General features: G+C 44.3%; 3 protein-coding genes and 2 pseudogenes across 3 annotated transcripts; 2 read left to right on the plus strand and 3 right to left on the minus strand.

Annotated features, from left to right (window-relative positions):
• The first annotated feature begins 1,292 nt into the window (after window positions 1-1,292).
• LOC147987356 (ethylene-responsive transcription factor 5-like) lies at window positions 1,293-1,877 on the plus strand (annotated as a pseudogene).
• Window positions 1,878-4,416: 2,539 nt separating this feature from the next.
• Window positions 4,417-6,421, minus strand: LOC147987357 (cytochrome P450 81Q32-like). Its single transcript, XM_087545244.1, has 2 exons — window positions 5,438-6,421; window positions 4,417-5,342 (listed from the first exon to the last, which is right to left on the minus strand). Exons 1-2 carry the CDS (start codon window positions 6,380-6,382, stop codon window positions 4,719-4,721), a joined length of 1,569 nt encoding a protein of 522 aa, XP_087401370.1. The 5' UTR covers window positions 6,383-6,421; the 3' UTR covers window positions 4,417-4,718.
• A 6,212-nt stretch (window positions 6,422-12,633) lies between these two features.
• On the minus strand, window positions 12,634-28,810 carry LOC125531786 (phytyl ester synthase 1, chloroplastic-like). Its single transcript, XM_087542355.1, has 12 exons — window positions 28,468-28,810; window positions 28,222-28,273; window positions 20,338-20,393; window positions 18,799-18,957; window positions 18,614-18,718; window positions 14,556-14,586; window positions 14,357-14,462; window positions 14,061-14,191; window positions 13,604-13,973; window positions 13,384-13,497; window positions 13,062-13,147; window positions 12,634-12,934 (listed from the first exon to the last, which is right to left on the minus strand). Exons 1-12 carry the CDS (start codon window positions 28,808-28,810, stop codon window positions 12,634-12,636), a joined length of 1,854 nt encoding a protein of 617 aa, XP_087398481.1.
• A 4,386-nt stretch (window positions 28,811-33,196) lies between these two features.
• Window positions 33,197-35,172, plus strand: LOC147987358 (uncharacterized; annotated as a pseudogene).
• Window positions 35,173-52,771: 17,599 nt separating this feature from the next.
• LOC147987359 (uncharacterized) lies at window positions 52,772-53,366 on the minus strand. Its single transcript, XM_087540318.1, has 2 exons — window positions 53,187-53,366; window positions 52,772-53,068 (listed from the first exon to the last, which is right to left on the minus strand). The coding sequence occupies exons 1-2, from the start codon at window positions 53,364-53,366 to the stop codon at window positions 52,772-52,774; spliced, it is 477 nt and encodes a 158-aa protein (XP_087396444.1).
• Window positions 53,367-72,089: the final 18,723 nt, after the last annotated feature.

Raw genomic sequence — 72,089 nt, forward strand, 5'->3', positions numbered from 1 at the left:
AGGTAGACTTTCAAACCTTCACAGACTTTGTTCACCGGCGATCCACAATGACTCTTGGATGCTCAGAACGCGATGCCTAACCAGCTGGAGGATTCACAGTCCTCAAGTGTAACAAGTCTTCAGATCACACAGACAGAAAGACTTCAGTGATGCCTAACACTCTCTGGCTCTGGGTGTTTAGGGCTTTGTCCTCGCAAGGATTTCTCTCTCAAAGGCTTCGAGGTGGGTTGCTCTCAAACGACAAAAGCCGTGCACTAACTCTAAGGAGCCACCAATTTATGGTGTAGGGGTGGGCTATTTATAGACACTAGGCAACCCGACCTGATTTGTCCGAAATGACCCTGGGTCACTAAGGAACTGACACGTGTTCCAACGGTCAGATTTTAAACACACGCGGCAGCTTGACTTGGGCTACAAGTAAAGCAGACTTATCCAGCTCTCGATAAGATTTTCTCTCATTGTCTTCGTTCGAAGACTTAGGATTTGGTTGAGCATCACTTTAGTCACTCTAACTTTGTTCACTTGGACCCCACTTAACAGTACGGTGGTTCCTATGACTCAACAAAGAAGAAAATGAAACTACGCAACAACTATGTCTTCACGCTCCAAAGACTTCATGCGATGTCTTCTCATGTCATAGTATTCAATGTGAATATCTTCACATACCATCATTATCTTCAATGGCTTCACACATTTTTAGGGGTCATCTCCGGTAGGTAAACCGGATCAATGAGGGACTACTACATGTGCTATCCTGCAATTCTCACAAACACATTAGTCCCTCAAACAGGTTTGTCATCAATACTCTAAAACCAACTAGGGGTGACACTAGATGCACTTACAATCACGAGATGCATCTGGTCCAAAACCAGCCGCCGCCCGCGAACGCCCAACCGCCACTTCATTTTCGTTCCCGCCCGCCCATGACCTCCCGCCCGTCCGCGGCCGCCTCCACACCCCGCCGTTACCCTGCCGCACGCCGCCCCGCCCCCCGCCGTTGTTTCCACGCCGCCCCGTCGCCCGCCCGCCGCGGATCCGGCCTCGCCGCCCGCCGCTGTTTCCACGCCGCCCCGCCGCCCGTCCGCCGCGGATCCGGCCTCGCCGCCCGCCGCTGTTTCCACGCCGCGTCGCCGCCCGCCCGCCCGCCCCGCAGCCCGTCGACCGCCGCTCCGCAGCTCCGCCACCACCCCGCCCACCACCGCCGCCCTGCAGCTCCACCCCGCACGCCGCCGCCCCGCAGATCCGCCCCGCCCGGCTCCGTCCGCCACCGCCCCGGCCGCACGCCGCTCCCGATGGCGCCGAAGAAGACGCCGAAGGGAAAGTCGGGCTTCTTCGGCGTGAGGCAGAAGCACTCTGGCAGCTGGGGTGTGGAGTTCTCCGACGCCGGAAGGCATTGGTGGATCGGCACGTACCCCTCCGCCCACGAGGCCGCGCGTGCCTACGACGTGGCGGTGTGGCGTGCCGAGAGGCCTCGGTCGCACCTCAACTTTCTAGAGATCAAGAGTCGGGCGGAAGTGGAGATGTTTGTGCCGCAGGGCATCAACATGAAGGAGATCACGACGAAGAAGAAGAAGACAAAGAAGCCGTCGGTTGTCGTCAGTGCTGGCGAGACCGATGAGGAGGCAATGGCGAGGTTTGCTCGGGAGCATCCGGAGTACGTCCAGGCCGAGATGGAGTACTACTGGAAGGGTGAGGCGGAGCAGAAGAATAAGGGGCCGAAGAAGGAGGATGAGGCCGGTCCCTCGACGGTGATCCCCATCGAGTGCTCTTCCGAGGAGGACTGGGCAGACTTCTCGGAGGAGGAGGAGGAGGAGGGGTGCGACGACCCGACGAAGGAGGAGTTCTGGGAGTAGTTCCGTAGCTCCGATGAGGAGTAGTTTATCTAGTAGTTTGAATAAGTAGTAGTTGAAGTTGATGTATGAAACTATGTTCAATTTGATGTTTGAACTATATTGAATGGACTAGTAGTATGTCGTTTTACATCTTTATTTTGGATCATCTATTGGATTTGCTCTTTTGGACCATCAATTTTGACCATCTGTTGGAGTTGAGCTTTTTTCGGAGCTCCAAACTTTTTGACGGCCCAAATTTTACATCTTCGATTTTGGACCGCCAAATTTTGAACCATATGCTCTAAAATGTACCGAGTCAACTGCTTTCAATATACACAAATGTATATTTAATAAACAGTTGACTCTACTACTTCCTCCGTCACAGTTTAGAAGGCACAGTTAAATTTGCGTGCGTTTCCACAATAGACAAGGTTTAGGGCGCATTGTATTTATGTCTAGTAGCTAATTAATACTCCTATATACTATTTCTATATGCATGCATAGTGTGAATGCTATTTTCTAACCCATCTCACAACCAATAGATAACCACCTAGGTCACAGAGAATTTCCAAGCGCGCCTTCTAAACCGTGACGGAGGGAGTACATTTTACTTATAGGGAAAGGTGTGATGACACCCGGGAGTCCCGGCACCCTCCTATCTCGGCCATCCAGTGGCAATAACATTCGTGCCAGCGTCTGTCCAGTTGCAGACGTTTTGCAGCAGCAGCAGCAGCGTAATCAAGGAGACAAAACCGCGACGAGACGAGGAGCATGCAAAACTAGGTTTGGCAGGAGGAAGTCTATTGGGCCCTGACCCATGCAGTGGTCCCATGTCTTTTCTTTTTGACATTGCAGTGGTCACATGTCGCTGTTCAATATACGTATATTGTTTGACAGGACGTTTCTCAGCCATAGTGACAGGATGCTCTCTCTCTCCGTTGTTTCATATGCATGCAGAATCTCTCTCTCCTCTCACGCTTTCTCTCTCACAGGCTTAGCTCTCTCCTGACAAAATGAACAACAAAAAAGCTCTCTCTCCTGACACGCTCTCCTTCTCTCACCTGCATGCACACTTGCAGGTTCTCTCTCACTTCATCATTAGAAAAAAAGCGTTTTCTCTCTCACACTTCGCTGGATTCTATCTTCAATTTAAAATTGCTAAAGTTGCTTTCAATGCAGGTGGAGGGGGTGGGATTGGGGAAATGTGTTCGACGGCCGAGTGGTTTGCAGACGACACGTCTTGTCACTTGTTTGAAACACTGTCCGACACAGCCGGCCGAAATGTCATGCAGAACAGGGCTAGAGTAGGCACAGGTTGGTTTGATTCTTGTCGATTCTCGCGCGCTTAATGAACCACTGGACCTGTTAATTGACACCGTTGCTACAGTGTGTGACACAAATCTCGGGGCGTCCTACTCTGTACGGACGGCAGAGATAAGGGGGTTCCTAGGCAGGGACGGAGCTCCCGTACAAGCACTGGTGTCAACTGACACCAGTGCAGTTCAACGTTACTTCTAACACGCTTAACAAGTTTTACATTTGACCCCAGCCAGAAAAATCGATTGACCCCAGCCCAGATGCTAAAAAGCAGCACAGGCCCAAAGTGTCAGCCTGATTTACAGTCGTGCAAACAAAAAGGTAATAAGTAGCCAACACAAAGCCCACAAAACATTGATCTGATCGCTGCTTGGCCTCCGATATACGTGGCCGTACGTGCAGGTCGCACGTCCCATGTGCCTATTCGTCTCTTCGCCGCCTCGGTCCTGAATTCTCGCACCCCAAAAAAAAACCGTAGAAATCTCCAATCTCTCTCTCACCTCTCAGTGGAACAACACAAGTGCGAATCAACAACAGTTTGTTTTGATGGCGGGCGGGCGGCCGCAGCGGCAACGACACAATTTTAATCCAATATAGTCGCTGACGGAAGTCCCCTAGTCCTTGTTTCCTCCAAGGTACACCATGATCGTACGTAGATACGCAAAATTTGGTGCATCTACTTCTAAATTTGGTGCTAATTTTGTTGATTGTCGATGATTTAAAAAAAATATATTGGCAACCATATTTTGCATAACAAAATGGGTGAGCAGATTATGAGTGATTGACTAATTTGCTACTCCGTATGTGGGGAAAAATATATTTTCTTCCATTACAAATGATGGCATGACTGATCTCTTTAAGAAGGTGAAAGTTCATGTTCTCGTAAAAGAAAGAGGTGAAAGGGCGTGAAGGGAAATGTGAGTCTGGAGTCACTTTATATTTTCGCTTGACGATATTCATTTTTGGTAGCCTGATATGTTTTGTTTGTTCATCTATTTCTCGAAATTACAAATCTAACTCCAAAGTAGCCATTTTTTTCTTAGATTTTTTTCTTCTTAATTTGTATGTAAGTGATTTCTTGAGTTTACTGGGTATGGCAAGCTTTTCTCATATATTGTTTGCTGATTGCATATTTTCATTCTTCGTATTATCTTCGGATTTGTATGTTTTATTTATATCTCCCTGCTGTAGTTTAGTACGTAGTGGGTACTGGCTGACACCAGTGCTGATTTTTTCTAGCTTCGTCCCTGTTCCTAGGCACCCGGAATCTGAAAAACCAGTCTCTTTACTTATATTAATTAAGTCGGGTCACATGCACGGCACATACTTAGTTGATAATCCAGAACGATTTTTTGAAACCGGTCGAACACCGGCTTTCCCGCTAGCCTCCGAGAAAAACCGCTACCGGAAGATTTTTATTTTTCAAAATTTGAATTTGAATTGCAAAATGCTACCGGCCATGACTATATGTATTCCTGAAAGGCACAGCTATGCAATGCGTAGTAAACACCCACATTTATATCGTTGTGCCGATTATATCTTCTAGTACAGTACCATTTTTTAAGTTTATTACAGCTTCTGAAGAAGAGTATCCATGCCGGCTCGCAGTGTGCAGAGAGCTTCCAGAGGGACGGCCTTGAACATGACGGTCCCGGAACTCGCGGCCATGTCGACCTCTTCATCCCCGACCCTTGTCCAGTCGAAGCACTGGATCAGCGTGCCAAGAACCAAGCCCATGGTCCTCATGGCGAGGCTCTCCCCGGGGCACTTGCGCCTTCCCATCCCGAACGGCATCATGAACTTCCCATCGGCGCTGCCATGCTCGAACCTCTCCGGCCTGAACTCCTCCGGCGCCGGTCCCCACGCCGCCGGGTCGCGGTGGATGGCGTACGCGTTGACGAGCACGATCGTGCCCGCGGCGACGTCGTACCCGTGGAGCCGGCAGTCGGCGGCGGCCTCGTGCGGCAGCAGCAGCGGCGCGGCGGGGCACAGCCGCAGCGTCTCGCTGATGATGCAGTGGAGGTAAGGAAGGTGGGGCAGGTCCTTCTTGTCGAGGAGGCGGCCCGGCTCGCCGCTGAGGTGCGTGTCGATCTCTTCGTGTGCCTTCTTCAGCACCGCCGGGTGGTTCAGCAAGAGCGCCATCGCCCATTCCGTCGTCGTCGACGTCGTCTCTGTCCCGGCGCCAAGAAGATTCTTTCATCCAATTCCAAACACGAAAAAATTAGTGTCAAATAATCAAGAAGAGAGCTTGAATGGAAGCATATATGGATGCTGCGAGAGAGACTCACGGCGACGAGGGCGGCGATGAAAGTGTCCGTGTACACGTCGGGCTCTGACTTCTGCAGCGAGAGCATGACGCCGATCATGCTCTGCTCCTCCTCCTGCTTGTCGGCGGCATCCGCAGCAGCGTTCAACCGCTTCTGCCTCTCGGCATCGATCAGCTTGCAGATGAAGGCGTTCCTCCGGCTCGTTGCGTCGGCCAGCCGCCTTCTGACGCCTCGCCAGTCGAGCCAGCGCAACACCGGAAGGTAGTCCCACAGGTTGGCGACACCGACGAGCGGCACGATGGCGTCCACGATGTCCTTCATCTCCCGCGCCTCCCGGGACATGTCCGCTCCGTCGTCGGAGTAGGTGTTCCTGCTCCGCGCGATGGCCTCCATGAGCACGCTGTGGGAGAGATCGAACAGCCGCCGCTTCAGCTCCACCCTCGCCGCGCCACCGGCGGCGACGCGCGCGAGGCGGCGCACCAGGGCGCGCAGCTCCCGGGCGACGACCGCGTCGGACATGAGGTCGACGCGGCGCGCGGAGAGGAGGTGCACGACGGCGACGCGGCGCGCGGCGCGCCAGTGAGCGCCGTAGCTGGCGACGGTGAGCGCCCTGTAGTCGAAGGAGACCTCCTTCAAGGACGGGAAGCGAGGCCGGTTGGCGAGCGTGGCGTCGAGCTCGGAGGAGAAGCACTCCCTGGCGACCTCCGCCGAGGCGACGACGACGGCGGGGCGCGAGCCGAGGCGGAGGGAGAAGACCGGGCCATAGCGCGCGGCGAGGTGCGTGAGAGTGGCGTGCAGCGGCTGCTTGAGGAAGGGAAGGTGGCCAAGGAACGGTAGCGCCAGCGCCGGGCCAGGCGGCAGCCGTCGCCGCGGTCGCTTTTTGGTGACGAGGAAGGAGTGGAGCAAAAAGACGGTGAGAAAGGTGATGGCGGCGACGTAGAAGAACTGGAAGCTACCCAACTCCATTGTTGTTTCTTCTTCGGCTAAGCTGATCAGGACTGGTGAGGTGTTTGCGACTTTAAAGCGGTGCATGGCGAAACTGACGCGCGCGGTGATGTCATGGCTCAGCTGCGTGTGAGGAACGGTGTTATTTTGAAATTTTTTGCAGAGTACCTAAAAAAATTGTTTTCTTAACATGAGTACACACGCAAGCGCTTATACATACATGTATACACTCACTCCTATAAACGCACACACGCACACTCTATCCTTATGAGCATCTAGCCGGCATGTCATCTTGAAATTTAAGAAGTCATCATAGGCGCCTTGTCATTGACGGAAACGTATCCTCCCACTGAAAACGCATCGCCGGAAAAGCTAAAATAAATCTAGAAATAATGTGAGCATCAGGACTTGAATCCTAATGGGCTGGGATACCACCGTCTCTCTAACAATCCAATTAGATTGGTTTGCATCCTAAAAACATTGTGCAGAGTGAGAAGAGTGAAGATTAGATCCATCGGCACCGTCAGTTAAGATATGCAAGAAAATCTCAATTGTTCAACATAGATGAATTCTTTCTGGAAATCCAAATATGTTACGAAAGTATGTTCCGTGTGTATCAAGAAATCACAGACAAAAGTTTGTAGACGACAAAACAAGTAATTGCGTTAGATTCTGGTGGCTTCTAGCTAATCTGACTGGTCTCTGTCACGGTTCACGAACAACCTAGAAATACGATTGATTTTGGCTACATTGTGGGCCCCAACGTCAAGAGATTCAAGTCAAAACGTCTAATCATTCGGAAAAATCTCCCTTCCTCCTTTTCTGATTAAAGCTCCCTTCCTCTTGCGGTTGTGGATTTATGAACAAAAGATTTAGTGAAAGAATAATGTAAAACACATGATACTCCCAAGTTTTAGTAGGACTAGCGGACCCGTTGCATTTACGGCGTAAAGACGTTACGGCGTGTTTGATTCGTGACATTCTTGCTGTCTCTCCAATACACCGGCTCACGATTACGTTGCCGGCGTTTGTTTCGGCTATGCCGGTTTCAGTTTCTGTGTAATCGCAAACCGTCTTTCACAAAACTAAAAACACCCGATACAGTCTGGTATCTAATAACACTGCTCGATCGTGCGAACCAATCTGTGGTTGAGATGGTTAGGTGAACAGTGGTATCCTCAACCCACTAGGTTTCAAATCCTGGTGCTTGCATTATTCTTGGATTTATTTCAGTATTTCCGACGATGCGCTTTCAGTGGGAGGAGACGTTCCCGTCGACGACGAGACGCCTACCGGCTCGGTCTCTCGAAGGTGCTCATAAGGATAGGCTGTGCGTGTGTGCGTTCATAAGGATAAGTGTATGCGCGTGTATATGAGCGCTTGTGTCTGCACTGATGCTAAAAAAAACACTGCTCGATCGTTTTCTTCACCACAAGGACCAAGCAGCAGCGACAATGATCTCCCTCGCCATGAGGAGTACCATCGCCATCTCTCCATTCGCCTCCGCCGCCGATCTCCATTCGCCAGGGCTTTCTACTCCCTTCCGTGAACCAAACACACCTCGTATTCAATTACCACTAATCTGATATAGTGTATTCTTATTACAATAGTGAATACATTTTTTTTTTGCGGGGAACGACAGTGAATACATTACCTGAGCTCCAACCAAACGCGTCATAAATGCAGCCTAGAAAGTAAGGTGAACTACATGAAACCGTAACTAATATGTTTTTTTTTTGTCTGGGTAACTTGGCCAAGAGGACTTTCTGGCTAGCTGGCCGAGTCCCAGCCTTTCACGGTGGAGTTAGTCCAATTCTACAGTTAGCCTAGAAATGTAAGTGAATTTAAAGATATTTATGTATTTCGAATAATGTTAGCAAATTTTAAAAAATAACATATTAATAAATTCACACTTTAAAAATGCTAGTGAACTTTAAATATATTGATGAATTTGGAAAAAATCATGGACTTTGCAAAATGTCCATAGTTTCAAGGTTGTCAGAATCGCGATTCTGTTGTACGATTCTACGACTTTACAATCCAAACTAACCCCTCGGATTCTACGATTTTGGTTCATAGAATCTACGCTTTTACGATCCTGATAGTGATGATTCTACGATTTGCGATCCTGCCATCGGAGCTTCGATCTGATTCAGAATCACGATTCTGACAACCTTGCATAGTTTTCTAGATATTCATGAGTTTAAACAAATATTTGTTAATTAAATGTGAAAAAATAATTAGACAAAATAAACATGAAAGGAAAGAGGAAACAAAGACGGAAAAAAACCAAAAATAATATTAACACCCGTAGAGACATAGAAAATGAATAAAAGCAAAAAAACAGGCAATAATTATTTCAAACCGAAAAAATAGACCGACACATTACGGCTAGGTGTGGCGTTACTCTCAACCAATAACACACTCTCTTATAGGTGGGCCCCATTGTACCCAAGGATCCCGATGCACCAGGAAGAGCTCTGCCAACAACACACACTCTTACACGTGGGGCTCATTGTACCCCACTGACCCCAATGCACCAGAAAGCTTCAAACTTGGGGAGCTGGTATCTTTGATGATTTGCCATAGAAGTTTCCGAGATACACACGTTATTGAAACCGATCGCTTTTCGGCTGGACCTTACGCCTTGTGCGACACACTCCGATTTAGGGTGAGAGCACAGGGGCCTTTTACGGCGGCGGATTCAGATGGTGGTCCGGTCCATGTTCGTCCAAGAGTGGATGTGAATACGATTCAATCACGGCGGACCATTCCTTGCTAGTCCCTAGTTTGTTCTGTTGGTGTAGGTTGACCATAGGGCGATGGCTGTAGCATGGCGATGTTTCTCATCACCTATGCTGCTGCCTTCGAGTTGTTTCTTCTGTGCTCCTTGTATTAGCCGTGTGAGTTTTCTTATTTTTGTTTTGTTTTTACGTTTGTGTAAGTTGGTGCAGTTGTAATACTGGTGGCTTGATAGCTTCGTTAATTCAAAGTCGGACTCAACTTAAACCTTCATTTAAAAAAAGAGAAATCAGCGGAAAAATGGGCCAGCCCAACTACCGTCACCAAACTCACGCGTTAGCACACTTTCGAGCGCGTAGGGCGGGAATAGGAAGGAGAGAATTCCTTATTTAACATTGTCTTAAAATTTGTTGCCTTATTTGACATTGAGAAAAATTGTCTTCCTTATTTAACACAGAGTTTAAATTTTATGCCCTTTATGACACTATCATCCATTTTAAGCCTTAATAGTGTTAAAAGACACATGAAAAGACCTATTTACTCTTCATGTGATATGTGATCAAAATTTTACGTGTATGTGTGTATCCGTCTGACTCGTTTTGAGCCTTGGTCCCAACCTTGATGGCATTGTAGCCAAGTGGTTTCCGTCGTACACACGTACGAGGCTAGCTCAGAGTATTTTCCAAGCTATACGTACTAGACGAAGCTAGCTAAGCAGCCGATCTCCCGCTGGCTGGCTGATGGCCACAACACGAACACACGTGGCGGGTGATGGGCACATGATCTTGTCGGTCCTGTTTATTTTCTTTCGTTCAATCTCAACTCTATTAACTTACTGACTTGTTGTATACTACTATCGATCGTGTACAGGAACTGGTTTTTTCACATAAAAAAGTACAAGCACTGACTACAATATTAATCGTACTGACTTGTGTATACTATCGATCGAGTATGTACTGTACCATGTACTAGTATTGATGTACACCGGCCACCCTGCTAACCCGTGCGCCCTCCCGTTGCCAAACGCGCTGCCCTCAGCCGCCGTATGCCTCCGCACAGCTGAACCACGCACCTTGCCTGCTACAATTTTGCTGGCCCCATGCCGCTCGCTGCGCGCCACGCCGCGAGCTGCATGAGATCTGTGCCCTCTAACATGTCCGCATCATGTCCTCGCGTGCAATTTATTATGCGCCGCCGACATCATTATATGGAATTACTGAAGCTAAACTACATCCAGACAGAGTCGTATAATGAAGCTAAACTACCACATAACAATTTTAATCACATATCACATAAAGGGTAAATAGGTCTTTTCAGGTGTCATTTAACATCGTTAAGGCTCCAAATGAATAAAAGTGTCGTAAAAGGCATAAATTTTAGACACGGTGTCGGATAAGGAAGAAAAAGTTTTTCGGTGTCAAATAAGGAAACAACATTTAAAACAGTGTCATTTAAGGAATTTTCTCAATAGGAAGCACCGACGACGCTCCAGGAAAGTTTTTCCCAAATCCACGATACGTCTGGTCGAGCAATCCCAATCGACTGTGGTGTCCACGCCCGGCACCGAGAGGAAGGCGATGGCGTCTTCCGCTACACCGGTGGTCGCTGCTGTGGTTCCAACGTGAAAACTCCCTGTTGGAGACTTTAAATCTGAGCACGTAGCAGCAAATTTTCGTTCTGCTAGCCCATCGATCATGCTTCTTCAAAGGCTGTCATCAAGAAAAACACAGATACTTCCAACAACGAGCGTATCCTTATCAGATACCGTATCAGATACTGATTCTTTCCTGACAAGTCCCCGATACCTCTCGGGCTCTTAGGCTCTACTACCTCCGTCCGGGTTTACAGGTCCGATCAACCGAAACTCAGGTACCAAGGCGGAAACTAAGTGGCGATTTAACTGCCCGTAATTATTGCATGCAATGCTTTGGAACTCGGCTGGCAACGCGTGCATGCAGCGGTACTCTCGCGAGACTAGTATTCTCTCTCTCCCGTGGATAACTTGACCCAATGTGCGAGCTCCCTTTCGCATGCATTGGCCCACATCTCTTAAAGGAAACACGGGAATTAATGGAGGAATTAATTGTACGCTGGAGACGTAGCGATGCGGGGGGCGATCGAGGCATTCCTTGAGAATGCTTTTTCACTTTTCACGGTCCTATCGAGGCAGCGGCCTTGTAAACGCGTATGCACCTAAGCTGTCCATGAGACCTATAATCCCGGACGGAGGTAGTAGTAGTGACAGTAGGGGGCGCCTTTCCCCGGTGCTCCCGCTCCCCTTCCCCTCACTATCATGTAGAAATAAAATTATATCTAATGGAAGGCTGCTGATTTCCTCTTCCTCCTCCCTCTCTCTAACTGTACTTTTTATGCTTGGTGAACCCGTTGGCTTTTGGTTCTTACTTTTGTTGGAAATCATGGATAAGATAGGAGATAATGGACTGCATTGACGGACGTGGAGTTTCTACACCTAGGAGCAAATGCTCCTGTTGTGAACAATAACATAAAAAAACAATTTAAAAAATTCTGAATTTTTTTTGTGGCCTATTTTCACAAATGATTGTTGTGCATGCAAAATTTCATCGCAAAATCACATTGGTAGAAGGCGCGGTAATAAAAACAAAATTGATGCTCTGAAAATGTTACTTACAAAAGCATTTTGGAGTTCTAATTTTGTTTTTTTGGCACGACTTCCACCAATGTGATTTCGTGATGAAATTTTGTATGCACAACAAACATTTGCGGAAGTATGTAAAAAAATCAGAATTTTTTGATTTTTTTTCTAGTTTTTTAATTTTACTGTTGAAAGGTACTTTCGTGCATTGACTAAATATATGTGGAATGGCTTCATGCTTATTGATATCAAATTTTTTATATTGTTTTCAAAAATAGTCGAACGTATCCCCATATTGGCACTTTTCAGAAATAACGTATTTACATGTGTGTATCACCCGGATATACTGGTACGCGTATCCGTATCCGTGCAATCTAGGCTGTCATTAATTGAAGAGACTAATCGAGAATGTTCTGCTTCAGACTATTCTTGCTCTGTATGTTATCTTCAGTTGCTCAAATGCCGAAAGAAGGAGGATATTATGTTGCTTTAGAATGTTCTCAGATTAATCTGGGTCAGACTTCACTACATTTAAGGCTCGTAGATCTGCGTACCATGGCAGCAACGGCAGTATACCTGTATCTGTTTTTAGTTGATTATACGGCTCCCCGCATTGTGATCTGCTCAATCCCTCATTTCATCCTTTGCATCCCCAGCACCCACCTTACACTGCTTGTGTTCTCTTCATCAACCCAACACAAGAAGCAAATGGTGTTATACACTATGTTCTTCCGATCCTAATTATATTTTGATTTGAAGTACAGAGCAATGTTGGACTTTCTTTAGTTCATTCTGAATATTGCATCCTTGTTAGTCCGTGAAATTTATCTCAAGACTAACTCTGTAAACTAAAGATGTATGGAGATTTTCCAAGCAGCAATACCACCATATGGAAAGGTGCATCGATGCCCGATTTTCACAGCTCAAAAGTAGGCACTTGAGCGGAAGCACCCCTAGCGGCCTGGTACAACATGCGCCGCGTTATACTCCGGTAGGGATCTTCTTCTCTCTTCCTCTTAAGATAAGACATTAAGTTCTCCACTTCCGATTTTGTGTGTAGATACAAATCGCTTGCTTGTTTCTTGTCCATCAGCAGATTGTTCAGACCTTTCATCTTGATTGGCTTGCCGAACAGGAAGTATAAGCGACCTGGTACCTTAGGGAGAACAACTGGGAGATGCAAGGCCTGATTCCCATCCTCTCCAATGACCGTATCTCTGAAATAAAAGTGTTCCTACTACAGCTGAGCATGGCTAGTGTTGAGCAAATAATTTAGCAATAGAAAATATTTGATTATTAACTCCCCTTTTCAAAGGAAACGAGTCAGGACGATAGATATCTGACCTTAGAGTTGGAAGATCTTCATTGAATGATTTTATCCAGTCTTTGAGATAAGGGATGTTCTTTTGATCGTTGTAATCCAGGACTATCTGCAGAAGGAAAGGAACAAAGAATTAGCAGAATAGGTTCTCTCTTGTTTTGGAAGGAGATATACGTGCAATGTGTACTTGCCCTAGAAAAAACCTGAATGTATGATAGTGATCACTAATTAAGGTGTCTGATATTACTCTGTTACAATAAATATAAAAAGATCATGAAAAATAATTTAAAAGTAGCAAACTGTGTCCTTGAGTTAATTCAATATACAAAGGCACGAAAAGAATACCTCTAAAATTTCATCTTCTCCGACACAGCCAAATGGTATGATAGTAACTCCAAAACGGGCTACCATTCTTACAAATTCTGGTTTATCTGGCCAAAAGCACTGGTAGCCTTCACCCTGTCCAGTTCAACTTAATTAGTAAATCTAGGGGACAGCTCCTATGCACGGTGGGAGCAAACATGAAATTCATTTGTACAAATGCAAAAAAAAATATTTAGTTCACCTTCCGGTGTAGAACTTCCCGAGCACCGCCTGGATAGAGGAGAACAAATTCATTTCTCTCGAATAACTTATACATATTGATCGGACTGACTGAAACTCCCCCGTACATAGATACTACATCGAATAGGGATAACTCCTGTCGCAAAGCCCAATTATGTCCAACAAAAAATAGTGGGTTGGACAATATTCGGATAGTTTCTTTCTTCTCTTTCAAGAACTCTTGAACAAGTGAAGGCATCTCTATCCCTAAGAGTTGGTGACGACCCACAAACAAGACAGGACCTTTGTTAGGAACACCACCGAGTCCACGTACAATTTTTCCAGTCTCCAGAGTAGACAACAAGACTGGGCTCATTGATTGATTGAGCAATCTGAAGAAGAGTTCAGCTAATCAGTCCGCTATCCTGGACAAATACCATGTGATGGTAGAGTGGATCTTTCCTAAATTGAATACATACCTGAAATCTTGGGTTGATTTCTTGAACTCTGTAAATGTAGGTGGAAGGAAATCGGTCACGGCATCCCATTTTCTTCCACGGCGGTACATGTTGACCCCTTTTATGACAGTTAGCAGGTTGAAGTCACGCTCCTGTGTAAGGACACTAAACTGTGAAGATTATTGTAAAGGTCATACTGAAAGGTAAAGTAGTTCTTCTTGTTTGGCTGGAGAGTTAAGAATTAGCAACAACAGATCAAGTGAAAACGAAGAAGCCATTATCAAGCATTTATCATGAGTACGATATATAGTGCATACCATGAGTAGTGTATGACCCCGGTTCCTAAAGTATCTAACTTTGCAGTTTTTCAGCATCTTAAATAGTCGATCAGCTTCTCCACATGGCGGCAGATTCTGGTTGCCACTGAATCCAAATATATTAGTGTGAGAGCCCTATTTTTTTTATGCCCTAATAGGAATCAATTGAATGTGCAATGCCCTAATATAGAAAAGGAACCTTGCAAGAAGTAAAACTTCTGCTTTTAGTCATGAGACTAAAACGTATCCAAGCATGGATGAGACTAGCAAGTTTTAGTCCCACTACTTTTAGTCATGAGACTAAAACGTATCCAAGCACCCTCTTAGATCTTCAAACGTGCAATAATGTGTGGGAGATTTTGAGAAAGAATAATGTGGGAGTTGGAAGAAAGAAGGGAGGGAGAGAGGCTTACATGTGTAAATTGATTTTACCTCATTTATTCATCGTACCTATTAGTGGCGCCTGTAGCAAACAACACACCACTAATTAGCCAATTACTAGTGACGAGGAATCATGTGGGCACACCACTATTCAGTGGGTCCTAGAAACTCACCTAGCAACGGTTATTAATGGCGCTCAGAGAAACAGCACACGCCGCTATAGAGCTAAGCACTAGCGACGTCCATAAATAAAGTCAAACTACTAGTGAGTGGTGCCTACATGCGAGCCAGGCAGAAATTATTAGTGGTGTGTGTCCTAATTTGCACGCTGCTACTAATTTTTGTCGGGCCAGCTTTTGGGTGGAACTTACTGGTGGCGTGCACTACGGCCGACAGACCATTGATGAGTGATTATTAGTGTCATTCATCTTTCACCTGCACACCATTAATATTTTGTTCACTTACCAATGGGATGCTGCTTTAGTGGCGCACCACTAATATGGTAATTCTATAAGGGGTTCCTCCACCGGCGTGGCATTGACTATAGTAGATGTGTTTGGTTCCTTGAAGTGGGGTGTGTGAATTATAGTAGGCGACAATGTTAGTCTTCTTCGAAGTCATCGGATGAAGTTGACAATGCTAGAATCTAGTTGACATGGGGAAGAACCCCTACCGAAGTGCGAGTAAGCCTTGGTTTGGTCACTTGTGCCGATCCAGTCCGTCGCCCCTATATGCATCCCTATGTGCAAAGGTTCTCTCTCACATATTGGTATTCTCATGATTCCCCACTTTCTCTTGCACTTCCTTGTTAGCGGTAGAGCCGATTTTGGATGACTCCTAGACGGGGCATATGATACTCTATGGGTGAAATTGTATTTACTTTACACAGGGTCATTTGTGCATCCCACGAGAACTAGGTTTGTCTTGTGTAGTAACCATTTGTATGCTTTGTGTAATCAATTTGATCAATGGAATATTTTTGTTTACAAATTTAAAATTTGATATAATAACGTTCAATTATTTTCTACTTTTTTATCGGCAGGGTATTTGAGGTGGGCTGCTTACACATACCAATAAACGATCGTACACCATTTGGAGGTACAGATAGATTGGCTATGTTTCAGAGAATAAAATGTTTGTTAGCATTCCAAGTCACCAGAGATGTACTACATAGTTTTAACCAAATAAATATAGAGAGATCCATAAATTATAAACTTGAACTCCTCCACCTCCTTATTCTTGATGATCTAGTAGAACGTCAGACTTTTTATTCTAGAATCAAAGATACCTCATATTTATCTTGCATTAAATCCTAAGAAAGTTAATTAATATCAGAGAACATGTTTTGTATCCATATTTATACCCCCCCCCCCCCCATTTCAAAATAATTCCCGGGTTAGGTTCGCCTCAAGTCAAACTTTGTGATGTTTGACCAAGTTTATAGAAAAAATATCAACATTCACAATTCCAACTGGATATTATTAGATCCACCAAGGAATATGTTTGCATATTTTTATTTATTTGGTATTGTATATGTTGATATTTTTAATATAAATGTGGCCAAAACTTACAAAGTTTGACTTAAAACAAAACTAATATGGGAAGTATTTCGAAATGGGGGGAGTATAAACATATGATTTCTTAGAAGTCAAAACCTCCAAACCATTCATACACCCCTCAAATTATAAACATGCCCATTTTTTGTTCTAGAAGTGTTCATACACATTGCCTCATATTTATTTGCATTAACTTCTAAGGAAATTGTGCTCAGAGTACATCTATTGTATCCATTATCTTATAAAGCATATTATTTGCCAATCTAACTAATTAATTTAATTACACATGGTCAAATTAATCTAGACCCTTGCTAATTTACATTGGATAATACAATGATTCTCATAATAGATCCTCTAAAATCTTGCTATTAACTCACCAATTGTGACTTACTTAGGCTACTCGACAATATATTTTTCATTGTAGCTTTTTCTGTGCACACGGAGAATACATTGATTTGGTTGGATTTTCTTCATATATATTTATGAGATTAGATATTCCATGTTTACCTGTGAGTTTTATGAAGACCTAAATATTAGATATTTCAAACCATGAGTGGAGTCGCATGTTTTCCATTTCCAAAATTCTGATGAATTTATTTGAATGATGGCAGTAAGCTTGTAGTGTTTTCTATGACTTCATAGTACATAATTAACTGTTTTGTTGGAGCTAGAAAATTCGGTGCCGGGAAAATAGTATATTTTCTATTAAAGAGGATAACCCTGGGTCTCGGCATCGATTAATGCACATAAGCATGGAAAATAGTCTATTGAATAAATATGTGGTGTACAATGTGCAAATATTTGCTTGTGCGTGGGTCCTAGTGTAATCAAACATTGTTACTTCTATATTATGGCCTTTGAACACTAGTAACAGGAACCACCTTCATAGGATTCAGTGATTCCTACTAAATTTAAATGCATACAGGGCTAATACAAATAGTGGAAGAATATATCAAATATGAGCATGCTTTGTCACCTAGGTGGCTGATTCCTAGATGCACCCACGGTTCAAAAGGAGGAATCATACAGATACTAAACTTAGAGAAGTCCGCAGCATGCAGCACAAGAAGGTCGAGATGGAGGAACGGAGGAAACTGACCTACACCCTTATATAAAAGTATCTGGCACTAAGACTAAGGTCGAACATCCAAGATCTTCCAAGGCCTAGACTACCTAAAGATAGATCCAGTCTAGGCATGTCATCTTGGTCGTTCACCAGAGAACTCACCGAGTTCACATACAACTTGAGGAGCACGCCATTGTGTTGCTCCATTGTAATATCATCTAATATATATAATCACATGTAAGCATGAGTAGAGCTGCTATTCACATCACAGCGGCCGGAACCTGGGTAAAATTTTGTCATGTGTCCGTCTGGTGACTTGAGATTATGTCACATTACCAAACAAATCTACGACTATCATACTTTTGGTAGGTACTTTGCAAAATACACTCGACATACACGAAGTAATGTTATCTTCAAAATAGTTCATTTTATATGAAATTTATGGTAAATTCCAAAGTTTTAAATAGCGCGCTAAGCCTCTTAGCAGCGGACCTCTTCTAAATGCTATAGCATGCTATAGCGAGCTATTTAAAATGTTTGTTCAAGTGTTTGAACAAAAGACTCTTAGTGCGGGACCTTTTCTAAACGCTATAGCGTGCTATAGCGGAGCTATAGCGGGCTATTTAAAACCATGGTAAATTCATTATATTTTACAGCTAGTTGTGATCTTGTGATAGCTTTTATCCCATTTAAATATGTTTGCGACATTTTACCCCTTAGTTATGGCACACTGACAACTTTTACCCTATTTTATTATATTTCTGGATTGAAATGCTGGCCCTGTCATTTAGGACAAGGATGTAGTTGACGTGATAGATAAGCCAGACAAGTATTACTTTATTGATGGGAATACAGAATTATAAAAAATTCTCCCAGAGTTCATCAAATTATATTGACTTACGGAAATTCCATCAAACAGGTTCGACCGCACCACACTGCCCTTGTGCCATATCAAATATCCCTAACGAAAACATGCATGGGTTTTCTAAGCAGTCAATGATCACGATATCTCTGACACATGTGTTTGGCCTATCATTGGGTATGTCTTATAATCTTTTATATTAAGGGGGTAGTTACCAGGCATCAACTATGAGGTAAAAATTGTCACAAGTTTGCAATAGGTTGCAAAAGTGCAAGTTACTCTAAATTAATATCTAATCATATACAATTATAAAAGATGAAAATATTTACTCCATACTAACAAGTATGAGTCTACGTACATAAAATGGCATAACAAAAAGTCGGGAAATTTACCAATCAAATATCTTAGAAGGTGTGGATGTATAACTGAAAGGTTGCTTGACATCAGTTCCAAAAGAGGCAAGTTGGCTTGTGCAGTAGTTTTGGCAAATGACGTTGCTGAAATAACATATTGAATTATTATTTTGCAATTTGCAAGTACCCAATCAAATTAAAGCCAAGATAAAATATTCACCTACCTGGATTTATTAGCACTAGAACCAAATCCTTGTTTGGATTGCGAGCTGCCACTGATATTGCCAAGCATCCACCAAGTGAATTTCCAATAAAAAATATTGGTCTGTTTGGTGACAAAGCATGCTCATATTTGATATATTCTTCCACTATTTGTATTAGCCCTGTATGCATTTAAATTTAGTAGGAATCACTGAATCCTATGAAGGTGGTTCCTGTTACTAGTGTTCAAAGGCCATAATATAGAAGTAACAATGTTTGATTACACTAGGACCCACGCACAAGCAAATATTTGCACATTGTACACCACATATTTATTCAATAGACTATTTTCCATGCTTATGTGCATTAATCGATGCCGAGACCCGGGGTTATCCTCTTTAATAGAAAATATACTATTTTCCCGGCACCGAATTTTCTAGCTCCAACAAAACAGTTAATTATGTACTATGAAGTCATAGAAAACACTACAAGCTTACTGCCATCATTCAAATAAATTCATCAGAATTTTGGAAATGGAAAACATGCGACTCCACTCATGGTTTGAAATATCTAATATTTAGGTCTTCATAAAACTCACAGGTAAACATGGAATATCTAATCTCATAAATATATACGAAGAAAATCCAACCAAATCAATGTATTCTCCGTGTGCACAGAAAAAGCTACAATGAAAAATATATTGTCGAGTAGCCTAAGTAAGTCACAATTAGTGAGGTAATAGCAAGATTTTAGAGGATCTATTATGGGAATCATTGTATTATCCAATGTAAATTAGCAAGGGTCTAGATTAATTTGACCATGTGTAATTAAATTAATTAGTTAGATTGGCAAATAATATGCTTTATAAGATAATGGATACAATAGATGTACTCTGAGCACAATTTCCTTAGAAGTTAATGCAAATAAATATGAGGCAATGTGTATGAACACTTCTAGAACAAAAAATGGGCATGTTTATAATTTGAGGGGTGTATGAATGGTTTAGAGGTTTTGACTTCTAAGAAATCATATGTTTATACTCCCCCCATTTCGAAATACTTCCCATATTAGTTTTGTTTTAAGTCAAACTTTGTAAGTTTTGGCCACATTTATATTAAAAATATCAACATATACAATACCAAATAAATAAAAATATGCAAACATATTCCTTGGTGGATCTAATAATATCCAGTTGGAATTGTGAATGTTGATATTTTTTCTATAAACTTGGTCAAACATCACAAAGTTTGACTTGAGGCGAACCTAACCCGGGAATTATTTTGAAATGGGGGGGGGGATATAAATATGGATACAAAACATGTTCTCTGATATTAATTAACTTTCTTAGGATTTAATGCAAGATAAATATGAGGTATCTTTGATTCTAGAATAAAAAGTCTGACGTTCTACTAGATCATCAAGAATAAGGAGGTGGAGGAGTTCAAGTTTATAATTTATGGATCTCTCTATATTTATTTGGTTAAAACTATGTAGTACATCTCTGGTGACTTGGAATGCTAACAAACATTTTATTCTCTGAAACATAGCCAATCTATCTGTACCTCCAAATGGTGTACGATCGTTTATTGGTATGTGTAAGCAGCCCACCTCAAATACCCTGCCGATAAAAAAGTAGAAAATAATTGAACATTATTATATCAAATTTTAAATTTGTAAACAAAAATATTCCATTGATCAAATTGATTACACAAAGCATACAAATGGTTACTACACAAGACAAACCTAGTTCTCGTGGGATGCACAAATGACCCTGTGTAAAGTAAATACAATTTCACCCATAGAGTATCATATGCCCCGTCTAGGAGTCATCCAAAATCGGCTCTACCGCTAACAAGGAAGTGCAAGAGAAAGTGGGGAATCATGAGAATACCAATATGTGAGAGAGAACCTTTGCACATAGGGATGCATATAGGGGCGACGGACTGGATCGGCACAAGTGACCAAACCAAGGCTTACTCGCACTTCGGTAGGGGTTCTTCCCCATGTCAACTAGATTCTAGCATTGTCAACTTCATCCGATGACTTCGAAGAAGACTAACATTGTCGCCTACTATAATTCACACACCCCACTTCAAGGAACCAAACACATCTACTATAGTCAATGCCACGCCGGTGGAGGAACCCCTTATAGAATTACCATATTAGTGGTGCGCCACTAAAGCAGCATCCCATTGGTAAGTGAACAAAATATTAATGGTCTGTAGGTGAAAGATGAATGACACTAATAATCACTCATCAATGGTCTGTCGGCCGTAGTGCACGCCACCAGTAAGTTCCACCCAAAAGCTGGCCCGACAAAAATTAGTAGCAGCGTGCAAATTAGGACACACACCACTAATAATTTCTGCCTGGCTCGCATGTAGGCACCACTCACTAGTAGTTTGACTTTATTTATGGACGTCGCTAGTGCTTAGCTCTATAGCGGCGTGTGCTGTTTCTCTGAGCGCCATTAATAACCGTTGCTAGGTGAGTTTCTAGGACCCACTGAATAGTGGTGTGCCCACATGATTCCTCGTCACTAGTAATTGGCTAATTAGTGGTGTGTTGTTTGCTACAGGCGCCACTAATAGGTACGATGAATAAATGAGGTAAAATCAATTTACACATGTAAGCCTCTCTCCCTCCCTCCTTTCTTCCAACTCCCACATTATTCTTTCTCAAAATCTCCCACACATTATTGCACGTTTGAAGATCTAAGAGGGTGTTTGGATACGTTTTAGTCTCATGACTAAAAGTAGTGGGACTAAAACTTGCTAGTCTCATCCATGCTTGGATCCAAATACTAAAAAGACTAAAATCAAGTTTATTATCCTCCAAACCCTCCAATCCAGAACTCGTCCGTGTTAAAGGAGAGGAGTTAAATGAGGAGAGAGAGGACTAATCCACATTTTAGTAGGGGTACCCCTGACTAAAAAAATTTAGTCTCAAGACTAGTTTTAGCCTCTCTTTAGTCAGGGGTGCTTGGAACTTTAGCCTCTTAAAGAGACTATTTTTAGTCAGACTAAAGTAAGTCCCTTGGATCCAAGCACCCTCTAACTAATTAGCCCTAGATATAGACAATTAATTAAGCTCTCTAGCTAGCTACTCTCTCTCCTCCACCCTCTCCCATGCATTAAATTAACTCTCTCTCTCTCTCTAGATCTGGCTCATGCGATAGAAATGATGAAGAGGTCCCAGGACACATTGGCCACAATGGTGCAGAGAGTTGCTTGTGAAGAAGACAAGTAATGAAGAGTGACTCTTAAAGAGGCTGCCAAGTTGGAAATTCGGGGAAGTATCAAAAACTTCATTGTATCCCAATTGTGATCTTGAGCACACACGCCTCAACTTCACACTAAAATCCTGGAAATCGAGGACAAACACAAAAGCTCGGACGCAAGCCTCGATGACACATTGGAGTTTCTACACTAAGTTTTTCTTGAGGGGAACGTGTTGCCTAGTAGTATCAATGAGGCCAAAAAGGTCATGTTCCCTATTTATTTGTCCCACATAAAATACTACACGTGTGTCAATGTGTACATCATTTATAAGAACGAGCACAAGGAACTAATAGAATGTCTAGAGTGCGAGGAACCTCGGTAGAAGCGGGGAAATAAAAATCCTCAGAATGCTGTACCGTACTTTCAGCTCACTCCCCGATTGAAATGTCTATGCACAAAAAAGAAAGAAATAAGGCTCGTGTATTGGCACAAAAAAGGAAAAAGCTGGTTAAAGATGATGGCATGTTAGGACACCCCTTTAGACGTTTCACGATGGAAGTACTTGACTAGGAATACCCTGCTTTTAGCGAAGAAGCAAGGCACATCAGTTTGGGTGTGAGTATGGGCGGACTGAATCCTTTGGGCAACCAGTGCAACACACATAGCAGCTGGCACATGTTTGTATGGTTCTACAATCTCTCACCTTAGCTCTGCATGAAGCGATAGTATGTACACATGGTTATGCTAATTCAAGGGCCGACGGAACCAGGGACGGACATTAACATGTATCTCCAGATATTGAAGGAGGAGCTAGGCATATTATGGGCTGATGAAGGGGTCAATACTTGGGATGCCAACGAAGGACATCATTTCCTTATGAGAATTGCATTGATCTTGATGTGCATGATTATCTCAGTTACAGATATATCTCTGGCAAGGTGTGCCATAGACACCAAGCATGGGTCAAGTGTATACATAATACACATTTTCCGCGGTTAGGGAATGATGTCTCTCATAAAACCTTGTTCATGGGGCATCGAAGGTGGCTCAAAAAGAATGACAAGTGGAGAAGTCATCCATATTTGTTCGGCGATACAACTAAAACCTAAGTAAATCTAGTTAAGAGGAATAGGGAAGAAACACTTTGGATGTTGAACGTTCTAAAAGAGTGCCCTAAGCCCGGGAAGAAGCGGAAGCCCATGAAACATTGTTAAAAGTATGGAAAATGAAGTCTGTTTTTGGGGGTTGCCTTACTATCCAGTCCTCAATACGCATCATTGTATTGATATCTTGCATATCCCAAAGAATGTTTCTAAGAGTTTTCTTGTCTTTCATATGCAAAACAATACTTAAAATACTTTAATATAGCGAACGAGCTAGAGGCAGATCAGGAGGATACACTTATGCACAAGAATGTTAAAAATTCGAGAATGAATGTCCCTTTGCTTTCATCACTCTAGCGCCAAAGGACCTTGATCATGTTTTCAAGTGCCTCACAAGTATCAAAGTTAGTCTCAGGTACTCTGGGAGCATACAAGGATATCCAAATGTGAAGAAATGAAGGGTGTCTGAGATGAAGTCTCATGACTGTCACGTGATGATGACAAAGATACTTCAAGTTGCACTTAGAGGGATAAAGGACAATCTCGTTCGTGAAACACTTATTGACTATTGTAATCTTTTCATCATCACATGTTATCTATCAAAGTACGATCAGTTTGAAACGTCTTGCAAGGATACGGGAAGAGATGGTTGTCATAATGTGTGAGCTTGAGATCTACTTCCCACCTGCATTCTTTGACATTATCGTACATCTATTGGTCCATGTTGTCCCAAAGATCGATCATAGACCAGGGACTGATATACTTGCCCAACATATTCCCACTCAAAAGGATGAATGAGTTTGTCAAGGCATACATTCGTAATAGGGCCCGTACTGATGGAAACATCGTCCAGGGATTTCCTCCATAGGAGTGCCTCACATTTTGGATGTGTTACATGGATGTGAAAAAATCTATTGGCCTGCCTGTTATAAGAAGCACGTTGGCAGGATCGAAGGAGTATGTCACTAGGTTGGGAAGAAGGATTTTCATGTGGGCATTGATGAACCAACCAATGCGAGGACTTGTACAGAGCGCACACAATAGCATAGCAACACCTAAAAGTGGTCGATGCTTGGTTGGAGAAATGCCTCAACACAATAAGAGAAAAGTACGAGGACCTTGGGAAACTAAAGAATGAGGACCAAATTGCGGGACAACACAAATCCTCCTTAGCATGTTAGTTCAAAGATCACATTTTGTATAACCCATTCCCGAGGGTGATGACAAAGCAAAGACAATATTCTTCATGGCACATGGCCCCTATGTCATGACTTATCAATGATATGATATCAATGGATACACAGTCTATACAGAGGCCAAAGACAAGGATAGTGATTACGAGAACTCGGGTGATGATGGAGGCCTTCATCGATAAAGTAAAGAACATATACTACGACAAGCTCAAAGATATCTGGGTACTTGACTACTCGAGAGAGTATATGGTCGCAATGTTTATGTCAGTTCGGCGAAGATCAACATATTTAAAGAACATACTTTCACTACCATGGTTATACCCGCAAAACCTACTAGGAAGAGTGTGAAAGGAATCACCACCAACAATGAGTCGTGGATATGACCCAATTAAGTGCCAGGCCATGTGCTTCTACATAACCAGCTTGGCAAAGCCAAGCCATGTGCTCATGAGGAGAGGTAAAAGGAGAATATTTGGAATGGACAGAGTCATGGACGAGGAATAATTTGACCAATTCGGCGACCAGTGGAAGAATATAATGGTAAAATTTACACTACCAGAAGGAGAAAAATTACATTGCCTAAGATAGGTGTACCTTCAAAAGGTGGAGTCACAATGGGGCTAAAGTAAACCGGGAAGACCAAGAAGAGCAAAACGACCATTGAGAAAATTATCAAAGAACGCTGACAAACTAGTGCAACGGCCATTAATTTCTCACATTGTTGTATCGCTTTTGTATTTGCACTTGACCACTCATGTAATACCAAACTATCAGCTCACTCTCGAGCCTCATTACATTTTACCTTTGAAACTACGATTCTTCCCCAAACTAACCGTAACTATTACTATTGATGTAATATGTACTCATAATCGTCAATAAAGAAATTGTAACACACCCCAAACCTTCAAACCCTAAAAATATAGTACCCTAAAAACACACAAGTGGCATATAGTCAAGTTCAACCACTCGCACTCGCCTTCGGGCCGGTGCGGTCTTCATCACCGGCGTAGCCACCATCACCATGTCCATTGTTGGCGCCGCCACCATCACCATCGCCAACGCCATGTTCCTCTCCCCCACCAGCTCCGTGCCGGCTTGCAACTTGCCTTCTCCCTCTATTATGTTTGAGTAGTTGTACTAGTTCTTGAGGATTCGGATGAATCCTTGCATTGCATGGTTAGTACTTTGTTATTGATTAAGCAATCAGATTCTCTTTATATGTGTGCGTTGATGGTCTCATGGTGTTGTGAAGGGCGCCCACACATCATTAGCCACTTATAGACTTGAGGTGATTTATGTTGGTGAGGAGGCTGGTTGAGGAGGTAGGTAGTAATAGGGACTAGCTCCCTTCATCCCTGGTAATATATGCACCACATACCTGATAACTTACGTACAAACATTGCGGTAAGTTTGACTCAGGAAAAAAGTTGGTGAACCATACCCGATAAGTTCTTTGTAAATTGAATGATAACTTACATATCACAGAAATGGTAAATTACATATGAACACCATGTTAACTTTGACCCGGAGAAAAATAAGATGTTAAAACATACCCCTGGTATAACTTCCGTGTAAATAACATGATAATATATACACCCCAGACCTAATAACTTACGTATAAAACACCACGGTAACTTTGGCTGGGGATATTTGTTGTTGAAATATACCCTGGTAACTATTGTGTCAATATCTATGTAAAGTCATCATGCTGCCCATGCAAAACTCAAACACGATGGTAACTTTAAATGTGTGTGTGTGTGGGGGGGGGGGGGAGGTGAGTTGTTGAAATCTATCCTCACAATTTCAATGTAAAGTCATCATGGTGCCCATGCAAAACTTACCATGCATCTCACACTCTAGTTATCAACATTCTAGCGATATAGTTATGAACCTTACCATCACTAGTAGAAAACGGAGCTTTAAAACCGGTTCGTAAGGGCCTTTAGTGCCGGTTCCATAACCGGCACTAATTGGTGGGCACTAAAGCCCCCCCCCCCCCTTTAGTACAGGTTCAGCACGAACCGGCGCTAAAGTGCCACCACATGGCGTGAGCTCCCGCCCTGGTATGGGGGACCTTTAGTACCGGTTGGTGTTACCAACCAGTACTAAAGGTTTTTATTTTGAAAATTTTGGAATTGTTTTTGATTTTTTTAATTTTTAATTTTTATGAATTATTTGGTGATTTAGTCTCTAATCACCTCTCTTAACTGCTCAAGTGTGGATCACTCATTCCAAATCATCTAACTTCCCGACCGGTCACCCATCCCTCTCACTACTCCAGCCCGAGCACGCTTAACTTTCGGGTTCTATTCTCCTTCGTTTCCAAGTCTGCACTTGTTGTTTTCCTGACAATAATAAGATGCCAATCCTATTAACCCTCAGGAGTTTAGCTTGAGCATGAAGTCACACATTTCACTGTTTGAGTTTGAAACTTTTTTTCTAAAAAACAGTAATTATTTAGTAACACTAATATTTCTTGAATAAGTTTGACCATAGTTTGACCAGATTTGACCAAAATTCAAAAAATTGAAATAATTATTTAGTAACACTAATATTCTTGAATAATTATGTAGTAACATTAATACTTCTTGAATAAGTAGTTTGACCAGATTTAACAAAAAAAATTTAAAAAAACTTAAATTTGACCATATCTTTTTTTCCTTTTGGAATTTGAGGATTCTAAAAAATTGCAAACAGGCCGTAGGCGATCTCCATCGGATGCGGATTTTCGTACTGAATTTTTTGATATATTATACGTTTTTTTTTGACATCGTATGCAAAAGTTATAGCCGTTTTACATTTTCCCTACACTTTTTGCAAAACATGTCCAAATTTAAGTTTTCAAATTTTCCTAACTAGTAGATGTAGTAATATAGCTACCTCTCGAAGGATTTTATTTTTTGAAGTTTTTATCATTTTCTTTTGATTTTTTCAGAACTGAAATGGCGACACACGGGGGGGACCGGGGGGGGGGGGGGTAGAGTTTGAAAATTGCCCTATAGTGCCGATTTGTGTCACAAACCGGTACTATAGGTCAGACCCCTTTAGTACCGGTTCGTGGCACAAATCGGTACTAAAGGTTCAACACGAACCGGCATTAATGCATAGTCGTTCGAACCGGCACTAATGGTACCATTAGTGCCGGCTCAAATTCAAACCGACACTAATGTGCTTCACGTTTGACCCTTTTTCTACTAGTGCATGCTATTTGTTACAAGGGTACTAATGTTGAAGTAATCGACCTTATCATGCTAAAGTTACCATGCTTCTAACGCTCTAGTTATCAGCTTTTTAACGATGTAGTTATCAACCTTACCATGCTATTTGTTACGAGGGTGCTAATGTTGAAGTTATCATGATGGTCATGTCATAGTTATCATGTTTCTTATGCGAAAGTTATCAATCCCAAAATTAACTTTTTTTTTTCTAATATGGTAGAAAGAAGGGTTCAAATACCCCTGTTTATGTATAGCAAACACCAAGTAAAGCTGGTTGAGTTAATTCTTGGGGTTAGTAGCTACTCAATAGACATGGGTTCAAGTCTCCTTTCTAGCACTTTATTTCTTTTTTTAATATTATTTTGTGACTAGAAAGGAAAGCGGAGAAAAACCACCATCGGTTCAATGTTGGCATGTGCGCTTTTGGGGAGAAAGAAAAAAGTCAGTGGAAGCAAGCGTGCGCGAGGGCAGGATGATTAGGTGGAGAACAAGTCTTCCGGGATTAGCGAGTGCTAGGGACGCACATGATTTAGAGCCCTAGGTGCGGGATGGAGTTGTTCGGATATGTTACTACCCGACGCCTAATCGCTAGGTATCACGGTCCATAATATATTGGACGGCCGAAAACGTCAACACATGAATAGTCGAGAGTAAATTAAGTTACTTAGAAACGCCATGGTAATATATGGATGGTAGGAATACAATACTGACATGCCCAATGATTTGTGATGCAAAATGAGCTCCATTCCGACACCATCGGTTCCTGCAATTCTCACAGTTATAAAAAAAAATTAGTCTACCAGCAGAAGAAAAGCAAGTTAAATATACCTTCTAGGGATCCTAATCATAATATTTTCAAGAATTATATGATTCTTTGATGATTTGATCGGAAAGTTGAAACAGCACCACCTTTATATATACTATCATTGACAAAGGAAGGACAACGTTTGGACCTACCTGGCAAGAACAGCAGCAGAGGTGGCCTGTCAACCACCGGCCGACCGCACTCGACGGGGCAGAACCATCGAGGTGGCCCGCCGTCGTCCTTGGGCATGGCCCTCACCGCCTCTAAGTAATCCTTCATGGTGACGCTCCCGAACCCATCATCATACAGAGCCTTCAAACCGGTTTCTTCCGATATCTTCTTGTTCCTCCTCCCATTGCTACTCTCCTGCTTGTTCTCCCAGTTCACTGCCTCGGCGGAGCTCGCGCGGAAGCCGAACCGGGCATGCCGCCCAAGACTGCGGCTAACGGGGTTAACGCCAAATGGGCGCAGAATCGTCTGTGGTGCAATGGGCATGGCGAGAAGGTTGAACTTAGGCATAGCAGCATAGGGTTGTTTTTCAGGAACAGAGTCAGTAAATATATAGTACTAGAACAAAGCTTGGGAAGGGGAAAGGACAAGATAGATGGTTTACTCAGTTGGATGGGAAACGCATAGGGAAGATCGTCATATCCTACGGCCGGACACCATCTTGTGCCACGAAAGTCGGAACTCCAATTCAGAAACCTCCCTGGGGGCCAAGCGCCCGCGTCGTGGATGCTCCGGACGATCGACAGGAAGCGCGCGCGGTGCCCTCGACAGTGATGGCGAAGCTATCTCCGGTATAGCTACAGTCATGTCACGCTCCGAGTAGTCATACTCTGGTGCATGTCCTTTTAGAGTCTACTAGAACAAAATGATGGCGGTCGATCGCCAGCTTGTTTCCTAACACGTTTTGCTAACTAGTTGTACCACTAACTACTGCTCAGTGAACAAACCTAACAGAGTACGTCAGCGTCGTTCGTGTCGATCACCTATTCGCTATGTGCTCCGACGGTGCCGGCCGGTGGAGGGATCACTACAGTTTTCCTTCAACTAATTTGTCCAGCTGCCTCGTTCGATATGGACTGAACGGTCACTAAAGGCTGGCAGCTACTCGGAGTCGGAGCGACAGGCATGAAATGCATGGGCTGCAATAGTCGTTCTGCGTCGATGCTATCGTACGCGTCGTTTGTGCATATCTGGGCGATGAATCCAAAGTTTTAACTGCGCTAGCGCTAAGAAAATGAGCATCTCTAGTAGACGATGTAAATTTTGGCATCAAGTTGTGGTTCGAGCAAAATTTGCATCACATAAAAGTGCTTTTTTACTTCACAAAAACATTCAGCTTCAATAGATGATGTAAAATACATCACGATTGTCTTTTGTGGGTGCCTTATTTTACATCATCGATTGGAGCAACAAGTGTTGTAAACATAACACTTGCTGTTGCAAATTTTTCTCTAGCCATGTGGTCCCCCTGGTGATGCAAAATTTGCTCGAGCTGCCAACTGATGCAAATTTACATCACTTGGTGCAAATTCTACATCACGCCCTATCCCACGAGTAAATATATTTGCATCTGCATCAACTATTGGAGCAGCATTGTTACCCTCTTGTGATGTAAAAAGTGGTTCCGATCTATTTTACATCATCTATTGGAGATGCTCTCCCTGGTGATGCAAAATTTGCTCGAGCTGTCCAACTGATGCAAATTTTTGCATCGCTTGGTGAAAATTTTACATCACGCCCTATCCCTCGAGTAAATATGTTTGCATCTGCATCATCTACTGAAGCGGCGTTTTTACCCTCTTGTGATGTAAAAAATGGCCCCGGCCTATTTTACATGATCCATCCATTGGAGATGCTCTAACATCATCATGGTCCAGAGGATACACGATAAGGGACATGCCTTATGTGGACTGGATACTAGTGCCATGCTTGCATTGGCCACTCATGCATATATCCCCAAAAAGCAAATTATGCATAGACCAACTATAGTTGTTTCCTTGGATCGATGGCCGGACAAAAGTCACTCATCTCGATGTAATACCAGCTTCATGACCGAATACAAATGTTCAGTGTCTCAAACATATATGCATTTCCACAAATAATACCACAAATTTCATTTTATTCAAGAAGGGCACACTCACCAAAAAGAGAGGGTCATACCATCCGAGCTACACCATCGAACCAGAGTGAGGCTCTATACATGATAGGGAGAGAGTTAATTTAGTGCATGTGGGAGAGGGTGAAGGAGCAACGTAGCTATATGGCTAGATCTAGGGTAATTAGTTAGCTAGGTCTAAAATTGTGCAACAATAGGGTTGGAAAGATTATTTTGGAGAAAGGAACATGGGAGGGAGAGGGATAGGGAGGAAGAAGTGAGTGAGATGGAAGGAAGAAGAAGTGAGTGTAGCCTCACATGTTGTGCATAGTGGGTTTGCCTCTTGTAGCAATTAGTGGCATGCCTAAAGTGTTGTGCACCACTAACAATCCCAACACTGGCAGCATGCAGTAGAAAGGGGACGCCACAAGGAAGTCAGGCCCACATCTCATATACTAATGTCCTGTCGCAATAGAACACGCGTCACGCCACTACTACAACCTATACTAGTGACGTGCCATGGAAGTCAAAGGACGCAAGTAAGCGGGGCCCACATGCAGGCCCAGAATTAATTGGCGGTGGCACACATCGTCATGCGGTGCGCCGCTACTAGGTTGATCATTAGTGGCATGCGGCTGGAAGCACACGCCACTAGTAAATTATGCCTGGTACGCTTCTAGGTGAACCTTATTAGTTGCGTTTGTCTCAAACCGCACCCTACTAGAATGATGTAATTGGGAAAATAGCTCCCATGCGACGTTGTTGGTGTGAACTGTCTCTCATGCGACCTCGTTGGCTGTAATAGCTCTCATGCGACATCTGCGTTGGAAAAAATAGCTCCCATGCGACACACCATTTACGCGGCTAGTTGGCTGTTAGTTAGGCTGAGGTTTGGTTAGGACACTGGGGGTTATGTGCTCTGACTGGTGGGGTCCACCTATGGCCACGTAGACAAGAGTCAACCGTCCACGACTCGACCTGGGACTGTGTGACCGTGCTCGACTCGCCCGTGCTGGACTGGGCGAGCGGCGCCGCCGTAAGCATCTTCTCCAGCAGCGGTTTCTTCTCCGCGGTGGTGGAGCGCATTTTTCGGCAGCGGCAGAGCTATTACGAGGTGAGCCCGAAACCCTAGTCCCACTCCCCAGAATTTTGGGGGATATGTGGCCTCATGCTGCCCTCTATTTCTTGGCGATTTAGAATCGGGCTCCATTGGATCCGGGGGTTGTTTCTTCTCCGCGGCCCGGTGGTGGAGCGCCTATCTCTGCAGCGGCTATTGCGAGTGAGTATTTTCCAAACACTACTCCCATTCCACTGAATTTTGGATAAATCTGTGGCCTCATGCTGCCCCTGTTTCTTGGCGTTTTAGAATCTCGATTGGATAGGAGATGGAGCGAGGGCTGGATGAGATGGAGCGAGGAGACAGTGCTTCAAATCGGTAATGCCACCCTCTTTTCTTGGCGATTTAGAATCGAACTCGATTTGGTAGTGACTGCTGCCGCTGCCTGCCATTGACAAAACAGGGGAGGTTCAGGTTCTTCCACCACATTCGCAATTATAGTGGAATTTTTTCCCTATAAAGCCAAGCTCAGTGATGGCAGTGTCCAAGACATTGATAGAGATACCACCGTGAGGTTGGATGTCAAATTTGTAGATGTTGATCCCCAGGAATTGGAGAGCATGAAGGAGAAGGCCGTGGGCAATTTGGTGGAGAGAATTGGGGAGAGTATTGTTTGGGGTCCAGAACAAGAGGTATCTCTGCAACGTTTTGATAACTATAATGGTGAATATGTGAGAATTGAAGATGGAGAATCCATGGTTGCTGAAATTGATCAGCAAGAAGGGTGGGCAAGCAAACAAGTAACATTTTATGCAGAGCTAATTGATCTGCAAACTCATTCCAGAGTTGGTTATGTGCAATCAAAGAGGGCTACACAGATGGAAGATGATGAGTGGGTTTCACAAAAGAAGATGTTGGCATTGTTGACTGAACCGACTGTAGTAGCTGAAGATACAGGGATTGATGCAGATGGAGAGGAGGGAACCCATAGTGCTAGGAAGATTGTTGTTGACTGGAATGTAGTAGAGTTGAATGAAAAAACAGATTTGGTCATTACACCAATATCTGACATTGATATGGCCGAAATGTTTGGCATTCAAGTTGATGACAAAGATAAGGAGAAGGATGACAATTCTTTGCCTGCTGAAGGTAACACAGGCCCTAGAAATGCAAATGAGGATGAAGAACATCTGATGAGAGAGGCTGCAGATGATGTGGATGATGCAAATGATAATGAGCTGGTTTGTTTGTATGACAAAGAGAACCCAATTATTGAGGTGGGAAAGTTGTGGCCAAGCATGAAGGAGTTTAGGATGTCTTTCAGGGCCTATGAAGTGAAAAAAGAGTTTGATGCCAAGACTATGTGGACTGATCGAAAGAAATTTTATGCTCGGTGCAAAGGTTAAGATGGTGGTGGCAATCCTTGCAAATGGTACTTGTTTGCCAGACTACAACCTGATGGAAGTACAGTAAGGGTAAATCAAATACCACACCAGCATACATGTATGACCACTTCACAGAGAGTTTCAAAGATGACATCACATCTTTGGGTTACAGAGAAGATTACTCCTATTTTAGCCAAGACTCCAAACACTACTGCAAAGAGGCTTAAAGTTGACTTGGAGAAGCTGTACCCCATCCAGCTGCAATATACCACAGTGTGGAAAGCAAAACAAAGGGCCATGAAATCATTGTATGGTGACTGGAAAATACATTTAGGATGTTGTATAGTTTTAAAGCAGAGGTGGAGAAGAGGTCACCTGGGAGTGTGGTGGAGATAGATACAGAGGTAACAGAGGATGGCAAGGTTTTATTCAGCAAGTTTTTTATGTGTTTGAAGCCTTGCATAGATGGATTCAAAGCAGGTTGTCGTCCATATTTGAGCATAGACTCATCTTTTTTGACTGGAAAGTGGAATGGTCAGTTGGCTACATGCAATGCTCTAGATGGACACAACTGGATGTTCCCAATTGCAATAGGAATGTTGCAATCAGAGACAGAGGCATCATGGATATGGTTCATGATGCAACTGAAAAGATGCATAGGGCCAGTTTCTCCTTTGGCCATCCACATAGATGCATGTAAAGGGTTGGAAAATGCAGTAAAAAATGTTTTCCCCCATGCTAAGCAGAGGGAGTGCTTTGGACATATGTGGATGAATCTGATAAAATTTTTTAGAGGAGATGAATTTGGGCGCATGTGGCCAGCAGCAAGATCCTACACCAGACAGACACATTCCTATCACCTTGGTAAGATATTGGCATTATGTAGTGATAATGAATTTGCTTCATGGTTGAACACCCACCATTCTCTGTTGTGGTATAGATCAGGTTTTAATACTGCCATAAAATGTGATCATATCAATAACAACTTGGCAGAAAGTTTTAACAACAAAGTGAAGGATTTGAAAGACTTGCCTGTGCATGACATGGTAGACCAAATAAGGATCATGATCATGCGTTTGTGGGAGTTGAGAGGAAAAATTGCTAATATTTTGGAAGGGGACAAGCTTCCAGCAGTGGTACAACAGGTGGTCAACAGGAGTAGAAATCTTTCACATCTATCTGTTGAGAAATCTTCCTTGTGGGGTGCTGAAGTTAGAGATACAAAGAGTGGCAAGAGGCATGTGGTAAATACTGAGTTGCATGAGTGCACTTGCCAAGAGTGGCAACACACTGGAAAACCATGTGAGCATTCCATACTTTTTTGGCATCTAAACCCAGGTTAAATATGCACCCATATTTGCATGAGTATTATTCAGTACAAAAATTCAAAGCTGCATATGCAAGTCCAATTCCTGCACTGACTGACCAATCTCAGTGGCCTGAGGTGGAAATAGAATTTACCTTCTGTCCCCCTATCACTAGAAGAAAGGCTGGGAGGCCTAAACAGAGCAGATTCAAAGCTTGGTTTGAGAAAGGTGGTTGTAGTAAGAAGGGGAAAAAGGAAAAGGAAAAGAATGATAAGCCCAAAAGGGCTCAAAAAGGTAACAAAAATAGATGCAAGTTGTGTGAGGTACTTGGGCACAGAATTGGTTCATCCAAGTGCATCTACACTCCTCAGAGGCCAAAGTATGTTTATGTTACTATTTTTGCAAGTTTTTGATTTTGCTACTTGTTCTAGTATCTAACCAAGTCAAATGCTTTATTTTTTAGGAGGAAGCATGCAGAAAAAGCCCCACCTCTTGTTGTTGAACAATGCTGGCCAGTGAAAAAAGCAGGACTCAATGGCTATAGACGGAAGAGCACTAAGCAGATAATGTTTGGTGACAAAGATATGGAGCTAACTGAAACTGTTACTGATGAACATGAGCTAAGTGTTTCTGTTTTGGACGATGTGATGCATACTGAATCTGTTTTGCAGACACTAGGGCAATCTGAAACTGTTGCAGATGAAGCAACTGTTGTGCTGCCATGCAAATCTGCTTTGACAACTGTGTTGCCATGTTTGGAGGTTGTGCTGCCAAGTGTTGAGTTGCAAACTGAAGTAGTTGAACAATGTATGCCATCTACTCAATCTGCAGAAGTGCAAACTGAAGAAGTGGGACATGGTCAGGTGCAAAAGTCGAGGGGGCCTAGTGGAGTTTGCAAGGGGCCAAAAAGCAAGAGCATCAGCATTAACAAACTATGCGCCGTGGAACCAAACGGTGGAAAAAAGCAGAAGAAATCGAGTGGTAGAAAGAAGCAAAAGAAATAGAGTCGAAATCATTCAAATTTGATGTGAAAACTTAAGTTTGTTGTCATTTGATGTGAAAACTTATGTTCTTTCATGTGAAAACTTATATGCTATGATGTTGATTTGACTTGAAATAAAATTCAAATTTGAACCGACATTCAAATTTGAACCTATCTCCAATATTTTTTGAGTTCATTTGTTTGTTCTGTGATGTTGCATCATTTTATGTACTACTATGCACTTTAGTTCATAAATCCAACCCTTTTTGTGAAGTCCAACTCATAGTCACTAAAAATGTTGTCCAAACAGGCTCCAAAGTAAGGGAAAACGGCCCCATTTCTAAGCAAGTTTTTTTCGACCTTCTCAAAATCACCCAAAAAAGATTTTCTTAGCTTATATTATACCTATATAGGATCAATACGAAGTCTCACCTTTTTTTGAATAAGTATTCATATTATTTAATTTATTTTTGAAAAAACACCCTTTAATACAAAGTCAGCAATAAAACAAGTTTAAAAATTTTAAATGCAAAAATAACTTCAGATCCTCCTTAGTCACTCTAAAATGAAGCTCCTTTGAACTCTATGCAACCTCAGTCAAGATAGTCCAATTTGTGAAGGTTTTTTCATGCAAAGATCATTAGATCAAGTTTATCATTTTATATCATAACTATGTAACATAAAAAGGCTATATGCGCAGGTTTTTCATTTTTTATATTTTTTTGAATTAGTTATACACATTTGAATGTTCGGTCAAACCTTTCAAAACCCCGTTGACTGCCTCAAAACCCTGTAACCCTAGCGCCAAACGTCCACCGTCGATCTAACCCTAACGCCAAACTGCGGCCGTCGGATAGGCCTTCTAGAAGGATTCCGCGGGGGCGATCCGTGGGCTCCAATCTGATTGGCCATCGTTTTTTCTCTCTGATGAACAGATAACGTTGAGCGGGGGAGCATCTAAGTGACCGTTGGGCCGAGCGGATCGGGCCCGGCAGAGCCTGGCGTGCGTGCGCACGACCGTCGAGAGGGGGGGATGGGCTGCATGCGAGAGGGTCAATGACATGTGGGCCATCCCTGTCCCATGCATGCCATGCAACGTCGCAGCCTAGCTATTCTTTGCTCGTGAACGCCTCGCCATTTGCATGCGGGCTTGCATGCACGCATCGACGCAGTAAAGCACGGCAGGGGCGCAACGTATAGGTACATCGCATCTAAGCTATTTGAAAGTGCGTTATATCGACTAGAGGGGGGGTGAATAGGCGCTTTTTATGAAAGTCTTCAAAACGTGAGAGTTGTGAAGACAAACAGTGAAGATCATGCCTATTACTATGCAGCGGAAGTTAGATTACACTAGGCCAGCCATGGTCATGTATTCAATAGAGTGAAAGCGCAATGACAAACAGCTTCAGTGTAATAAGGATCAGGTAGGAAGAAGTTATGAAGCCGAACAGATCATACATTCATGTTGTGAAGACAAAAGATAAAGCAAGCATGCAATGGCTTCACAATGAATAACTGTAAGTGAAAGGAAGTGAAGATGAAACCAGTGACACGTTGAAGACAATGATTTGTTGGACCAGTTCCAGTTGCTGTGACAACTGTACGTCTAGTTGGAGCGGCTAGGTATTTAAACCAAAGGACACACAGTCCCAGACACCCAGTCAAGGACACTTAGTCCAAGACACCCAGTCCTCACCGTTTTCTCCTTGAGCTAAGGTCACACAGACCTCGCCCAATCACTCAGGTAAGTCTTCAAGGTAGACTCCCAAACCTTCACAGACTTCGTTCACTGACAATCCACAATTTCTCTTGGATGCTCAGAACGCGACGCCTAACCGTCTGGAGGATGCACAGTCCTCAAGTGTAATAAGTCTTCAAATCACACAGACACGAAGACTTAAGTGATGCCCAATTTACTCTGGCTCTGGGTGGTTAGGGCTTTTCTCCTCACTGGGAATTTTTCTTTCAAAGGCTTCGAGGTGGGTTGCTCTCAAACGACAAAAGCCGTGCACTGAAATCTGAGCAGCCAACCGTTTATGGTTGTGGGGGGTGGACTATTTATAGCCACTTGGCAACCCGACCTGATCTGTCCAAAATGACCCTGGGTCACTGAGGAACTGACACGTGTACCAACGGTCGAGTTTTGAACTCACACGGCAACTTTACTTGGGCTACAAGTAAAGCTGACTTGTCTGGCTCTGGACAAGATTTTCTCTCAAAGTCTTCGCTCGAAGACATAGGATTTGAATTAGGCATCACTACAGTCATTCTGACTGGTTCTTTTGGACCCCACTTAACAGTACGGTGATTCCTATGACACTACATAAATGAAATAAAACTACGAAGGATCTAAGTCTTCGAGTTCCATAAGCTTCATAGGGAGTCTTCTCATGTCATTGTCTTCAATATGAATATCTTCATAAACCACCATTGTCTTCAATGTCTTCGTACATTTTTAGGGGTCATCTCTGGTAATAATACCGAATCAATGAGGGACTTCTACCTGTGTTTTCCTGCAATTCTCACAAACACGTTAGTCCCTCAACTAGGTTTGTCGTCAATACTCCAAAACCAACTAGGGGTGGCGCTAGATGCACTTACAATCTCCCCCTTTTTGGTGATTGATGACAAACTAGTTGAAGTTTTCAACGGGGAACATAATTTGTGAAATAGTAAAGGAATTTGTCTTCATAAGTTGCAAGGGCTCCCCCTGAAGATGTGCATATAAGTAATTTGCCTTTTGAATGCAAATGCACATGGCAGGTTGTACTTGTGGAGATCCACTTCAACTTATGATGACAATCCACTATGCATGTGAAAGTATATGAAGATAATGACATGCATAATGGAAAATGGACGTCTGCAGTAAGAGATGAGTGCAGAATTTATCGTCGCACATGTGGAATTTATCTTCGCATAACGGAGTGACAAGCAGGTAGCAGACGGCCATCAAGGCTAAGTGTTACAACTCAAAGAAGCAAATGTAGCAAAAACGGGAGTTGTAAGCACGAAGCAAAATGTAGCAAAATATAGTGGCACCCGCCCAAAGTGACCCGCACATGATGAAGACTATAAACATCATGCTTCTCCCCCTTTTGTCAGTGATGACCAAAAAGGTTTGAAGACATAGAGTTTTCTACGCGTTCCCAGGCGCAGCAGGGTCGGTGGAGTTGTTTGGTGGCGGTGCAAATGAGCTTGGTGCAGATTCGACGTGTGTTGAAGCAGGTGGAGATGATGCCGCATCGTCGTCTTCTTCAATAATCCGGGCAGACACGGTGGCAGCAGAAGAAGAGAATTCTGACTCTTCAAGTGATGGTGTGCTTCGCATCACCGCTCTTCTTGGAGGCGTGGAGTCAAATTGGAATCTCTCTTTGAAGCCATCCTCTTGCAGTTCAGCTTCATTGCTCATCATGGTGAGGCCTTTCCAAGTGCGGCGACAGGTCTCGTGTGCGACAAACGCATTTTTGGTTGCCAGATTTCTGATGCGATTGACGTCTTGCATGATGCTTCTCATCTGCCGTTTGAGCCAGTCGTGATGCCTATCTTGCTTTTGGTGAAGAGCCACAAGAAGCTCTTGGTCATTAAGTGTTCGAACGCGCTTCTTGGGTCTCTTGGCAGCTGTGCTGTCAGTGGCTTCAGTTGATGCAGGGGCATGTGTGGTGCCAGCCATTGGATACACTCGGGAGAGAGCTTCAACACCTTCAATATTTTGAGTGAAGCTCTGGTGTTCTGCATTTTGAAGACTTAATGGTTGCTTGCCAGGCTCTGGATATATTGCTTCAGCAGATGTGTCCACATCTGGCAAGAATATCCTATGGTTGCGGGCTGAGGGTTGATAGGAGATTGCAGAGTGAAGCTTGATCAGCCTCATAACCCAAGGAGCATAGAACTTTAATCCAAACAGTTCTGAGGCAGACGCTGCAAAGTGACGGATGAAGAGATCCTGTGCATTGAAGCATTTGCCATGTAGAATGCAGAAGATGAGAGTCTTCATTGCACCATCAATTGTAGCATATCGAGAGTGTCCCTTTACAGGCCATAGAGTCCGCCTTATGATATGATATATTGTTCTGGGCAGGTACTCTAAGTCTTCAACGAAGAATCCAGTTGGATAGGGTGCATTCGGAGGCAGTGGCTTCATCATTGAGAGCATCTGACTCATATCTGGCTCAGGACGCTGAAATATGCTCTCAATTGCTTCAGCATGGAGTTGGCACCCTTCTTCAAAGAATTCGCCAGGAGTGGGAAGGCCGGTAAGCTCAATTAGGTCGAAAGCATTGGCTTCATGATGGATATTGCCTGTCATCCACTCCAGAATCCATGTCTTCGGATCTCTGTTATAGCCTTTGATATGCACAGTGGCATAGAACTGGAGCAGAAGCTCTTCGTTCCAGTGCTCTTCATCAGTGATAAATGGCAGCAAACCCACTTGCTTGAAGCAATCCAGTGCTTCTTCCAGACCAGGCAGACCAGCAACAGCTTCAACCTCAAGGCGCTTGTGAGGAAAGATGCGGCCTTGGTTGTAAAGGATGCATGAATAATAGCTGCGCTGTTGATGGCTCCAGAACCTATCTGATACAATCCGTTCCCTTGAATAAGGGTTCTTGGAGCGGTCGAAAAACGTGTTATCGGCCCTGAAGCCGTTGATGTTGAAGGAACCAGGAGCTGATGCAGGACCTGGGAACCTTGGCAGTCGTGGGATCGGCTTCTGGACCTGGGGTCTGTACGCAATATGATAGTTGAATTGTGGTCCTACAGCAGACTCAGGCACAGAATGTTCAGGAGCAGTAGCTTCATTGTCTTCTGAAGCTATTGTTGGGTTGGGCTCCACATTTGCTTCGGCGTTGTTTGTGGCAGCCTCAACATTTGCAGCCTCAGGCACGTTCTCCTGGAGAACTGCTTCTTGTTGGTGTGGGGGAGTTGGAGCTTGTGGTATCTCTGCATGCTCTTCGGCTGATGCAGCCGGAATGTCGTCAGCAGCCTGAGCCCTTGGCCCTTTGCGAAGCCTACGGAATTTGGGCGACGCTTGTGGAGTTACAGTGGGCTGTGGCTCATCTTCTTCCTGTGGGCGATCTGCCCATGATGCTGCTTGTGTGATTGGCGTCAAGGGACAACCAATACTGATCAGTTCGCTTGTCTCAAGCTGAGGAAGGGCTGCATCACCTTGCACATTGTCTTGGAGACCAATGTCTTCAGCAGCGTAGGGTTCGTCTGCTGGAATGTCTTCAGTGTTGGGTTCATGCACAGTCAACTGACGATCTGTGTCAGGATAGCGGACACAGAGGAGTTCAACTATCAGGGGCTCTGTGGGAGCAGCCCGAGATTTCTTGGTCTTGCGCTTCTTGATGATGGGTTCAGAAGGAGAGGCTTCAGAATGTTTTCTCTTCTTAGCTTCAGCCTCTGCAGTCCGTGTCTTCTTGTGCTGTGAGGCGGTTGATCGACTCTTTGGCTTCGAGCCAGTCGTTGCAGCGGGGAAGATAATCGGAGCAGTTTCTGACCTTGGCGCTTCAGGTTCGGGCACAGCCGCCTTCTTTTTCTTCTTCGCGGCCATCCTGGGGTCAATGCCGGGACGCCCAAGTGCCTTGCGCTTTTCTGCCTCATTGTAGGCTTGCACGCAGCGATCAGCCAAAGTCTTCATACGTTCTCGCGAGCCTTGAGCTTCGACACGTGTCTTCAGGAAGTTCTCTTTCAGCTCGTGCAACATGATCTTGAAGTTTTTCACTTCTTGCACACTGAGCTTGGCCACGTGCTTCTTGAACTGAGCCTTTTCATGATCAATTTTCTGCTTCAGTTCTACAATTCGATGGGCTATTGCAAGTTCTGAAGCAATTGCACCTTGAAAGGCAACGCTGAGGCCTATGGGTAGCTGCAGATCATTGAAGCTTATGTCTGGTGTGTCAAACCATTCATCGATGAAGTTGTGGATGATGGCGACATCAAACAGAGGCAGATTGTTGAAGATTTCAGCCTCCTCCTTGCTCTTGATGAGCTGCTCAAGAGCATCATCTCCAAGATCTTCGTCGCTTGAGAGATCAATGGCTTCGCAGCGCAAAATGTCAGCAGCTGTGAGCTCTTTGCCTGTGTGTGGCTGAGGCTTCTTGGCTTCTTGGGGCTTGGACACTCGTGATAAGCCTTCTGACTGCACACTGGCTTCAGGAGGTGCAGTTGCTAAAGGCTTCACTCTTGCAATCTTGGGAGAAGCGGCTGGCTTTGAAGCTTTTGGAGCTTTTGGCTTCTTCTGCTTTGGCTTCGGAGCAGCAGGGGCGTCATCTGACTCAGTATCTGCTGGAGGGTCATTTACAGCAGTCCCTTGGACTAGGATGCGAGTGATGAGGCCTGCAAGATTGGCATACGGCCCGATGATATTAGGATCGGTGTTGCGTGTGCCATCTGCCCTTGGTGAGGAGGGACCAGGGTTGAAGTCAAGCCCAAATTTCTTCTTGTTTATCTTTGCCGACTGTTGTGCAAACTGAAAGTTGCGCTTGAAGAGATTATCATCGCGGCACCAGAGAAGTGATGACGGATGTGCCTCAGCTGGCTGTGGTCCTCTCACCATGCATGGATAGAAGCCTTGAGCAATGGCTTCGACTCTGGACCTGGGTACAAGATTTTTGTATAGTACGTCTCCCCACGGTCTTTTGATGGCACACTTCTCCGCATATTCCTGAGTGACGAAGCGGTAGTGGAACCATTGCTCTGCCCAATATCTTCGAATCCATTGGATTCGTGTCTTGCGCTGACCATAGCTTTCTTCAGGATCAGTTTTGTACATCTCTGCCAATTCATCAGGCAGATCTTTGGACGTTTCACCACGTCGCTGTCTGCCTCCCTTCCTTGCTGCTGTTTCTGAAGCCATGAATAACTTGGAAGGCTTCAAGATGTTCAAAGGCTTCAAAGGCTTCCTTTTGCAAGAACTGACTTCAGGAGAGTTGATGTGATGCTGCAAGTACTCTGCAAATGAATGCAGACTATGAGAACCAAAGGATTCTCCCACGGACATGTACCTGTGACAGCATTAAGGTGCAAGGGAAGGGGAAGAGGTCATATGCATTCTCAGAAGATTTTGAAGATAAATCGGTTTAGAAGACATTGACCTCATTATGCGAAGACATTCACTTGTAGATAAGAAGTTGGTTCCAGATTTGTACGAACCCATAGATCAGTACAAGTGAGGAATCTAACTACTTTATGAAGCACAAGTGAATATACTAGGCATGTTATGAGATGCAGCGAGAGATTTAACTGGTGTGAAGAGAAACTTCTTATGGCAGAAAGTGACTGAACTGTAGGATCAAAAGAAGCTGTAAAAAGAGGTTTTATTTACCACACTTGGAACTGCTAGACAAAGTGAGAGTTGAGGCCGAGCAGTTCGATCCTCCGTGCCCTAACTTGGCGACGGAAGACACCTACGGCGACGGCGGAGAGAGCGATGTCCGCTGTCGGCGTGAAAACGGCGTCGGAGAGGTTGCGGCAGTGAAGCGCTTTGTCGCCGGCGTCGTCGAGTGCTAGCGGTGGCGCTAGGGTTCGTGCGAGGGTGGAGGAAGGAGATAATGACCGCGGTAAGTGTGAATTTATAGACTCAGAGGCGGCACTGCGCTATTACGCAGGTACCCTTGGCGGTTCGCATTTGAGGCACGCGTGGCCAGTTAGAGGACGATTGGGATTTGTTCCACGTCCCACGCACGCCTAAATTGTCGGGCGGTTGTTCCTGCTTCTCCGGATCTTATGTGGAGGAATGAGCATTAAAAACGGACTTTTATGGTTGTCACTATGTCTTCAGCTGACAATGACACAGTGAAGACATTTGACAGTTACAACAGAATGCATATGACTTGGAGAGATAGAGTTTGAGATAGAGAGCATAGATAGGTTAGGGTCCGATCACATTCACTTAGTTCAAAAGATTCAACCAAGAAGACATAGCTATAAGTGAATGCTGTAGAGGACAGAACATCAGTACATATATATCCATATAATCAACGCAGTGAAGATAATCATGAAGACATATTGAGAATGAAACCAAACCAATTGTGAAGACATTGAGAGGTAACGCCATGAGAGAAACACTTCAAAATGGAACGTTTGGTGGTGGCGTTACCCACCGTATAGGAAGTATTAGACCCAGACACGGCGCACAATTATCGTGGCGCTCCGAAGTCAAATTCCACATTAATGTATTCACACTTAGAATGTATGTCTTCATTGTTTGAAGATATACGCTACTTCGAGTGTTGCACATCTAAGTCATCAATATGCTTAAGTGTTAGGATGTGTGCCTGATCACAGGACATTTGAGGATTCCAAGATATTTAGCTCACACCGTAACTTGCAAAATCTCTTCTCATGCAGGGGCTTTGTGAAGATATCTGCCAATTGCTCTTCAGTGTTGACGTGTATGATATCATTGTCTTCCTTCACAACATGATCTCTGAGAAAGTGATGACGAATTTCAATGTGCTTTGTCTTCGAGTGCTGAACTGGGTTGTTGGCAATCTTGATGGCGCTTTCGTTGTCGCAGTAAAGTGGCACTTGCTTCAGATGAATGCCATAATCCTTGAGTGTTTGCTTCATCCACAGAAGCTGAGCGCAGCAAGATCCAGCAGCAATGTATTCAGATTCAGCAGTGGAGAGTGATACACAGTTCTGCTTCTTTGAAGACCAACATACAAGTGATCGTCCCAGAAAGTGACATGTGCCTGATGTAGACTTGCGATCAACTTTGTCACCAGCATAATCAGCATCCGAGAATCCAACTAAATCAAACTCTGAGCCCTTTGGATACCATAATCCTAGAGTTGGGGTGTGAGCCAAATATCGAAGAATTCGCTTCACAGCTAAGTGATGCGACTCCTTTGGTGTCGCTTGAAATCGAGCACACATGCAAACACTAAGCATGATATCTGGCCTAGATGCACATAAATAAAGCAAAGACCCAATCATGGAGCGGTATACCTTTTGATCGAACTCTTTACCATTGTCGTCGGGACCCAGATGATGCTTGGCTGGCATTGGTGTTGTGAAGCCTTTGCAGTCTTGCATACCGAACTTCTTCAGGCACTCTTTAAGATATTTCTCTTGAGATATGAAGATGCCGTTGCGTTGTTGCCGTATTTGAAGACCGAGAAAGAACTTCAGCTCCCCCATCATGGACATCTGATATTGCTCTTGCATCATATATCCAAACTCTTCACTATACTTCTGATTGGTGCAGCCGAAGATAATGTCATCCACATATATTTGGCACACAAACAGTTCACCATCATATGTCTTCGTGAAAAGAGTGGGATCCAGGGAACCAGGTATGAAGCCTTTGCTTTTCAGAAAGTACTTGAGTGTATCATACCAGGCCCTAGGGGCTTGTTTGAGGCCATACAGTGCCTTGTTGAGCTTGTATACCATATCAGGATGTTTTGGATTTTCAAAGCCAGGTGGTTGTGCAACATACACTTCTTCTTCAATCTTGCCATTGAGAAAGGCACTTTTCACATCCATCTGATAGAGAAGTATGTTATGATGATTTGCATAGGCCAGCAGTATGCGTATGGCTTCAAGCCTAGCCACAGGAGCAAATGTTTCATCGAAGTCAATGCCCTCCACTTGAGTATATCCTTGAGCAACGAGACGAGCTTTGTTTCTGACAACTTGACCATGCTCATCTTGCTTGTTGCGGTATATCCATTTGGTGCCTATTATGTTGTGCTTCCGTGGATCAGGACGCTTAACCAGTTCCCATACATTATTCAGCTCAAACTGTTGAAGCTCTTCTTGCATAGCTTGAATCCATTCAGGTTCCATGAAGGCTTCTTCAACTTTCTTGGGTTCTGATATTGAGACGAATGCGAAATGCCCACAGAAGTTTGTCAGCTGAGTTGCCCTTGAACGAGTGAGTGGACCAGGTGCATTGATGCTGTCCAGTATTTTGTCAATTTGTACTTCATTTGCAACACGAGGGTGTGTGGGGCGAAGACTTTGCTCTTGCTGATCTATGTGGTCATTTGAAGGTATATCTTCAGGCTGAGCATTGTCTTCATGTGGATCAGGTGCATTGATGATAAGTTCTTCTTCAGGTTGAGCTTCAGAAGGTACAATTTCTCCAGTTCCCATAAGCTTGATTGATTCATTTGCTAGAACTTCATCTAGCACATTTGGCAATTGCTCTCTTTGTGATCCATTGGTTTCATCAAACCGCACATCCACTGTTTCAACCACTTTGTAGTGGAAGAGATTGAAGACTCTGTAGGAGTGCGAATCCTTTCCATATCCAAGCATGAAGCCTTCATGTGCTTTTGGTGCAAACTTTGAGGTGTGGTGTGGGTCCTTGATCCAGCATTTTGCGCCAAATACTCTGAAATAACTGACATTTGGCTTCTTGCCAGTTAGGAGTTCATAGGATGTCTTGTTCAGAAGCTTGTGAAGATAAACACGATTGATTGTATGGCATGCAGTATCAATGGCTTCAGTCCAGAATTTTCTTGGAGTCTTGTATTCATCTAGCATTGTTCTGGCCATCTCAATGAGTGTTCTGTTCTTGCGTTCGACGACGCCATTCTGCTGTGGCGTGTATGGAGCTGAGAATTCATGTGTGATGCCCAAGGTATCCAGATATGTATCAAGGCCAGTGTTCTTGAATTCAGTGCCATTGTCACTTCTGATGTGCTTTATCTTGGCGCCAAAATTGTTCATAGCTCGATTTGTGAAGCGTCTGAAGACATCCTGCACTTCAGTCTTGTAAAGGATTATGTGCACCCAAGTATATCTAGAATAATCATCAACAATTACGAAGCCATAGAGGCATGCAGAAGTAGTAAAAGTTGAGTAGTGAGTGGGACCGAAAAGATCCATGTGGAGCAGTTCGAAGGGTTGAGTAGTGGTCATGATTGTCTTCGAAGGATGTTTTGCCCTTGTCATCTTCCCTGCTTCACAGGCACCGCATAAGTGATCTTTCTTGAACTTGACGCCCTCGATGCCTATGACGTGCTTTTTCTTCGCAAGGGTGTGGAGGTTCCTCATGCCAGCATGCCCAAGCCTTCGATGCCAAAGCCAACATTCTGAAGCTTTTGCAAGAAGACATACTGCAAGTTGTGGTCCTGCTGAGAAATCTACCACATACAAATCACCTTTCCTATACCCTTCAAACACTAGAGATTTGTCAGATTCCATTAGCACCAGGCAGCGATATTTGCCAAACATTACAATCATATTCAAATCGCAAAGCATTGAGACAGACATTAAGTTGAAGCCAAGGGATTCAACAAGCATGACTTTATCCATGTGTTGATCCTTTGAGATTGCAACTCTACCTAGACCCAATACCTTACTTTTACCAGTGTCAGCGAATGTAATGTGGCTCTTGTCGGATGGACGTAAAGTTGAGTCCATAAGAAGGCTTCTTCTGCCAGTCATGTGATTTGTACACCCACTGTCAATAACCCATTCTGAAGACTTTGAAGTCGCTGGTATCGTACCCTACAGTGCAGTTAGGGGGATAGGCTTCACGAAGAGTGTTGTGAAGCATAAACATTTGACGAACCAGTGGGTTATGAAAACTTAGATCCAGATTAGGACTAATGGGGAGAGTAGCATGCGATTCAGGAACGAAGTACATAATGATGCCATTTGGGCAGTTTATCTTGCGCCCCACAAGATTTTTATGGTCCCCAGCAACAGCATCAGAAGATTTTGTTTTTGTGCTGGAGACCTTTCCCTGCAAAAGAGAGTTAAGCTTTCTTAACCACCCACATCTTCAAGGGTGGCTTAGAAGCTATGAGTCTAAGTGCAGCATCTGAGAATTTTGGCTTTGAAGCCTTAGCAAACAGTCTAGCAGGGGGACAATAATACTCATAGGCATAAGCAGAAAGATTTTTGGTCATATGAACATGACGGTTCGATGAACCGCTCTCATATTCATATGCCTGAGTGTGGCTTCCCTGCAAAACATTTGCGTTAGTGTGACTCAGGTGAGTCCTCTGTCTGTATGAAGCCTTTGGACCGAGGTTTGTCTTCTTCAAGTGAGGTGTCATGAAGACATTCACAGGAAGATTTTCCAGACATGTTCTCGGAACCCAGATCTTCTTCATAGGCGGTCCATTCCTGCAGTTAGTACCAATGTACCTGGCAAACACTTCACCATTCTGATTCTTAAATAGTTTATAGTTTGCATCAAAGGATTCATCAATGATAATTGGGTTAGCACAAGTGAAGCCAGATAAATTGGATGGATCTGCTGAAAGTTCCTTTGCAGCAACCCATGTAGTTTTGGGATACTGCTCAGGTTTCCAGTAAGAGCCATCTGCATTGATTTTCCTCACGAACCCAACACCTTCTTTCCTAGGGTTTCGGTTCAGAATCTGCTTCTTAAGGACATCACATAATGTTTGATGCCCTTTCAGACTTTTATACATCCCTGTTTTAAGCAATGTCTTCAACCTAGCATTCTCATCAGCAATAGCAGTGGTATCCTCAGCAGAGGGGTTAGTTGCCACATCAACAGTTGAAGATATTGGAACAGTAGTAGCAGTGGAATATTCAGCAATAGAATTAGCATTATTACGCTCAATGCATTTAAGACATGGTGGTTCAAATCCTTCCTGAGCGGAACTGATCTGTTCGGCGCGAAGTGACTCGTTTTCCTTTTGAATATCTTCATGAGCCACCCTCAATCTCTCAAGTTCTTGCTTCCTTTGAAGATAGTCATAGGAAAGCTTTTCATGAGTTGTTGAGAGAGTATCATGACGATCTTCAAGTTCCTGATACTTAACGTGAAGGTTTTTTATGTCTTCAATTAAGGATTCAGATCGAGTCATTTCAGCACCCAACAGATGATCGCTTCTGTCTAACAGTTTTTGAATGTGTTCCATAGCTTTCTGTTGTTCAGTTGCAATTTTAGCAAGTGTTTTGTAGCTAGGTTTTGAATCACATTCAGAGTCATCGTCACTGGATGTTTCATAGCGAGTGGTGCGTGAGTTTACCTTGGCACCTCGTGCCATGAAGCAGTAGGTAGGAGTGGAGTCGTTCTTGTCATTTGCGTCGGTGTCGGTGATGCAATTATTGACTTCAGTGTTGAAGATGGACTTGGCGACGTATGCTGTAGCCAGACTCGCAATGCCAGAATCAGACTCCTCCTCAGATTCCACCTCTGCCTCCTCAGATGTGGATTCCTCCTCTGAATCCATCTCCTTGCCTACAAACGCACGCGCCTTGCCAGATGAGCTCTTCTTGTGTGATGAAGACTTTGATGAAGACTTGGAAGAAGACTTTGAGTGTTTCTTCTTCTTCTTGTCGTTAGAATCATATTCCTTGCTCTTCTTCTTCCTTCTGTTCTCATTGTCCCACTGTGGACACTCAGAGATGAAGTGCCCAGTTTTCTTGCACTTGTGACATGTTTTCTTCTTGTAGTCATGAGCAGAAGCTTCATCATTCCTTGAGCTTGATCGTGAAGATTTTCTGAAGCCTTTCTTCTTGGTGAATTTTTGAAACTTCTTTACTAGCATTGCAAGTTCTCTTCCAATGTCTTCAGGATCATCAGAACTGCAGTCAGATTCTTCTTCAGATGAGGAGACAACTTTTGCCTGCAAGGCACGAGTTCGCCCATAGTTTGGACCGTAGATATCTCTTTTCTCAGAAAGCTGAAACTCATGTGTGTTGAGCCTCTCAAGTATGTCAGACGGATCGAGTGTCTTGAAATCAGGACGTTCTTGAATCATCAGGGCCAGAATGTCAAACGAACTATCAAGTGATCTCAGCAGCGTCTTGACGATTTCATGTTTGGTGATCTCAGTAGCGCCGAGGGCTTGAAGCTCATTTGTGATGTCAGTGAGCCGATCAAAGGTGTGCTGGACATTCTCATTGTCATTTCGTTTGAAGCGGTTGAAGAGATTGCGAAGGACACTGATTCTTTGATCTCTCTGGGTTGATATTCCTTCATTAACTTTGGAGAGCCAATCCCAGACCAGTTTGGATGTCTTCAAGGCACTCACACGGCCATACTGTCCTTTGGTCAGATGACCACAGATGATATTCTTGGCAGTAGAGTCCAGTTGAACGAACTTCTTGACATCAGCAGCAGTGACACCTTCTCCAGCCTTGGGAACGCCGTTTTTGACGACATACCATAGGTCGACGTCAATGGCTTCAAGATGCATGCGCATCTTATTCTTCCAGTAGGGATATTCAGTTCCATCGAAGACGGGACAAGCAGCGGAGACTTTGATTATCCCTGCAGTCGACATAGCTAAAACTCCAGGTGGTTAAACCGAATCACACAGAACAAGGGAGCACCGGGCTCTGATACTAATTGAAAGTGATTGAAAGTGCGTTATATCGACTAGAGGGGGGGGGGTGAATAGGCGATTTTTATGAAAGTCTTCAAAACGTGAGAGTTGTGAAGACAAACAGTGAAGATCATGCCTATTACTATGCAGCGGAAGTTAGATTACACTAGGCTAGCCATGGTCATGTATTCAATAGAGTGAAAGCGCAATGACAAACAGCTTCAGTGTAATAAGGATCAGGTAGGAAGAAGTTATGAAGCCGAACAGATCATACATTCATGTTGTGAAGACAAAAGATAAAGCAAGCATGTAATGGCTTCACAATGAATAACTGTAAGTGAAAGGAAGTGAAGATGAAACCAGTGACACGTTGAAGACAATGATTTGTTGGACCAGTTCCAGTTGCTGTGACAACTGTACGTCTGGTTGGAGCGGCTAGGTATTTAAACCAAAGGACACACAGTCCTGGACACCCAGTCAAGGACACTTAGTCCAAGACACCCAGTCCTCACCGTTTTCTCCTTGAGCTAAGGTCACACAGACCTCGCCCAATCACTCAGGTAAGTCTTCAAGGTAGACTCCCAAACCTTCACAGACTTCGTTCACTGACAATCCACAATTTCTCTTGGATGCTCAGAACGCGACGCCTAACCGTCTGGAGGATGCACAGTCCTCAAGTGTAATAAGTCTTCAAATCACACAGACTCGAAGACTTAAGTGATGCCCAATTTACTCTGGCTCTGGGTGGTTAGGGCTTTTCTCCTCACTGGGAATTTTTCTTTCAGAGGCTTCGAGGTGGGTTGCTCTCAAACGACAAAAGCCGTGCACTGAAATCTGAGCAGCCAACCGTTTATGGTTGTGGGGGGTGGACTATTTATAGCCACTTGGCAACCCGACCTGATCTGTCCAAAATGACCCTGGGTCACTGAGGAACTGACACGTGTACCAACGGTCGAATTTTGAACTCACACGACAACTTTACTTGGGCTACAAGTAAAGCTGACTTGTGTGGCGCTGGACAAGATTTTCTCTCAAAGTCTTTGCTAGAAGACATAGGATTTGAATTAGGCATCACTACAGTCATTCTGACTGGTTATTTTGGACCCCACTTAACAGTACGGTGATTCCTATGACACTACATAAATGAAATAAAACTACGAAGGATCTAAGTCTTCGAGTTCCATAAGCTTCATAGGGAGTCTTCTCATGTCATTGTGTTCAATATGAATATCTTCATAAACCACCATTGTCTTCAATGTCTTCGTACATTTTTAGGGGTCATCTCTGGTAATAATACCGAATCAATGAGGGACTTCTACCTGTGTTTTCCTGCAATTCTCACAAACACGTTAGTCCCTCAACTAGGTTTGTCGTCAATACTCCAAAACCAACTAGGGGTGGCACTAGATGCACTTACACTATTTTAACAAATGCTTGTTTGAACGAGACGGACGCGTCGGTGGTGTAGCTCCTTTTTCAGTGTCACGCGCGGATGAACGGGCCTGTTTCCCACGCGGCGTCACCGCCGATGCAAGTGCACGAAATGATGCATCTCATCTGTGCCGCCCGTGCCTCTTTGGATGCTCTGCCCGCCGTTTTTTGAATTAATGCCCGCAATTACTTATGCCAGTGCGAACGGAGAAGAGAAAACGATCGAGAAGGCACTGTGTACACATTGACTATGGCTGCAACGCGGCTATAAAAGGGCACCATTTCCTCATCCTCTCACACTCATCTCTCAAGCCTCCTCCCCTTCTTCTTTTCGAGCCAAATCCACCACTCGAGCCACCATGTAGTTCAATGGCCCTACCTAGCATCGCCCTCGCACCGTGCCGGAGAGGCAGTACCCGGCCGGAGTCGTCGTCGAGAATAGCCTGAGGGTGTGGGCCATCTCTAGGTGGAGGGGCCCTAGAGAGTTGGCTCGCTTCTTCCTCCAAGCCGGCTACCGCCACCTCCCTCCGGGCACTCCGCCCATGTTCCACCTCCACGAGCAGTACGATGGCAACGCCAACGGCTTCGTCATCGGCCTCTACGTCACCTTAACCAACCCCTACGACGCTCACCACCTCCTCGGGGAGGTGTTCTGGTGTGGATGCGAGTTTATCGCGTTCACGACCTACAACATCTTCACCAACTTCCACCACATCTTCCCTCACCCCAACGGCATGCACACCCTCCCCTACCAGATGCCGGAGAACGACAAGTGAGGGGCCCAAGGAGGAGGCGCCAAGGAGGAGGGGCCAAGGATTGTTCAAGGGGTTGTTCAAGTGCGAGTCTTCTATCTATCTAGTTTGTGTTTGTGTTGGTTCGGGCGTGTGTGCCCGTGTCTTCTATATATCTAGTTTTAATTATTTTACTTTCATGTTTTATAAACTATATGTAGTGGGGGGATGCCCCTCTATATGTTCTATCTATCTATGCTACTAGGGTACCCGATGCCCCTCTATCTATCTATATGTTTTTTCGGTCCTAAAGTTTCTCCATTGCATTTTATTTATGTGGCCATGTGTACTAAAAAATGCACTGAAACATGATCCAATCATATAAGTTGTTGTTAGCACGTGTCTAGTTAATTATCTTCCTTTTATGTTTTATGCACTATATGTTGTAAGGGGATGCCCCTCTATGTTGTAAGGAGATGCTACTAGGGGCACACTAGATGTCTTCTTTTTTTGAGAGGGGCACAACCTTTTTCGGTTGAAACACACGAGTAAAAACTTTGAAAACACCATAGCACAAGTCAGAAAAAATATTAAAAAATGGTGCTTGGTTGAAATAAACTAGAACCAAACAATTGCAACTTTTTTGGTTCACAAAGACTGCAAGTTGGACTGCTAACTAGAACCAACCTTTTGTTTTAGCCGAAACAACACGGGACCCTACCATCGAACATGATAGATTATGCATAAAAATAGCTCAAATAATTATCAGATGAGTTATCTCAAAAAAGGTGACTGCAGGAAACTTAAAATTTGTGAAATAACCTAAAGCCGAAAAGATATATCGATGCCAATGACCGTGTGCACTTTTTTTTGCACTAGCTACACTTCTTTTATAAATGGGCCTAGATATGTTCTATTCGGCCCTGCCTAACTTCTATATGGGCCTGGCCTTTTTGGGCAACGGGCTGTGGACGAACCTTTTTTTCCTTTTCTCCCTCTACCACTGAAACTGAAACTGAGGACGAACTGAAGAACTAAAAATACAGGGCCGAAACAGAGTGGAGAGGACATGCTGAATTCGTACAGCGCAACACTTTTTATTCAAATATACATATCATTACGATTACAAATGATGCCCAATCTATTCACTTACGACTAATTATCATCACATAAATAAATGCGAGAGCAATTACACAAACATAAAAAGTCCGGCCATCAGCCCCATCAAATTGCCCTGCTTCTGCAATTCGATGAGTTTCTTCATCTGCTTGTTCAGCTTCTTTAGCTCTGCCATCAATACTGCATTCCCCACAGTAGCCCCAATGGAATGGGCAGATCCAGGGGCCCCAGATCCAGACGCGCCCGATCCAAACTTGCCCAACTTCTCCGCCTCCAACGGCAAATCGAGCTCCCCTGATGCACCCTCCAGTTGAATCCACTCTATGTACTCATCTAGCCACTCAAAATGGGTGCATTGCTTCAATTTCTGAAATTGGAAAGATGAACCCTAAATCCCAAATCTGATGGAAAATGGGGAAAAATTGGGCAAATATGAAATTGGGAGACAAAAACCAAAATTGGCATATTGAGAAGTAAAATCTCACCTTTCCCTGCTCTGGTTTGCTCTCGCATTTCACGAATTCCCACCCAAGGTTGCCATTCTTGTCGGTCGTTGTGACTAGCCGTTTCAGGGGTGCGATACGTGGGCATGCAGGGCACCTTGTCATGGGCACTGCGCCATAGCGCGGCCATGAGCGGCGGGAGGCTGAAGCGGAGCTCGACATTGCTAGGCCGCGGCCCGGAACGGCGTTGCTGCGCGTCGTCGCCGGAGAAGAAGAACAACAACGGTCGAGGAGGGGGGGAGGGGGGAGGATGGGCTTGGGTGCTGCACGGCTCGGGCCACGGCTCGGTGTCCTCTTGTACCAATGCTGACCTGGATAAGTTAGTGGGTCCCACGTAGTGGGTCCTGCTCACCTGACCAATGCTGAGTTGGATAAGTTAGTGGGTCCCATGCTGTGGGTCCCGCTCACCTGATTCGAGTTTTAAACATGTGTCTTTGGATTAGGCAGCAGTGTCGCATGGGAGCTATTTTTTCCAACGCAGATGTCACATGAGAGCTATTACAGCCAACGACGTCGCATGATAGACAATTCACACCAACGACGTCGCATGGGAGCTATTTGCCCGATGTAATTAGTGGTGTGGGTTCATCATGTGCCGCTGGTATTTTCCCATATTACCAGTGGCAAGCCAGTTTGTTGGCTCGCCACTAATAAGGAAAAGGTTATAAGTGGTTCCTATAATAGTGTGCCTATTTTGTTTTGATTATGTCATATTCCAGTTAAAATGTTTGTAGTTATGGGTGTTTTTGATTTGCTTTTGTTCAGTTTGCAACTCTTTCTTAGAGATGATACCTGATGTTTGAGCCTGATGGTTGTATTGTAAACTGACTCCTACCATGGTTTCATTAATCAAAGGGGAAGAAATATCTTTTTCCTTTAGGAAATAGAGATGCCTAACTGCTTTGAGGGGCTATTGAGTGAAACCCTAGCCACCGCCCACATCTTCTCCTCTTCACATCCACCTCGCCATCACTTGAGGAAGCCGGCGAGCAAAGCAAGGCTTCCACTATAGTAGGCCTCGCGGCTGGAGCGTTGCGGGGGCCAAGAACAATGAGCGTGTCTGTGAAGGTCATACATGGAGGTGGTGGCCTAGGGACATCTCAGCGATGGCCATGCCGCAACGATTACGAGGGCGGCGAGGTGGGCGGTCATGGCGTCAATGACGAAGATGATGATTTGCGGCGACGGTGAAATTTTCTGGTTCCTGTTACCAGCGGTGCATCTTCCTGGTTCTTGTATAGAGGCGATTTACAGACTGGCGTAATTGCGTGCATGGTTATTTCTCTCCTAGTGGCATGACCCCATGCTGCTAACTATATCTAAGGGGCGCATGGTCGGTGGGCTTTAGCCTCTGTATTTGAGGTTCCCGGTGGCATGCTCCAGTGATTAGACGTCTCCCACTTAGTGCAAAGGTTTCGAGTGTTCGACATGGCCCAAGATGGCGTAAAATTTGGCTACATGGGCAATACGGACTCCCAGCGACTTGGGATTGGTGGAGATGGCAGGTGTCCCTATGCGCTGCTTGACCAGATGTATTACGGGGGCTCTAGATTGGTGGCTAGGTCCACCAGGACTGTGTCTGCATGGTTGTGCGATGATGGATCGGCATGTGGTCACAGTACAAGGTGACGTTGGTTAGGTGGTGCTTTGTGAGTGCACGAACTCGACTTCTAGGGTGAAAACTCTAGGCCCGACCTTCATTGGTTCACACATCGTTCCCTTGTTGAGAGTGTTGCATGGAGTTTACTTAGACTTCTCTCCATGGTGAAAACCCTGATCTGTCCATGGTGGTTGGATCTAGCACGGTGCTGCTCGTGGTCTTTAGTCTTTCCCTTCCTCGAGATGTCGTTGGTGGATCACCTATCATCTCACCTAGGCTACCATCATTGATGCTTGTTGCTGTTGTTTGTTGTTTTGTTGGTTGCTTTATTTTTTCTTCCGTAATAATTTGTTTGTGTACATCTTAAATGTTTTGAGTAGGTCGTGAGTCATGTCAGTGTAGAGATGGGTGTAATTGATATCTTCTCGATATTAATATACCGCTTTTATTGGGAAAAATGAAAATTCTTTATGGACACAATCTTCTGACACAAAAGCTGGCAATGGAATTTGAAACTTATATACTCAGTCCGTTCCAAATAATCCAAATCTTAGGATTTTATTCAGTCATTGTTTCTATGTTGGATCAAATCTGTAGCAAAGATCTAAAATTCCAAATATATAATGTTAAAATATATTTCATAATAAATTTGGTTTTATAGATTTAATGTTTCTAAAGACTCGGCAAACTTATTGAAGTTTGACTTATGATGATCTAGAACCTCAACTATTTTGAAACTGAGAAAATACCGAATACGTACAGTGGCCAAGCGCACGCGGCTTGGATGTCCCGGACGATCGACAGAAAGGACGCAACCACAAATAAGCCTTGAAGGTGATCGAATTTTTGCACAGCTACAGGTCATGTCACGCTTCTAGTTCTTTATATTAACACTGGTAGAAAAAGGGCCTGTTGTCCCGGTTCGTAAGGGCCTTTTGTCCCGGTTCCTGAACCGGGACTAAAGGGTCGGTACAAATGCCCTGCCCCTTTAGTCCCGGTTCAATCCAGAACCGGGACTGATGGGCCTCCACGTGGTCTGTGCGCGGAGTCCAGGCAGGAGACCCTTTGGCCGAGCGGTTGAGGAAACCCTAAATAGAAAGTATCGTCGGTGTGAGATACATGTGGCCGTCGGTGTCGGACACTACATCCACGTCCCACAAGTGAGGTGGGCGTCGAAGCCCGCGCCACTTGTGGGACGTGGATGTAGTGTCCGACACCGACGGTACATGTATCTCACACCGACGATACTTTCTATTTAGGGTTTCTCCTCTACCGCTCGGCGACCCTCGACGACCCTCGTTCCCGATAAAATAAAGAGGAAGAAGAAGAAGAAAAAAGAGGAGAAGAAAGAATAGAGGAGAAGAACTCCTCTATTCTTTCTTCTCCTCTTTTTTTTCTTCTTCCTCTTCTTTTTTATCCTCTTCTTCCTCTCATGTTCGACGACCCTCGACCCCTCGGCGACCCTAGACCCCCTTTCGACCCCCTCATGTCGAAGTTATCGGGTAGGGGGTATATCGACAACGACATACCCGATACATACATACATACATACATACATATCACATGCATCCACACATATATGAACAAAATTAATATCTACTAATTGACAACCTAAATAAAAAAACTAATACATATAGGAAGAAGAAGAAAAAAGAAGAGAAGAAAGAATAGAGGAGAAAGAATAGAGGAGAAGATCTCCTCTATTCTTTCTTCTCCTCTTTTTTTTTTCTTCTTCCTCTTCTTTTTTTATCCTTTTCTTCCTCTCATGTTCGACGACCCCCTCTCGACCCTCACATATAAAACATTTTCTTCCTTCTATTCCTTCTTCCTAAATATATAAAACTTTTTTAAAAATGAAACTAACCTAAAATGTACTAAATCAAAGAACATATATAGATAAAAATTTTCTAATTAAAAATCTAACTTTTGCATATATGTAAAAAAATACATACATACATACATACAAAAAACATGTAAAAAAATACATACATACATATATAAACATACATCAAAAAATACGTATATCTAAAAAATACATACATACACATATATATGAAAATCTAAAAACATGTAAAAAAATAGCATGTATAATAAAAAAATTGCACGGCGGTGGCGGGGGCGGCAGACGTGCGGTGCTCACAGAGGCGGCGACGTTCGGGGCAGGGGACGGCGGCACGGCGACGGCGACGGGGCAGGGGTGGCGCGTGTCGGGGCAGGGGACGGCGGCGCACGGCGACGGTGTCGGGCGAGGGCGCGGGCGACGGCGTCGGGCGAGGGCGCGGGCGACGGCGACGGCTGGGGCGGCGGGCGGCGTTGGGGCAGCCTGGCGGCGTTGATGTGCTCGGCATCGTCAGGGGGCAACTACGAGTGAAATGTGAAATTTTCCTAAGTGCTGGCTTATATAGCAAAGGCATTGTTCATGGTTCGTGGCACAAACCGTGACCAATGCCCCCCTTTAGTCCCGGTTGGTGCCACCAACCGAGACCAAAGACCTCGTTTCAGCAGCCCAAAGGGCGGGAAGCGGCGGCCTTTGGTCTCGGTTGGTGGCACCAACCGGGACTAAAGGGGGGCATTGGTCACGGTTGGTGCCACGAACCGTGACCAATGGCCCCCTTTAGTCCCGGTTGGTGCCACCAACCGTGACCAAAGGCCTTGTGCGGCTGCGGCGTTGAAAGTTTAGTCCCACCTCGCTAGTTGAGAGGGGTGCGCAGTGGTTTATAAGCCCCACTGCCGCACCCCTGTCGAGCTTCTCTCGATTGCAGGCATACGGGCCTAATTATCACTGCTATGCCTGTGGGCCTACTAGGGCCTCCTGCGGGCCTGAATCCTGGCCCTTTGATGGGTTTGTAGTCGTATTCAGGCCGTGGGGGCCCAGTAGGTGGCATTTTTTTGTTGCTTTATTTATTTTATTTTCTTTTGTTTTTTGCTTTATTTTTTAATTCTTTATGCTTTTAGTTTTAGAAAAATTATAAACTTTTTGTTAATGCCATTAGTTTTCAAATTTGAAAACACTTTTTTTGTTTTTTTGTTTTCTTTGTTGCTTTATTTATTTTATTTTGTTTCTACTTACAAAAAAATACTTATTGTTGCTATTTTTTCCAGTTTTTTGTTTTGTTTTCTGCATTATTTATTTTCTTTTGTTTTTTGCTTTATTTTTTTTATTCTTTTGCTTTTAGTTTTAGAAAAATTATAAACTTTCTGTTAGTGCCATTTTATTTTGTGATTAACTTTACTATGAAAATAGTTTTTTTCCTGTTTTTTTGATTTTTTTTGCATTATTTATTTTCTTTTGTTTTTTGCTTTATTTTTTAATTCTGTTTGCTTTTAGGTTAGCAAAATTATAAACTTTCTGTTAGTGCCATTAGTTTTAGAAAAATTATAAACTTTCTATTAGTGCCATTAGTTTTCAAATTTGAATAGTTAAAATTTAAATTCTTTGAAAATTGTTTGAATCACAAGTTTGTGATTAACTTACTAAAAAGTGAGAACAGATGCGCTTATAGAGAAAATTCAACATAAATTCATAGTAAATTTCTATGAATTTCAGAGAAATTCACTATGAATTGAGGTTAAACTTTTCTCTATTGGGGCATCTATTTTCACTTTGAGAGGAGCTCAACAAGGCAGAGAGGGAAGGGCTTATAAACCGGTGTGAGCCCCCTTCGGTTGGCGAGGTGGGATTAAACTCTACCCGCAACGAGGACCAACCCTTTAGTCCCGGTTTGTGGCACAAACCGGGACTAATGGTCATGGGCCAGGGGCGAGGAGCAAAATTATAAACTTTCTGTTAGTGCCATTAGTTTTAGAAAGTTGAAAGTTGAAAGTTGGCATGTGCCAGGGACTAATGGTCATGGTATTACGAGGGCCGAACCATAAGGCATGAAAGCATTTCAAATGAACTCTGAAAAAGTTGAAAGTTGGCATGGTATCATAATTTCACCCACATAGCATGTGCATGTACAAAACGGATAATGGTAGCATGTTCGTGTGTTACAAAGTTGGCATGGTATCATCATAATAGTTGCGGGAGAAAGTCTTCACTTTTTCTTCGCTTGTGTCATTTGCTTATTGCGCCGTAACCATGGATAATCTTCATCGTTTGTCAGGATGCTTGGGTCAGCCTTGACATTGAAGGGAGGAATTTCATGAAACTTTTCATAATCTTCAGACATGTCTGTCTTGCCGTCCACTCCCAGGATGTCCCTTCTTCCTGAAAGAACTATGTGGCGCTTTGGCTCATTGTATGATGTATTCGCTTCCTTATCTTTTATTTTTCTCGGTTTGGTAGACACGTCCTTCACATAGATAACCTGTGCCACATCATTGGCTAGGACGAACGGTTCGTCAGTGTACCCAAGATTTTTCAGATCCACTGTTGTCATTCCATACTGTGGGTCTACCTGTACCCTGCCGCCTGACAGATTGACCCATTTGCACTTAAACAAAGGGACCTTAAAATCAGGTCCGTAGTCAAGTTCCCATATGTCCACCATGTAACCATAATATGTGTCCTTTCCGCTCTCGGTTGCTGCATCAAAGCGGACACCGCTGTTTTGGTTGGTGCTCTTTTGATCTTGGGGGATCGTGTAAAATGTATTCCCATTTATCTCGTATCCTTTGTAAGTCAATACAGTCAAAGATGGTCCCCTGGACAACAAGTACAACTGATCACAAACAATGTTGTCACCTCTGAGACGTGTTTCCAACCAACTTCTGAAAGTCCTGATGTGTACATGTAGTCCAGTCGTCGCACTGCTCCGGGTGTTTGGAGCGCAGACTGTTCTTGTGTTCATCGACATACGGGGTCACCAAGGTAGAGTTCTGTAGAACTGTGTAGTGTGCTTTAGACCAAGAATATCCGTCCCTGCATATTATTGAGTCTCTTCCAAGAGTGCCTTTTCCAGTCAGTCTCCCCTCATACCGCGATTTAGGGAGACCTATATTCTTAAGGCCAGGAATGAAGTCAACACAAAACCCGATAACATCCTCTGTTTGATGGCCCATGGAGATGCTTCCTTCTGGCCTAGCGCGGTTACGGACATATTTCTTTAGGACTCCCATGAACCTCTCAAAGGGGAACATATTGTGTAGAAATACGGTCCCCAGGATGACAATCTCGTCGACTAGATGAATTAGGAAGTGCGTCATGATATTGAAGAAGGATGGTGGGAACACCAGCTCGAAACTGACAAGACATTGCGCCACATCACTCCTTAGCCTTGGTACGATTTCTGGATCGATCACCTTCTGAGAGATTGCATTGAGGAATGCACATAGCTTCACAATGGTTAATCGGACATTTTCCGGTAGAAGCCCCCTCAATGCAACCGGAAGCAGTTGCGTCATAATCACGTGGCAGTCATGAGACTTTAGGTTCTGAAACTTTTTCTCTCGCATATTTATTATTCCCTTTATATTCGACGAGAAGCCAGTCGTGACCTTCATACTGAGCAGGCATTCAAAGAAGATTTCTTTCTCTTCTTTCGTAAGAGCGTAGCTGGCAGGACCTTTATACTGCTTCGTAGGCATGCCGTATTTTTTGTGCAAACGTTGCAGGTCCTCCCGTGCCTCAGGTGTATCTTTTGTCTTCCCATACACGCCCAAGAAGCCTAGCAGGTTCACGCAAAGGTTCTTCGTCACGTGCATCACGTCGATTGAAGAGCGGACCTCCAAGTCTTTCCAGTAGGGTAGGTCCCAAAATATAGATTTCTTCTTCCACATGGGTGCGTGTCCCTCAGCGTCATTCGGAACAGCTAGTCCACCGGGACCCTTTCCAAAGATTACGTAGTGTAAATCATTGACCATAGCAAGTACGTGATCACCTGTACGCATGGTGGGCTTCTTCCGGTGATCTGCCTCGCCTTTGAAATACTTGCCTTTCTTTCGACATTGATGGTTGGTCGAAAGAAATCGACGATGTCCCAGGTACACATTCTTCCTGCATTTGTCCAGGTATATACTTTCAGTGTCATCTAAACAGTGCGTGCATGCGTGGTATCCTTTGTTTGTCTGTCCTGAAAGGTTACTGCGAGCGGGCCAATTGTTGATGGTCACGAACAGCAACACCTTAAGGTTAAATCCTCATGTCTGTGCTCATCCCATGTACGTACACCGTTTCCATTTCACAGCTTTAAAAATTCTTCAACTAATGGCCTTAGGTACACATCAATTTCGTTGCCGGGTTGCTTAGGGCCTTGGATGAGAACTGGCATCATAATGAACTTCCGCTTCATGCACATCCAAGGAGGAAGGTTATACATACATAGAGTCACGGGCCAGGTGTTGTGATTGCTGCTCTGCTCCCCGAAAGGATTAATGCCATCCGCGCTTAAAGCAAACAATACATTCCTTGGGTCCTTTACAAACTCATCCCAGTACTTTCTCTCGATTTTTCTCCACTGCGACCCGTCAGCGGGTACTCTCAACTTCCCATCTTTTTTTCGGTTCTCACTATGCCATCGCATCAACTTGGCATGCTCTTCGTTTCTGAACAGACGTTTCAACCGTGGTATTATAGGAGCATACCACATCACCTTCGCAGGAACCCTCTTCCTGGGGAGCTCGCCGTCAACATCACCAGGGTCATCTCGTCTGATCTTATACCGCAATGCACCGCATACCGGGCATGTGTTCAGAGCCTTGTATGCACCGTGGTAGATGATGCAGTCATTAGGGCATGCATGTATCTTCTCCACCTCCAATCCTAGAGGGCATACGACCTTCTTTGCTGCGTATGTACTGTCGGGCAATTCGTTATCCTTTGGAAGCTTCTTCTTCAATATTTTCAGTAGCTTCTCAAATCCTTTGTCAGCCACAGCATTCTCTGCCTTCCACTGCAGGAATTCCAGTACGGTACCGAGCTTTGTGTTGCCATCTTCGCAATGGGGTATAACCCTTTTTTGTGATCCTCTAACATGCGATCGAACTTCAGCTTCTCCTTTTGACTTTCGCATTGCGTCCTTGCATCGACAATGACCCGGCGGAGATCATCATCATCGGGCACATCGTCTGGTTCCTCTTGATCTTCAGCAGCTTCACTTGTTGCAGCATCATTGGGCACATCGTCTGGTTCCTCCTAATCTTCACCAGCTCCCCCCGTTGCAGCATCACCGTATTCAGGGGGCACATAGTTGTCATCGTACTCTTCTTCTTCGCCATCTTCCATCATAACCCCTATTTCTCCGTGCCTCGTCCAAACATTATAGTGTGGCATGAAACCCTTGTAAAGCAGGTGGGAGTGAAGGATTTTCCGGTTGGAGTAAGACCTCGCATTCCCACATTCAGTGCATGGACAACACATAAAATCATTCTGTTTGTTTGCCTCAACCGCATTGAGAAACTCATGCACGCCCTTAATGTACTCGCAGGTGTGTCTGTCACCGTACATCCATTGCCGGTTCATCTGCGTGCATTATATATAATTAAGTGTCCAAATTAATAGAAGTTCATCATCACATTAAAACCAAAGTGCATACATAGTTCTCATCTAACAACATATAGCTCTCGAGAGCATCTAATTAATTAAACCATACATTGAAACTATGTAAAACATTTCAATGCGAAAACAAATTGGATCATAATCGCAACCAAGGTAACAATTGATCCAACGGCATAATGATACCAAGCCTCGGTATGAATGGCATATTTTCTAATCTTTCTAATCTTCAAGCGCATTGCATCCATCTTGATCTTGTGATCATCGACGACATCCGCAACATGCAACTCCAATATCATCTTCTCCTCCTCAATTTTTTTTTATTTTTTCCTTCAACTAAATTTAACCTCTCGACAATAGGGTCGGTTGGCAATTCCGATTCACATACATCCTACATAAATAAAATCTATGTCACGTTGGTCGGCATAATTTTCATAAACAATAAATGAACCAATAATTATAAAGATAATATATATACCACATCTGAATCATAGACAGGACGAGGGCCGACGGGGGCGGATACCAAAACCATCGCACTATATAAGATGCAATAATAAAAGTAAGAAAATAATACAAGTATCTATGTAAACATACAAGTAAGAATATTTTTCCTTTCAGAAAGAAGATAAGAACAAGTGGCTCACCACGGTGGTGCCGGCGATGAGCTCGGCGCGGGTGATCGACAGCGGTGAAGACGGGGACGGGGCGTGACGGACCGCTAAACCTAGACAAATATTATGGAAAATGGAGCTTGGAGGTCGAGCTTGGAGAGGAAAAAGCTTAAATAGTGTGGCTCTGGCATTCCATCGAACACCTTGTGTGCATAGGAGGTGAGCTAGAGCACCACCAAGCCCTCTCCCCCTCGGCCAGAGAAAAACAGAGCACTGTGGGGTGCTCTACTCGCGAGCGAGGGGTATATATAGGCACCTCATTGGTCCCGGTTGGTGACATGAGCCGGGACTAAAGGGGAGCCTTTGGTCCCGGTTCAAGCCACCAACCGGGACCAATGGTGGTGGGCCAGGAGCGAGGCCCATTGGTCCCGGTTCATCCCACCAACCGAGACCAAAAGGTCCAGATGAACCGGGACCAATGGCCCACGTGGCCCGGCCGCCCCCCTGGACTCACGAACCGGGACCAATGCCCACATTGGTCCCGGTTCTGGACTGAACCGGGACTAATGGGCTGACCCGGCCTGGATCCTGTTTTCTACTAGTGTAACACAATAATACTGACGAAGACGCTCATACATACGCACATACACTCATTTAGTTCATATCCTTTTGGAGTTTAGTAGAAAGTAATGGTGGCTGACAGTTTGTTTCCAAATCGTTTTACTAACTAGTCGTACTACTCCCTTCATCCGGATTTATTTGGCCACTACCTCACATTTTGTGTCAAAATTTGACCATACATTTACGTATTATAAAATATTTGCTATATGTAGAAAAAATGGTATCATTGAAAACTTCATTCCAACACAAATCCAACAGTATATTGGTACATGCCATTTATATTTTGCAAATCAAATTTGTGGTCAAAATTTAAACTGAAAATACAAAGAGGCCTAATAAACCCAAACAGCAGTAGTGCTACTCAGTGAACAAACCAAACAGAGGTATCACGTCGGCTTAGTTAACTGCAGTGATCGTGTCGATCGCCAGTTCGCTATATGTGTGGATCCAAAGGATGCCTGCCGGTGGAGGATTATTTTCCTTCAATTTGTCCAGCTGCCTTGATTGGTTAGCAACTAAACGGCCATGAAAGGTTGGCAGCTACTCCGAGTGACATGCGTGAAATCCATGGCTGCAATAGACGGTCTGCATCGATGGTATGTGTCCTTTGCGTGTCTCCGGGTGATGGATCCAGAAGTTTTTTAACCGCTAGCTACGTACCGCTAAGAAAATGACCTAACATCCTCACTAACGCACCCGTAGCGATCAGAGGGTTCTAATCGAGTTCATTCTGTGCAACTCTTTCGCATGGTTGCGTCGAATGCTATTCGAAGCATGGTGTCGATGTTTTTGTCATAGCTTAGGTGTCATGTAGCGAAGGCGTGCCACGGGATGCAAGCGAGGTGGTTAGCAGACACTACCATAGTATAAATATAGTGTTAATAGTAGGTATATGATTAGGAAATTGTAAATTACTCCCTCCGTCTCCAAATACAAGATCATTTTTTACACAGGGCCGGTCCTAAGATTTCAGGGGCCCGGGGCGAAAACAAAACCGGGGGCCCTTTATGCATCATGCATGTTTTGATATTTTTAAACACGGGTTACTCTTACCCTTTTCTCCTTTTATCGATGGAGTGCAAAACCAGCATGTCAACTTAGTTTTGTGATTTATTGAATATGATTATATTAATTATGTCTTACTTCAAATTTTGCCTAGGAAGTTTTCGCGCACTGTATATTTCATATACAGTTTGCCACACACAAAATTATATTCGAATGGCTCCTTACCGCGCAGCTAGAATTACCTTATAATTTACAATGCTAAAATTAATTTAGCCACCTAAATAAATTAAATCAACCATGCGTTCTCTAATTAATTCATCTCAGCTATTAGTATAATTAATCCATGGATCCTAGTAGTCATTTTCTCCCATTGTCTTTCATCGACCACCAACACAGCCAGATTCATTAATCACAAGGCCGGACAACTCACTACCGGACTCGCGGGCTATGCCTATGGCCCAAGGCCGTCGGCATAGGTCCTTTGCCGTCGGCATAGATCTATGCCTACGGCCGCCGTCGGCATAGCCCCGTCGGCGTAGATCACGTCAGGGTAGATGTGTCAGACCGTCGGCGTAGTATAGCCGTCGGCATAGGTGCATATGCCGACGGCCGTGGGATAGCCGTTGGCATGGTTTAGCCGTCGGCGTTGTTTTCCGTCTGACGGCAACGGACGACGCCGTCAACAGCGCTATTCAGGAGACGACACGTGGCGCGATTCAGGAGACGACACGTGGAGCAGGTATGCCGACGGCTTGGCCGTCGGCATAGATGGAAAACTATGCCGACGACCTAGCCGTCGGCATACCTGCTCCACGTGTCGCCCCCCGGCTTCTCCTGGCGGCAGGGCTATGCCTACGGCAAAGCCGTCGGCATAGATGGAAATCTATGCCGACGGCTTTGCCGTAGGCATACGTCTGCCACGTGGCAGCTCCTGGTTTCTCCTGGCAGCAGGGCTATGCCTACGGCAAAGCCGTCGGCATAGTTTGCCACGTGGCAAGCCCTGGTAACTCCTGGGCGTATATATGCCGACGGCTTTGCCGTAGGCATAGTTTTTTTTGTTTTTTTATTTTCCCTGTTTTCTCTTTTCCAATTCATTTGACAGCATTTCAAAACAGAACAATATGAAATATGACAATTCATCATGTGAACATACTCAAGTTCATCTAAACATACTCAAGTTCATCACATCATCTAAAGATCATCACCGATGGAAGTTCATGAACATAAAAGTAGTGCAAGACATGAAACATGATAAAAGTAGGAATATGAAAGGCATGGCACGATGGCCACATGCACGGAATCATCAAGCAAGAGCACCCCCGCCAAAACCACCACCTCCGCCATAACCACCACCACCTCCGTCAAAAGCACCACCTCCGCCAAAACCGTCATCGCGACCACCACCACTCTTCCAGATCGGAGTGACTGGGGTCGACGGAGCAGGAGTCGAGCCACCGGTCCCCTACATGTTTCAAAAAAGATTCTAACGGTAAATATGATATGATAGTGTTTCATGAACGAGAACTAGTTTGCTAGTAGTTAGGCAAATGTACTAACCGAACCATCACTGCCTAGTGCCACCCATTCATCGAACGTGGGCACGTGTGGGGGTTCTCCCGCAGGTGGTGGTGGGGGTCCCATTTGTGGTGGATCCGTGCGGTTAGTCCAAGACGCCAACATAGCCTGAATGTTAGTTAAACAAGCAAACTAGAAGATCAGAAGGAATGAAAGTGCAAAAATTTAGGTTGGTTTTAAGAGGGCAAAACTAACCGTCATCATCTGACGGTTGTAATCATCGCTTGCCTTCACTCGTTTCAAGTACTCCCGCACCTCGAGATTCCTATGCTCGACAAACTCCTTATATGCCTACATAATTTAGGTTGTTTCTAAGTGAGCAATGCTGAAAATAAACTGAGAATGCAAGATAGAAAAAGATAAGGAGGAAGTACTTACAGCATGCTGGCGGGCTAAGGGAGTCTGTGAACGCCCCGTACTCTCTAACTGGCTCGGGTTGCTAGCCCGAAGCCGTGTGTACGAGATCGAAGGAGTGATCAAGCCATCGAAACACGGATACCGGCCATTCTTCTTCCCCTGGATGGCCACCACCGCCGTGTCGTCGATCTGAGACTGGGCGACCTCAGCAACAGGAACATCCGGATGCAACTCCTGATAGTGATTAATGTAAGACCCCAGGTGCTCCTCGGTCTTTCCGTAGTACTGGCTCTCGCCCTCCTTGCGATGACTCCGCTCGCGGGCCAGCTTCCACGACTCCATGTCTGAGAGCGGCCTCTTCAACTTGTCCTCCTACAACGTCAAATAGAAGTCAGCCATACATAAGAACATGACGTAAAGAAGAACAAAAATGCATCATGCACATAAATATACCTTCATGGCCTTGAAGCCCCAGTGGTTCCTGTTTCCTTGGCCGTGTGTCCCGTCGTCTCCACGGTTAGCCCGGGCCTTGATGCTCTTGGCAGCAAACTCTGCATCGGCGCCGAGCCACCTATCCACCAAACTCGCCCATCCGTCATGCCTTCCATAGCACCAACGAGGAACAACCTATGCAAATTTTGAAAGCATGACATGTGAGCACGAAACATATAGTTGACTGCTTGAAACAATGAAAAGTTAGTAATAGTTACCATCATGAACTGCTCCTTGCTCAAGGTAAGTCGTAGCTTCTGCGCTTGAGTTTTGGGCATCTTTTGGTGCAGGTAGTAGTGGTAGTACTGCGAGACGGCAACCCAGCGCACCTCGTACTGCAACTGACGAGCTTTCTTATTCGCAGCCGCAAGCAAGACCACGTCGGCTCTGGCCTTGTGCTCGTCAAGAACTCTATAGAGTTGCTGCAATCATTCAAAAACCAGAAGCAAACAAGGCATGAGTTGAGTGATTCAATGATAAACTATGAACGAAACTGAAGACAAGTGATTCAGAAGAGAACTTACCCAAAATTTGGTGATCACGGCCTTAGCGGTCGTCCCGTACTCCGCGTTGCTGCAAGCCTCGTAGTGGGCCCAGCTCGTGGCCAAAACCCGCTGTTGCGGGTCCCTGTCTGGCCGCGGGCAGAATAGGCCAGGCCAAAAATCCTTCAACAGGACAGTGATAAGGCCGTTCGGTTTACGGCCCTTTCCGTGAAGGATCCAGTTTCTGCAAAAGAATCAAATGATTGCCATGTGTACAATAAGAAAATGTTGTCATGTGTTGAAAATATGATTGAGAGGCACTTACTCTGTCCCCACAGGTTCAATGAGCCACTTGTGCTCCTCGATAGAAGGTGGTGTAGGTAGTCCGGCATTACCACGCAGCCACCCCTGCGAAGAACCCGGTGGCAAGTCACCCCACAACGCGGGATCAACCTCCCCTCCACCCTCCTCGCCCTCCTCCTCGCCCTCCTCCTCGCCCTCCTCCTCCTCCTCACCCTCCTCCTCGGCCTCCTCCTCCTCGCCATCAGGAACATACTCCTCCTCCTCAGACTCAGAAGGTGCCTCTGTATAGGAGGGCATCGAAGAAGACCCTCCTATTTCAGACACGGCCCGGAGTTTTTTGCCCCGGTTGCCTCTCCCCCCACCTCCTCCTCCTCTAGGGGCTCTCCCCCCACCGCCTCCTCCTCTAGGGGCTCTCCCCCCACCGCCTCCTCCTCTAGGGTCTCCTCCCCCGACCCCTCCACCTCCCTGTGAGGTGTCATCCTCGCGTAGTCGGGAGGGAACCTTGTGGGCTCGTCCACTCCGAGTAAGTCCTTTAAATTTACTGAGGAAACTAGCGCCGCTGGACTTGCCCATGATTATTAAACCTGCATTGAGAAGAGAACAAACAATTAGTAAAGATATCAATTAAACAAGCATACAGGAAAAACATTAATACCAGAAGAGCACATTAAGCATACTATTGTAATGATCATTAAAAGAACTTACATTTTCTAGAACCCATATGAATCATCACTATTGTAATATATTTGTGGACCGGTCTCATCATCACTATCACGCATATCTTCTTCGTTGTCTGACGGAGGTGGAGGCTCTTCTCTACTAATTCACCAGCTACTCCTATGTAACAGAACCTAGATATCTCTTGGACGATGAATCAAGAAGATGCTTACCTATTCTCTGTTGTTCAAACCTGGGCTATTGTTACTCCTGTCCGACGAACATGAAATCACCCAAGCCGCAGTTGAAAGAGGAAGCATCGGTGAGGCCTCCGTGGGAAGACGTTTTGGCGGCGGGAGTCGTGCGTGATGTGTGCTTGAGGGATTGATTTGCGGCCAGGTCGATCGGCGATGTTGTGTGTGGGCCTACACGTGGGAAACGGAAATTCCACTAGTTCAGGGAATCGTTGATTTAGTTGCCCACTACTGCACCATCACGTACAAGGCATGTTATACCTAAATTAGCGCAGGGTCATTATTTTTCACGGGCCTAATACACAGAGCACACATACGTGGGGGCCCCTACCTTTCGGGGCCCGGGGCGGCCGCCCCCCTGCCCCCCCATCAGGGCCTGGCCTGTTTACACTATTGTAGTATGCAAAATAATCTTATATTTTGGATCGGAGGTAGTAATTGATTGGTTTCCCGGGACGAAGAAGGCTACCGCTTGCATCCATAGGCATGACGGACGATAGTGGTTACCATTCTATTTTAGCGCTAGGGCAGAAACGCATATTATTATTATTGTTTTTTTTCTTTTTCTTGAATATACGGCTCTAGATTTATATCGAAGACTTCACATTTCAAAAACTAATGAAAGTACAATCCAATTCTTAGTGAGCCAAACAAACTTAATATCCAGAACGAGTCGAGGCGCGCCGCTGTTGCCGCTCCATCCCAGAGCCGGTCTAATATTGTATGTTGTGGCCGGGAAAGTCTTCATACACTAGTGCAGAATCGGGCAATAGCACCGGTTCATAAGGCCTTTAGTGCCGGTTCGGTAACCGGCACTAAAGTGTGGGCACTAAAGGTCCCTCACCCCCTTTAGTACCGGTTCAGCACGAACCGGTGCTAAAGGGCAACAACGTGGCACGAGCCAGCTCCAGGGGCAGGGAGCTCTTTAGTACCGATTGGTGACAACAACCGGTATTAAAAGGTTAGGGGGTTTAGGTTTATGATTTCTTTTTCATTTAATTTTGTGTTTTCCATTTAATTCTTTTTCGTTTGCTGGTATTTTACGATGCTACATATTGTACACGTGATGCATATATATAAATAAAATTTCTAGTAGAACCGATCATATATATATATATATATATATATATATATATATATATAGGGTCACGCTATTCGTCATCCTGGGTGAGGAATAGTTATTCTTCACCCATCGTATTTTTAGGTTTCGTAAATTTTGTCCTATTTCATACATAAAAAAGAACGTAAGAAAATATATACTCGTCGTAAAAAATATTTTATGTTATGTAAAGTTACGAACGTAAAAACATACATAAAAATGCGATATTTTTGGTCTTATAACCTATTTTTTTTGTTTTCTTATACCAAATTTTATGTAGTGAATCAATATGAATGTAACTATTTGTATTCCAAACGTAATTTGTTTATGAAGCGATCGTAAGATTATCTCGGAAAAAAATAATTTATCCTGCACACTGGGTGATGAATAGCAACACTATATATAAGTGAATTTATCCTGAGCGCATTATTAAATCGTACGCGCCAGGCACCCTGCCCCGTGGAATCAGCCCTCCTAATTAGTTAGCCGTAAATCAGGGGTAGTTGCAGAATAGGTTGTAGTAATAAAAAGGATATACTTTACTAGGAAGAATTAGTGCATGACAATGGTAAATCGAGAGAAGGCAATAGTAATACTTGTCAATCTGATTACTATATTTTCTTATTCTTGTTACCAACATGGGGAAACAGTAGTAATTGAGTTAGTTCTGTTTTTACTATGTTTCCTAGTGCTTGTTACTATCTACGAAGAAGTGATACAAGACGCGGAAGTTCTGGGTACAATAGTAAGTGAATTGTTTGGTTACCATTGTTTGAATGAACTTTTACTATGTGCTCAAATTATGGTGCGGGACGGAGATATGCGAGGAGTAGTAACCTAGTTAATTCATTACTATCTTTTCAATTGCTTATTACTATGCCCCCTAATTATGGTGCAAGTAGGGAAGCCGTATGTGTAGTAGTAACTTGAAAGTGCGTTATATCGACTAGAGGGGGGGTGAATAGGCGATTTTTATGAAAGTCTTCAAAACGTGAGAGTTGTGAAGACAAACAGTGAAGATCATGCCTATTACTATGCAGCGGAAGTTAGATTACACTAGGCCAGCCATGGTCATGTATTCAATAGAGTGAAAGCGCAATGACAAACAGCTTCAGTGTAATAAGGATCAGGTAGGAAGAAGTTATGAAGCCGAACAGATCATACATTCATGTTGTGAAGACAAAAGATAAAGCAAGCATGCAATGGCTTCACAATGAATAACTGTAAGTAAAAGGAAGTGAAGATGAAACCAGTGACACGTTGAAGACAATGATTTGTTGGACAAGTTCCAGTTGCTGTGACAACTGTACGTCTGGTTGGAGCGGCTAGGTATTTAAACCAAAGGACACACAGTCCCGGACACCCAGTCAAGGACACTTAGTCCAAGACACCCAGTCCTCACCGTTTTCTCCTTGAGCTAAGGTCACACAGACCTCGCGCAATCACTCTGGTAAGTCTTCAAGGTAGACTCCCAAACCTTCACAGACTTCGTTCACCGGCAATCTACAATTTCTCTTGGATGCTCAGAACGCGACGCCTAACCGTCTGGAGGATGCACAGTCCTCAAGTGTAATAAGTCTTCAGATCACACAGACACGAAGACTTAAGTGATGCCCAATTTACTCTGGCTCTGGGTGGTTAGGGCTTTTCTCCTCACTGGGAATTTTTCTTTCAAAGGCTTCGAGGTGGGTTGCTCTCAAACGACAAAAGCCGTGCACTGAAATCTGAGCAGCCAACCGTTTATGGTTGTGGGGGGTGGACTATTTATAGCCACTTGGCAACCCGACCTGATCTGTCCGAAATGACCCTGGGTCACTAAGGAACTGACACGTGTACCAATGGTCGAATTTTGAACTCACACGGCAACTTTACTTGGGCTACAAGTAAAGCTGACTTGTCTGACTCTGGACAAGATTTTCTCTCAAAGTCTTCGCTCGAAGACATAGGATTTGAATTAGGCATCACTTCAGTCATTCTGACTGGTTCTCTTCGACCCCACTTAACAGTACGGTGGTTCCTATGACACAACATGAATGAAATAAAACTACGAAGGATCTAGGTCTTCGAGTTCCAAAAGCTTCATAGGGAGTCTTCTCATGTCATTGTCTTCAATATGAATATCTTCATAAACCACCATTATCTTCAATGTCTTCGTACATTTTTAGGGGTCATCTCTGGTAGTAAAACTGAATCAATGAGGGACTTCTACCTGTGTTTTCCTGCAATTCTCACAAACACATTAGTACCTCAGCTAGGTTTGTCTTCAATACTCCAAAACCAACTAGGGGTGGCACTAGATGCACTTACAATCTTCCCCTTTTTGGTGATTGATGACAAACTAGTTGAAGTTTTCAACGGGAAACATAATTTGTGAAATTGTAAAAGAATTGTCTT

The sequence above is a fragment of the Triticum urartu genome, chromosome 2A (assembly GCF_056163025.1).
Source record: "Triticum urartu cultivar PI428250 chromosome 2A, HENAU_Tu73, whole genome shotgun sequence".
Taxonomy (NCBI): Eukaryota; Viridiplantae; Streptophyta; class Magnoliopsida; order Poales; family Poaceae; genus Triticum; species Triticum urartu.

Coding starts and splice junctions, on each gene's coding strand:
- LOC147987357 (XM_087545244.1), bottom strand. CDS start 6,382: ATGGAGTTGGGTAGCTTCCAGTTCTTCTACGTCGCCGCCATCACCTTT. Junction 5,343..5,437: donor TCATCGCCGCCCTCGTCGCC/GTGAGTCTCTCT, acceptor ATTGGATGAAAG/AATCTTCTTGGCGCCGGGAC.
- LOC125531786 (XM_087542355.1), bottom strand. CDS start 28,810: ATGCCCATTGCACCACAGACGATTCTGCGCCCATTTGGCGTTAACCCC. Junction 14,192..14,356: donor GGGGTCATACACTACTCATG/GTATGCACTATA, acceptor GTCCTTACACAG/GAGCGTGACTTCAACCTGCT. Junction 13,148..13,383: donor GAGAAGATGAAATTTTAGAG/GTATTCTTTTCG, acceptor TTCCTTCTGCAG/ATAGTCCTGGATTACAACGA.
- LOC147987359 (XM_087540318.1), bottom strand. CDS start 53,366: ATGTCGAGCTCCGCTTCAGCCTCCCGCCGCTCATGGCCGCGCTATGGC. Junction 53,069..53,186: donor GCAAACCAGAGCAGGGAAAG/GTGAGATTTTAC, acceptor TTCCAATTTCAG/AAATTGAAGCAATGCACCCA.